At 39.9% G+C, this 72,089-nt stretch overlaps 1 protein-coding gene across 22 annotated transcripts; it reads left to right on the forward strand.

Moving 5' to 3' along the window:
- Positions 1 to 23,694: 23,694 nt before the first annotated feature.
- On the forward strand, positions 23,695 to 59,499 carry Slc30a8 (solute carrier family 30 member 8). Of its 22 annotated transcripts, none has more exons than XM_087556439.1 (9): positions 23,695 to 23,803; positions 24,343 to 24,460; positions 35,501 to 35,700; positions 43,987 to 44,133; positions 48,404 to 48,557; positions 51,741 to 51,891; positions 54,726 to 54,831; positions 56,747 to 56,881; positions 58,270 to 59,499. In XM_087556439.1, exons 1-9 carry the CDS (start codon positions 23,767 to 23,769, stop codon positions 58,413 to 58,415), a joined length of 1,194 nt encoding a protein of 397 aa, XP_087412565.1. In that variant the 5' UTR covers positions 23,695 to 23,766; the 3' UTR covers positions 58,416 to 59,499.
- The last annotated feature ends 12,590 nt before the right edge of the window (positions 59,500 to 72,089 follow it).

Raw genomic sequence — 72,089 nt, forward strand, 5'->3', positions numbered from 1 at the left:
ATATACACACACAAATATATACATATATACATATATGTAGTAATTGTGTGTGTGTGTGTGTGTGTGTGTGTGTGTGTGTGTGTGTGTGTGTATTTAAAAATCTTAAAAGAGGGGTTGGAGAGATCTCTCAGTGGTTAAGAGCGCTGGCTGTTCTTCCAGAGATTGTGAGTTTGATTCCCAGAAACAACATGGTGGATTACAACCATCTGTAATGGGATCTAATACCCTCTTCTGGTGTGTCTGAAGACAGAGTACTCATATACATAAAATAAATAAAACAAATCTTTAAAATATCTTAATGGAGGTCATTGTTCTTTTAACATAATAAAGCAAAAAGCTAAAATGCAAGATGTCATTGCAGTGTTGTTCAAGGTGTATAGAATTTTCTAGAGATGGAATCAAGTCTGTAGGAACAGTGCTCATTTACAACTGATATGGTTTTATTGGCTATTTATAAAGTCAAGTTACTTACTTATTAGCAAATAACGTCAAGCAATGGTGGTGTCTTTTGGATAGGTACCGACTTGCTTTGGTATGCAGCAGAATTCTATGTAGGAAAATGAAGTTAAGAGACCCTCTTTTCCTGCACCAGATAGGCATTAGCCTCCTTTAATAATGCTAACATGCCAAGAGAGCTTGCGGAGGATTAAATCATGTGCTAAGCAGTATTCACATATTACGTTATCAATTATTGGAACTACTCTGTAAATCAAACATTATCATGACTGTTTACCTTTCGCATATAAGGAAACTAACTAGGCTACTTTCCCAAAGATGCCTAACTCAAAACAGTGGAACTGGAATGCAAGCTCAGGCTTTCTGTCCCAGGGCTTATGCCTCTAATAACTGCTATATGGCTGTTCCCCTCTTGTTACCCAAACTCTTGTCATTGACTCATTTAGCCCCATATCATTGTTGAGTTCTAAGTGTTCCAAAGGGTTTCTTCACTAAAGCTTGGTCTGACAATGAAGAAGTCTGAGAGTCTAGTGAGGTGATCTTTTGGAGACCATTCTCTTCCCCTGCACAAATATTTATCCCATGGAGGACCTTAGTTATTATTCTGCTCCTTGGGTCTTTTCCTCTGCTTTAATCAGTCATAATGGAGTTCATCATCCTTGTCACCAGACACTCACACAAATCACTGGGATCCACACCTAAAAGGGACTTGCTGGAATAACTCACTATGCCAGCCTTAGCCCTGAGCTTTGTGTAGACAAGCAGGAGCTTGAGTGGACTCCTGCGGGAGTCTCTCTGGGTTCTGCTAGAGGGCTGACCCCAGGCTGTGCTTCATCACTACCTTCACCTTCCCTTCAGCGTTTGATGCTTGTCACTCAGACATTAGCTATGCTCTTCTGGGCTGTAGTTCTAATACATGGCATCAGAATAGGCCGACATTTAAGCTGCCTCATTTATTCAGATGGTGCTGAGACTAAAGGTCTACTCCCCAACCAAATGAATGCATGCTTTAAAAATGTGACCTAGCTGATTTAATGCAGTGCATAAACTGACACCAAAATGAGACTAATGGGTGGCATTTGCATAAATAGTCCATCAATATTAAAATAATGTGGAAGGAACTTTTGATGCAACATTAATTAGAAACCTGAACTAATTTCATTATTAGCCATTGATACCCTTGGAACATGATTATACACTTTAAAATGCGGAAACAAAAGTTTGTGAGTTATATTCTATGTGAAGAACATTACAATAATTTCATGAAATAAGGCAATATTTTATTTTTAAACCTGTTTTTAAGAAGAAATCATATATTTTGTTTTATTGTTTTAACAGTTTTTTTTTGACAGATAATTCACCTCTCACAAAGTTCACTTGTTTCGATTTAAAATACAAAGATTTTTTTTAGTGAGTTCATAAAATCATGTAATGTTAGTAAATTACAGTTTTTGAATAGAATGTAGCAGTCCCAATGTGCCTCAGCTATAACATAGTTGTTGACTTTAATTCTTTAATTTGTTGATAGGTTAGAAAGGACACTGATAATCATAGGGACAATTAATGAGATGCTGAACAATATTTCCATTGAATATTGCCCAGAATAGATTCTGTGAGGAAAACCCTTCCCTTTTCTTTTTCTTTCTGTGCACATTTTCATCATGTACTTCAGAAGCAATGCACAGGGATGGATAATTTTAACTTGACAGCTTTCTTTTTACAGACAGGATATTGCTACATAGCTCAGCCTAGTCTTGAACTTGTGATCCACTTGCCTTAGTATCCTGAGTACAGGTGTTACTACTATTGTATGTTCCTCTACTCAGCTTCTGATATATGATCTTTTCTCTCCTCTCCCCCTCTTATGTACCCTCCCCTCCTCTCTTTCTCCCCTTCCTTCCTTTCTTCCCTTCAACTTTCCTGCCCACCTCTCTCTACCTCTCTCCTTTCTATACCACTCGTATGTTTGCAGTATTAAAAATTAAGCCCGATGCCTCTTACATGTAGCCTCCACTAATTGAAAAACTATTTTTCAAGACAGGCTCTCACTACGTTACCCAGGTTGTCCTTGAAGATAGGTTACAGTTCAGGAGGGCATTTAATTTGTAATCCTCTTATCTCAGCCTCCTGAGGGGCTGGGATTAAAGGCCTACATCACTTGTTCCAGATTTTGTGATAGGTAACTGATAGAAGATATCCAAGGCAGAAGCAAAGCTGTGAAGGGATTCAGGTCATGATAAAGCCCAACAGAGTTCAAATCATACGAACACCCCACCCCCAGTAATGCCTTCATAGATATTGAGACTCAGAGACTATTTTTAAAGGCTATAAGGAACTGTCTGGAATGCTTATCATCTCAAAAAGTTGATCTGTGTAAGGAAGTGGAATCTTTGGCTCAAGAATAATCAAGGCAAAGAAGCACTGTGCTAAATGTTAATGCTACTAATATAATTTATGCTGCAAAATGATAGATAATTAAATTCTAGCATCAGGATTCTTTGCAATAAGAGTACACCCTTTATTTGAAATACTTCCTTGATGGACAGCTGGGTCTAATGCTAAGCACTAACAACTTACCAAGAGGGCAGCAGGCGATTACCAGTACATTTCTGCATGTGCAAGTTCAAAATTCGCTATGATTCTAAGAGAAGGAAGAGAAATCCTTTATAAAAGGAATGAAGACATAGAAGAGAGTAAAGCAGAAACCAAAATAGTAACCACCTTAAATGCATCAGTAAAACAACTGAAGTGCTTTGGCTCCTCTGCCACACACTTGAAGCCGTTCACAGGAGCGCAGGCGAACGCCTCTTGTTATTATCTCCAGTCTTCTGTAAACTAGCCACATCCAACAATTCCCTGTGTACATCAATTTCTTCTGTGAATTTCCTTTCTGCCAATTTCCTTTCTGACTCAGGGCAATCGCTTACACAGACACTTGGATGTACATACCATCTAATCTCATTTGTTCTCTCTGGTTTTTAAGAAAGTTGTTAAAATATACATATCGAGAAGGTTTTGGATTTCTGTTGACTATGAAATTTAGAGTTAAATCCAAATGAAACATGGCCAGAACTTTTTATTGGTTCTGATTCCATTTAAATTTTCTACTGTTTCACATGAAGGAATAGGCAACCTGCCTTTTCATGAGTCTCATGTGGGTCAGTAGAGGAACCAGGAGTCTGCACCATCAATTTTTATCTCTACTTCTGGACCATCAGATATATGCACTTTAAGACTTTTTGCAGCTCAAATAAAGAGAGTCACCAGATGTTGTTTTGAATCAAGATGTTCTTGGGAAATTTGTTCTGTCAGCAGAGATGGCGTAAAGGGGACTACAGGCTCTCTATGAGCAATAATTCTCAAGGCTTTGGAGGTCAGTGGGACTGGGGTACTTGTGAATCAAAGTCTTCCTGCATTAGCATTTGCCAGGTGGTTGTGTCCATTACTGATTTCAGCTGCATTTATGAGAGGGATAAAATGGAAAAATAAATATTTGTGCAATGACTAGAAAGGCCAATTAGCTCTACACCAGTCAGGAATAATGCAGAACTTCTCACGCCTTGTAATCAGCTGACTCTTTCTATATATATATTTCAAAAGGCATGTTTATGGTACAATTTAAATAGCATATAAATAAGCACATTGTCTGAGTTTTATCAAAAGATATAAAGCTATGAAATAACTGAAAATAAGAATAAAAATAATGAAAACAGAACCCAGGTGTATATTAATTTATGTAGTCAATGTCAGGGGTTTTGCTATTACTATTGTTTGTTGTTATTTCTAGAACACAGGATCATCAATTACACTTTCTTTTTCCTGTCTTTCTTTCCCAAGGAAGCATACAGGCAAGAGACATACACGTGAGAGCTGCCAGTTGACAATGTCATTTCAGGCTTAATATCCCTGACAACCCCACATGTCATTAAGTTTTAATGATAGAAAAGTCTAACTTAATATAGGTTTTTCTTAGTGTTGCTTGATGTCAAAGTATTTGGTGATCTGTTTTATATTTAGTAGCACAGAATTGTCTATGTAATAATAGGTCAGTTATATATTTGAAGTGTTTGAGTATTCTTTATATATTGAACTATCAGTTAGAATGTTACACATAAAATGATCCATAAACGTATCCATGTAAATTAATAAATGTAATTTGTATAATTACACTGATATAATAAATATATCAATATAAATTGATATATTTAACTTTTGTAATGAGCCTAGAAAAATTTGGAGTAGAGGAAAACCAAATATCTCTATCCTACATGTAAGGACAAATTTGTGAAGATTATGAAAATCCAGTTAGTGGTACTTACGCTTTTGTGAGCTCAAAGGCTTTAGAGTGAATCACTTTCATGGTGTCTTTCTAATATTTCAGCTGTTATTCATCCATTTATTTATTTCTAAAAAATAATGTTCTACCCCTATTGTAAGTCAGAAAACTATTTACTAAATTTGGGGCACCACAGTGGGGAAACAACTATGTTTGCCTAACAAGAGCTTACATTGTCAAAGAAACAAATAAAACAGTAAAAGTGTAGTGGAGATGGTCATGGAGGTTCTGCAAAGACTAATAGGTTTTTTCCTAAAAAGCTGTAGAGGCCACTGGTCGTGTTCCTGGGGTTTTTCTTTTCTTTTTCCTTTTTAATTGCATTTGGACTGCTTTTATATCCACAGGTGGTCTTCTTCACTGCGTAGAATATGAAAGAAACTAGAAATGCATGGCCTCATTGTTTCCTTTCACTGAAGGATGTGATAAGAGACCTGGCAAGAGAAAGAGGCAGCATCCTGTAAGACTCAAAGTGAGTCTTAACTACTGGGAGACACCCCCAAATCAGAAATGAGAATGGAGTTCAATGCAAATGCTAGAGGTTTATTTTCTGGCACTTTGGGGGTCAACCTTCAATCAGTTCCTCGTGATGAGTGACTGGAAGGTGACCCCAAATGGTTGTAACAAGCAGTTTTTATACTTTTAAGTGGTACAGGTTACATCAGCAAGGTTACAGTTTAAACTTATTGGCTAAGCATATTGACCTTTGAATCTATTGGATAGCAAGCATATGACATGCGTTTGAACTCTATCTAGGACTAGAGGATCATGTGGCTATGAGTTAGTACATTCTGAGGATTTTTAAGAATGTCCTGCCCCTGATCCTCCCAAGAATTGTGGGTGGAGAGAGGAACTTGGTCTAGCCCTGACCCACTGTAGGAAGCTGGTACTTGGCCTAATCTTGACCTGAGGCAGTGGGCGTAAAACTGGTGAAAGCCCCTAGAGTCCCCATAACCTTCGTACTTTCTATCAGGCCAAGCCTCTTAATAGCTCTTACACTTTAGTAAGAACTAGGGTCCTTCAATCCCCTCTGTATTGTTAAAAGGGGAGTATTCAGATGAGGGTATGCTATTAAGAGTTCCTTCCCAGTTTTATCTCAAAGCAGCAGAGCCTTACTCTCTTGAATGTCTGTTTGAAAAGAAGGTAATCAGGAAGTGTAGAAACAAAGATTGAGCACAGACTTAAGGAATGGCCAACCAATGACTGGTCCAACTTGACACCCATCCCATGAGTAACACTATTGATATTCTGTTATGCTTGCAGACTAGCACAGCTATCCTCTGAGAGGCTCTAGCTACAGTTGCCTGAAACACATGTAGTGAACCACAGCCAAACATTGGACAGATCTTGTGGAAAAGTTGGGAGAAGGATTGAAGAACCTGGAAGGGATAGGGATTTCACAAGACCAACAGACTCAATTAACCTGGACTCTTGATGGCTCCCAGATATTGAGCCCCCAACTAAAGAGTGAGCATGAGCTGGACCTAGCTAGCCCCTTCCCTGAACATATGTAGCAGAAGTACAGCTTGGTCTTCATGCTGTTATACCAACAACTGGAATGGGGGCTGTCTGTGACTTTATTGCCTGCCTGTGGAACCTGTTCTATTAACTGAGCTGCCTTGTCTTGCCTCAGTGGGAGAGGATGTACCTAGTCCTGCAGAGATTTGATGATGGGTTGGTACTCAGCATGTCTCCCCCTTCTCAGAGGACTAGGTGAGGGGAGAACTGGGGGGAGGGGCTCTTTAAGGGAAAACTGGGAGGTTTTGCAATAGAGATGTAAGGTGAATAAGTCAATAAATTAGTGGAAAAGAGAAAAGAAGGTAGTCAGTACCACAGGAATGATCTACAAACAATGATATGCCACACTTTAGAAGAGTCTTGGTGGAAGTGGTAGTGTGCTTGTCTAGTATACCTAAGTTCTTAGTTCAGTCCTCGCTTCTTTAAAAAAAAAAAGGTCCAGCAGGCATAGTCATTGGGTATTTATTGATCACACTGAAGTCACCACTACACTCATCTTCATTGGCTCAGCCCGTTGATTGACACTCTGATTATCATGTATGCCACATTTATTTCTGGAACTTAAAAGGCTGGAGTCTCCTGTGGAAGTTTTTAAAGGAGAGCAGTGGGGAAGTCACACTTCTAATTAGTCTTCACATAAAGCCTTAGCTAAATTGCTTTCTGTTTGGTGGCCTTCCTGTTTCCTCTCCTCTGCTGAATAATAAGTTGCTGAGTGTTTGTAAACACCAACTAACTCCCTCAACACAGAGATGCATGCCCTAAGGGTGTTAGCAGAGAAAGTATGTCCTAGGAACTGTCACCACTCCCAAAATTAGACTCAGCCAAAAAGGTTCACCTTCTTTTGACATTTTCTAAAAGATAGGAAAATATTTGCATGCATGTGACAATGTGAATGTTTCATTTTAAGTCATGTCACTCTGAAGAATAGTGTTGTGTTAAGTTTCAATGTCTGTCATCCCAGGTGGTAAGATGTCCCTTAAGCCATGCAGAACTGTAACTGTAAGATAATGTATGACGTTTGATATCATTTTTGATTGATAGAGTTGGATTAAATAGCTTGACAGGTTGAAATAGGAGCTCATAATATCTAACACTGTCATTGAAGGTATCTAGTCCAGTGATATTTACTTGCTGGGGCTAGAACTCTTTGCTATAATTTTGTGAATGAGTATTATAGACTTTACGGATAAAATGCTGGCTTGAGAGTGACAGGTCTGTGATTGCTATGCGATATTACTACTGGATGCATTGCTTTTCAAGGGCAATTCTCTCTTAAAAATTCCCAGGAGACAGTCTGTATGTGTCTAAACTGCTCAATCTCAGTGTGAATTTAAAGCTTAATCGTTAGCTGTATTTATTTTCCTTAGGAGTTGGGAGGATGAGGAAAATGTGAAGATGGAGTGACTGCTCTGGGGTTGAGCAGTGAGCTGAGTTTTTTCCTAAGTCTTGTCCTTCAGTTTCTTTTTTTTAAACTTTTTCCCCAGTGACAAACAATTTTTGTGGACTTTAGCTTGTGCCATTTGCTAGTAAAGAAAGCATAATGTGGGAATGAGTTTGCCCTTGCTCACTCACGGGGAGTTACAGAGCAGTGGAAAGATTGTCTAATCTTTCTTGTCTGGGAGTGGACAGATCTGGGAGATGCCAAGGTATGTGGGGAAACAAATACCTTACTTAGGTATCACTGTAACATTCTCTAGTTAGTAGCTTCAAAATCTGCCAAACCTGCTTTTAAAAGATATGTGTGTTCCCACAGATGTACTAGTAATTCTGTGAAGACATTCAGGGTGTTCTTTAAAGACTGACGTATTCCCAGATACCTTGGGCTTTGATTTCAAAGAGATTTTTTTTTTAAATTTTGAACATAATTTGCTGGATCTATGTGCTACTTCTTAAAAAGTTAAATTTATTTGACAATAAATGACTTATGAATATATAATGTTAATATTTAACACAACAAATAACTAGAGTATATTTTGTTTAGAATAAAGGAGGAAGGGGATTATCTTTATTGAGGAATGTCTTCTTAGGAGGCCATCACTGTTGCCTTCTCTCAGGTAGGAAGTTGGAATGTCAGCTGGGCATGGTGGCACATGCCTTTAATCCTAGTACTTGGGAGGCAGGGACAGGCAGATCTCTGTAAGTTCAAGGCCAGCCTGGTCTACAGAGAAACCACGTCTGAAAACAAAAATAAAAGTAACAATACACAGCCCCATATTTATCAGTCAAATGCATTGAGCATGAAATCATGTTCATTGCCTTGGAAATACGAATTAAGATAGGTGGATGGACCAGCCTTTATTTTAGATATGCTAGCCCTAAGAAGAACTGTTCTCAGCAGTTTGACACACCACTAGTTAGAAACTAGACTATCATATTTGCTCAACCAAGAGTTTGGACCAGGACCTAATGACCACATGGCTAGCCCTTTGAAGGGGGGCGGTCTAGGCAAGTCAGTTATTAAAAACAACATACAACAACAACAACAACAACAACAACAACAACAACAACAAGAAAGCTTCAGAAACTGCCTTCCCATCAGAAGCTGCCAGGCGGGCCACCTGGTCTGAGGCAAGGGCAAAATAGGTCAGTAACAGTTTCCAGACTTCCTTAGCAACAGTTTCCAGTTCTCCAGCAATCTAGTTTCCATCCCTACCCCAGCCCAGTAATGATTCTGGAATGTCACTAAGATAGAGCCAAAAGAGTCAGATTAAGGTCACTTACCCTGGAATTTCCCTAATGTGCTTTAAATCAGGCCTGCAAGCTCACTTGGTTATCCTCTCCATCTTAGTAATGGGAGACCCCAGCATGCTGGGCTTGTGCAGAATAAAACTCTCTTTGCTTTTGCATACAGGTTTGAATCCAGGATACCATTCTTCAACAAATCATATTAAGACTTAAAACTTTTGAACAGTTTGTAATGGAAACCTTTTTTTTTTTTTGATGTTTAAATGAAACTCTCATTGTGGGAATGAAGTGATACTTTGTAATAAATCAGAGAATAATATTCTTTGCTATAGATCCTACATGCTGAAAGGAATATTATTTTAGCTGCATAAGCCTTGACAAAATCTCTTGTTCAACACACTATTTCTTTTTTTTTCCATTTTTTATTTATTTATTTTTTTTATTAACTTGAGTATTTCTTATATACATTTCAAGTGTTATTCCCTTTCCCGGTTTCCGGACAAACATCACCCTCCCCCCTCCCCTTCCTTATGGGTGTTCCCCTCCCAAACCTCCCCCCATTGCCACCCTCCCCGCATAGTCTAGTTCACTGGGGGTTCAGTCTTAGCAGGACCCAGGGCTTCCCCTTCCACTGGTGCTCTTACTAGGATATTCATTGCTACCTATGGGGACAGAGTCCAGGGTCAGTCCATGTATAGTCTTTAGGTAGTGGCTTAGTCCCTGGAAGCTCTGGTTGCTTGACATTGTTGTACTTTTGGGGTCTCGAGCACCTTCAAGCTCTTCCAGTTCTTTCTCTGATTCCTTCAACGGGGGACCTATTCTCAGTTCAGTGGTTTGCTGCTGGCATTCACCTCTGTATTTGCTGTATTCTGGCTGTGTCTCTCAGGAGCGATCTACATCTGGCTCCTGTCGGTCTGCACTTCTTTGCTTCATCCATCTTGTCTAATTGGGTGGCTGTATATGTATGGGTCACCTGTGGGGCAGGCTCTGAATGGGTGTTCCTTCAGTCTCTGTTTTAATCTTTGCCTCTCCCTTCCCTGCCAAGGGTATTCTTTTTCCTCATTTAAAGAAGGAGTGAAGCATTCACATTTTGATCATCCGTCTTGAGTTTCCTTTGTTCTAGGGATCTAGGGTAATTCAAGCATTTGGGCTAATAGCCACTTATCAATGAGTGCATACCATGTATGTCTTTCTGTGAGTGGGTTAGCTCACTCAGGATGATATTTTCCAGTTCCAACCATTTGCCTACGAATTTCATAAACTCGTTGTTTTTGATAGCTGAGTAATATTCCATTGTGTAGATGTACCACATTTTCTGTATCCATTCCTCTGTTGAAGGGCATCTGGGTTCTTTCCAGTTTCTGGCTATTATAAATAAGGCTGCAATGAACATAGTGGAGCACGTGTCTCTTTTATATGTTGAGGCATCTTTTGGGTATATGCCCAAGAGAGGTATGGCTGGATCCTCAGGCAGTTCAATGTCCAATTTTCTGAGGAACCTCCAGACTGATTTCCAGAATGGTTTTACCAGTCTGCAATCCCACCAACAATGGAGGAGTGTTCCTCTTTCTCCACATCCTCGCCAGCATCTGCTGTCACCTGAGTTTTTGATCTTAGCCATTCTCACTGGTGTGAGGTGAAATCTCAGGGTTGTTTTGATTTGCATTTCCCTTATGACTAAAGATGTTGAACATTTCTTTAGGTGTTTCTCAGCCATTCGGCATTCCTCGGCTGTGAATTCTTTGTTTAGCTCTGAACCCCATTTTTTAATAGGGTTATTTGTTTCCCTGCGGTCTAACTTCTTGAGTTCTTTGTATATTTTGGATATAAGGCCTCCATCTGTTATAGGATTGGTAAAGATCTTTTCCCAATCTGTTGGTTGCCGTTTTGTCCTAACCACAGTGTCCTTTGCCTTACAGAAGCTTTGCAGTTTTATGAGATCCCATTTGTCGATTCTTGATCTTAGAGCATAAGCCATTGGTGTTTTGTTCAGGAAATTTTTTCCAGTGCCCATGTGTTCCAGATGCTTCCCTAGTTTTTCTTCTATTAGTTTGAGTGTGTCTGGTTTGATGTGGAGGTCCTTGATCCACTTGGACTTAAGCTTTGTACAGGGTGATAAGCATGGATCGATCTGCATTCTTCTACATGTTGACCTCCAGTTGAACCAGCACCATTTGCTGAAAATGCTTTTTTCCATTGGATGGTTTTGGCTCCTTTGTCAAAAATCAAGTGACCATAGGTGTGTGGGTTCATTTCTGGGTCTTCAATTCTATTCCATTGGTCTATCTGTCTGTCTCTGTACCAATACCATGCAGTTTTTATCACTATTGCTCTGTAATACTGCTTGAGTTCAGGGATAGTGATTCCCCCTGAAGTCCTCTTATTGTTGAGGATAGCTTTAGCTATCCTGGGTTTTTTGTTATTCCAGATGAATTTGCAAATTGTTCTGTCTAACTCTTTGAAGAATTGGATTGGTATTTTGATGGGGATTGCATTGAATCTGTAGATTGCTTTTGGTAAAATGGCCATTTTTACTATATTAATCCTGCCAATCCATGAGCATGGGAGATCTTTCCATCTTCTGAGGTCTTCTTCAATTTCTTTCCTCAGTGTCTTGAAGTTCTTATTGTACAGATCTTTTACTTGCTTGGTTAAAGTCACACCGAGGTACTTTATATTATTTGGGTCTATTATGAAGGGTGTCGTTTCCCTAATTTCTTTCTCGGCTTGTTTCTCTTTTGTATAGAGGAAGGCAACTGATTTATTTGAGTTAATTTTATACCCAGCCACTTTGCTGAAGTTGTTTATCAGCTTTAGTAGTTCTCTGGTGGAACTTTTGGGATCACTTAAATATACTATCATGTCGTCTGCAAATAGTGATATTTTGACCTCTTCTTTTCCGATCTGTATCCCCTTGACCTCCTTTTGTTGTCTGATTGCTCTGGCTAGAACTTCAAGAACTATATTGAATAAGTAGGGAGAGTGTGGGCAGCCTTGTCTAGTCCCTGATTTTAGTGGGATTGCTTCAAGTTTCTCTCCATTTAGTTTAATGTTAGCAACTGGTTTGCTGTATATGGCTTTTACTATGTTTAGGTATGGGCCTTGAATACCTATTCTTTCCAGGACTTTTATCATGAAGGGGTGTTGAATTTTGTCAAATGCTTTCTCAGCATCTAATGAAATGATCATGTGGTTCTGTTCTTTCAGTTTGTTTATATGATGGATCACGTTGATGGTTTTCCTTATATTAAACCATCCCTGCATGCCTGGGATGAAGCCTACTTGATCATGGTGGATGATTGTTTTGATGTGCTCTTGAATTCGGTTTGCCAGAATTTTATTGAGTATTTTTGCGTCGATATTCATAAGGGAAATTGGTCTGAAGTTCTCTTTCTTTGTTGGGTCTTTGTGTGGTTTAGGTAGAAGAGTAATTGTGGCTTCGTAGAAGGAATTCAGTAGTGATCCATCTGTTTCAATTTTGTGGAATAGTTTGGATAATATTGGTATGAGGTCTTCTATGAAGGTTTGATAGAATTCTGCACTAAACCCGTCTGGACCTGGGCTCTTTTTGGTTGGGAGACCTTTAATGACTGCTTCTATTTCCTTAGGAGTTATGGGGTTGTTTAACTGGTTTATCTGTTCCTGATTTAACTTCGATACCTGGTATCTGTCTAGGAAATTGTCCATTTCCTGAAGATTTTCAAGTTTTGTTGAATATAGGTTTTTATAGTAAGATCTGATGATTTTTTGAATTTCCTCTGAATCTGTAGTTATGTCTCCCTTTTCATTTCTGATTTTGTTAATTTGGACGCACTCTCTGTGTCCTCTCGTTAGTCTGGCTAAGGGTTTATCTATCTTGTTGATTTTCTCAAAGAACCAACTTTTGGTTCTGTTGATTCTTTCTATGGTCCTTTTTGTTTCTACTTGGTTGATTTCAGCTCTGAGTTTGATTATTTCCTGCCTTCTACTCCTCCTGGGTGTATTTGCTTCTTTTTGTTCTAGAGCTTTTAGGTGTGCTGTCAAGCTGCTGACATATGCTCTTTCCTGTTTCTTTCTGCAGGCACTCAGCGCTATGAGTTTTCCTCTTAGCACAGCTTTCATTGTGTCCCATAAGTTTGGGTATGTTGTACCTTCATTTTCATTAAATTCTAAAAAGTTTTTAATTTCTTTCTTTATTTCTTCCTTGACCAGGTTATCATTGAGTAGAGCATTGTTCAATTTCCACGTATATGTGGGCATTCTTCCCTTATTGTTATTGAAGACCAGTTTTAGGCCGTGGTGGTCCGATAGCACGCATGGGATTATTTCTATCTTTCTGTACCTGTTGAGGCCCGTTTTTTGACCAATTATATGGTCAATTTTGGAGAAAGTACCATGAGGAGCTGAGAAGAAGGTATATCCTTTTGCTTTAGGATAGAATGTTCTATAAATATCCATTAAGTCCATTTGGCTCATGACTTCTCTTAGTCTGTCTACATCTCTGTTTAATTTCTGTTTCCATGATCTGTCCATTGATGAGAGTGGGGTGTTGAAATCTCCCACTATTATTGTGTGAGGTGCAATGTGTGTTTTGAGCTTTAGTAAGGTTTCTTTTACATATGTAGGTGCCCTTGTATTTGGGGCATAGATATTTAGGATTGAGACTTCATCTTGGTGGATTTTTCCTTCGATGAATATGAAGTGTCCTTCCTTATCTTTTTTGATGACTTTTAGTTGAAAGTTGATTTTATTTGATATTAGAATGGCTACTCCAGCTTGCTTCTTCTGACCATTTGCTTGGAAAATTGTTTTCCAGCCTTTCACTCTGAGGTAATGTCTGTCTTTGTCTCTGAGGTGTGTTTCCTGTAGGCAGCAGAATGCAGGGTCCTCGTTGCGTATCCAGTTTGTTAATCTATGTCTTTTTATTGGGGAGTTGAGGCCATTGATATTGAGAGATATTAAGGAATAGTGATTATTGCTTCCCGTTATATTCATATTTGGAAGTGAGGTTATGTTTGTGTGCTTTCATTCTCTTTGTTTTGTTGCCAAGATGATTAGATTCTTGCTTCTAGGGTATAGCTTGCCTCCTTATGTTGGGCTGTACCATTTATTATCCTTTGTAGTGCTGGACTTGTAGAAAGATATTGTGTAAATTTGGTTTTGTCATGGAATATCTTGGTTTCTCCATCTATGTTAATTGAGAGTTTTGCAGGATACAGTAACCTGGGCTGGCATTTGTGTTCTCTTAGGGTCTGTATGACATCTGTCCAGGATCTTCTGGCCTTCATAGTTTCTGGCGAAAAGTCTGGTGTGATTCTGATAGGTCTGCCTTTATATGTTACTTGACCTTTTTCCCTTACTGCTTTTAATATTCGTTCTTTATTTTGTGCGTTTGGTGTTTTGACAATTATGTGACAGGAGGTGTTTCTTTTCTGGTCCAATCTATTTGGAGTTCTGTAGGCTTCTTGTATGCCTATGGGTATCTCTTTTTTTAGGTTAGGGAAGTTTTCTTCTATGATTTTGTTGAAGATATTTACTGGTCCTTTGAGCTGGGAGTCTTCACTCTCTTCTATACCTATTATCCTTAGGTTTGATCTTCTCATTGAGTCCTGGATTTCCTGTATGTTTTGGACCAGTAGCTTTTTCCGCTTTACATTATCTTTGACAGTTGAGTCAATGATTTCTATGGAATCTTCTGCTCCCGAGATTCTCTCTTCCATCTCTTGAATTCTGTTGGTGAGGCTTGTATCTACAGCTCCTTGTCTTTTCTTTTGATTTTCTATGTCCAGGGTTGTTTCCATGTGTTCCTTCTTGATTGCTTCTAATTCCATTTTTAATTCCTTCAACTGTTTGATTGTGTTTTCCTGGAATTCTTTCAGGGATTTTTGCGATTCCTCTCTGTAGGCTTCTACTTGTTCTCTAAGGGAGTTCTTTATGTCTTTCTTGAAGTCCTCCAGCATCATGATCAAATATGATTTTGAAACTAGGTCTTGCTTTTCTGGTGTGTTTGGATATTCCGTGTTTGCTTTGGTGGGAGAATTGGGCTCTGATGATGCCATGTAGTCTTGGTTTCTGTTGCTTGGGTTCCTGTGCTTGCCTCTCGCCATCAGATTATGTCTAGTGTTACTTTGTTCTGCTATTTCTGACAGTGGCTAGACTGTCCTATAACCTGTGTGTCAGGAGTGCTGTAGACCTGTTTTCCTGTTTTCTTTCAGCCAGTTATGGGGACAGAGTGTTCTGCTTTCGGGCATGTAATTTTTCCTCTCTACAGGTCTTCAGCTGTTCCTGTGGGCCTGTGTCTTGAGTTCACCAGGCAGGTTTCTTGCAGGGGAAAAATTGGTCCTACCTGTGGTTCCAAGGCTCAAGTTTGCTCGTGGGGTACTGCCTAAGTCCTCTCCGCTGTGGCAGCAACCGGGAAAATCTGTGCAGCTCCTTCCGGGAGCCTCTGTGCACCAGGGTTTCAGATGACGTTTGGTGTTTTCCTCTGGTGCCTGGATGTGCACAGAGTGCAGTCTCTTCTGGTTTCCCAGGCGTGTCCGCCTCTCTGAAGGTTCAGCTCTCCCTCCCACGGGATTTGGGTGCAGAGAACTGTTTATCCGGTCTGTTTCCTTCAGGTTCCGGCAGTGTCTCAGGCGCAGGGGTCCTGCCGCTCCCGGGCCCTCCCCTACGGGAACCCAGAGGCCTTATACATTTGCCTCTTGGGCCAGGGATGTGGGCAGGGGTGGGCAGTGTTGGTGGTCTCCTCTGCTCTGCAGCCTCAGGAGTGCCCACCTGATCAGGTGGTGAGGTCTCTCTCCCACGGGGTTTGGGAGCAGAGAGCTGCTGCGGTCCGGGATCCGCCGGTGTGGGACTTCCGGTAAACACAGGAAGTGCCCGGCCTTAGAGGAATTTTGCCTCTGTGTGTCCTGAGTTCACCAGGCAGGTTTCTTGCAGGGGAAAAGTTGGTCCTACCTGCAGTTCCAAGGCTCAAGTTTGCTCGTGGGGTACTGCCTAAGTCTTCTCCGCTGTGGCAGCAACCGGGAAGATCTGCGCCGCTCTTTCCAGGAGCCTCCGTGCACCAGGGTTCCAGATGGCGTTTGGTGTTTTCCTCTGGCGCCTGGATGTGCACAGAGTGCAGTCTCTTCTGGTTTCCCAGGCGTGTCCGCCTCTCTGAAGGTTCAGCTCTCCCTCCCACGGGATTTGGGTGCAGAGAACTGTTTATCCAGTCTGTTTCCTTCAGGTTCCGGCAGTGTCTCAGGCGCAGGGGTCCTGCCGCTCCCGGGCCCTCCCCCACGGGAGCCCAGAGGCCTTATACAGTTTCCTCTTGGGCCAGGGATGTGGGCAGGGGTGGGCAGTGTTGGTGGTCTCCTCTGCTCTGCAGCCTCAGGAGTGCCCACCTGATCAGGCGGTGGGGTCTCTCTCCCACGGGGTTTGGGAGCAGAGAGCTGCTGCGGTCCGGGATCCGCCGGTGTGGGACTTCCCCAACACACTATTTCTAATAATGATTTGAGTCTTCTTGTTCTAATTTAAAAAATATTGTTTTCTAGAGATAGCTCACTAAAAAGAAATAGAATCTCCTGTTATCTAGTCATAGACCAATATCTGAGTGACTGATAGAGCTTAGTGTTGGATAAGCTATTATGAAGCCTTACTTCCCTTCCTGAGATGCAAATTCAAAGATCTCATCCTCTGAGGAAAGAGGTCAGATTTGTCTCAATTGAATTAGCAGCACGTGAAACTGTAAATTCACTGCTAGCAAATTCACCATTATCTGAAGAGAAGAATTAGTTGTAAAACCTTGGGCTTCTGTTGGCAATCAGGAAAGACAATGCCATCTCTCCACACATTTAGGAGTTCAAGTTTAAATCAATGACTCTGCCTTTGTGGGAGAACTTCTGAGTCCTCCTTTGTCTTCAGAGAGATGATCCTAGCAGGTACAGGTACATATTTCCAGGCTTCAGGATTCATAAGAGAGGGGTGGAGTGGGACGGGTGGAATGGGGTAGGGGTGATTCTGAAAACTCTCAAGGCATGTCTCAAAGAAATGCAGGATGATACAGAGACCAAAGGAAAGGATGACCAATAATCTGCCCAACTCGAAACTCATCCCATGCATTGAAACACCAATCCCTGGCATCATTAGTGATACTCTGTTATGCTTGCATCCTGAGAGACTCTAACCAGCAGCAGATAGAAACAAAAGGAGATACCCACAGCCAAACATTGAATGGAGGTTGGGAACACTAATAGAGTTAAGGGGCAGGATTGGAGGCTCTTTAGATGGTAACTCCATAGGAAGACCAACAGAGTCAAAAATACCTGCACCCCTGGCTTTCAAAATCTGAGCTACCAACTGAAGAACATACATAGGGTGGAATGAGACAGACAAAGAGCTCAGTTTTCATGGCTGCCCTGTCTGGACTCAGTGGGAGAAGATTACTAATCCTAATCTCACAGAAAAATTGATGTGCCAGGGTTGGGGAGTACCCAGAGTGGGGTGTCCCACCCTCTCAGAAGGGAACGGAGCATGGGAGGGCCTACACTGAAAGAGAGAGAACGGCCCTGAGGCGGGGGAAGGCACATTTTGGATGTAAAGAAACAAACCAATTAATTAATTAAAGAGAAAAAGAAAATATATGGTACTCACGGAATTCTATTACTGTATTCTAGGTATGGATGAAAAAGTTATATTTCTGTGGTTTTTAATTTAAGGAACTTGGAGCTTCAGGTTTTAGTGACTGTTTAGTGAACTTATAATCAAGAAGTAGTTAGAGGCTATATTTGACTGTCTTCTATATCTAATGCCCCCCAAACCACAATGTTTGTCTTTTCAACTTTCTTGCTTGCATTTATATAAAATAGGAGAAAGATATAAGTAATCATGGGATTAGAAAGGCTCAAAATAATTGCTTTGAAATTTGTAAGAGAAAAGCAACCATATCTGACATAGAGGGTGATTTTAAGGGTTATTTAGTTCAAATTTGCAGAATGTTTAGTTCAGTCACTGTCCAATATAGAGCAATCAATAAATTATGTTCCACATAAAAATGTCAACCGCCTAGACCCAATATTTTCCAGCACATTCTAGTTTATTTTTCTATTATTTTGGATCTATGAGACTTAATAAAGAGTTTCTTTTATTGTTTCAGAATCAATATTTTATCAGGTCTTCTTTTCTCAATAAATACAAATTGAATCTTTTGCTGACATGTTTTGAATGCTCAACATCTTTAAAAATGAAAATGGTTAAAGGATAAAGCTATATTTTTCAAAGAGAAAATAAAGTTGGATGGTATTCAGTTCATTTGTCAATGATATATCAAATACTAGAAATAATTGATGTTTTATATGTTTACTTTAGATTGAAATAAAAGTTTAATGATGCTGCTTATAAGACAATTAAAATATCAATGTTTTTATTTAATGTTTCCAGTTAGGACTTTTGAGAAACTTGCATGGTAGAAATAAGCATAAATCTACCTTGCTATGGAAATGCTATTCAACTTGGAAATAAGACCATTCCTGTTTGTGTGGAAACACAGCAGCCTGGAGGCTTCAGAGGGTGACTACAGTAGGTGGCTGTGAATTTATCCTCTGTTGTTGGAGAGAACATTGTAATGGAGGATCTATAAGGAATGTCATTTTATTGGGAAAGGGACAGTATGAGACAGACATGGATGTCTAAATTGAGACAGTTGAGTTCAGAGCCTTTGAAAAATGTAAACTTGTGATGATTTCAAGTCACCACAAGTGACTTTCCAGTGACCACAACTTTCTTCATGGATACTTTCCTTCATTGGTAATTCTCAGACTTTTTTAAAGACTGAGACATTGTACTTGAATGTGACTGAGTACACAGTAGTGTGGTCATATATTACAGCATATTGTTCCGTGCTAGAGATCAAACTGAGAACAATGTGATTGTAACCTATATTAGGTACTTTTCTTCTTTTTGCTTTGGAAAACTATACATAGTGAACTCTATTAACATTCCCACTTTATGGACAAACAAGAGGAGAAGAAAAGAAAAAGAAAAAATAGTCCCTTTGTTCAAGGCTACATCTAAGGAAGTGCTGAACCTGAACTTCTTTTTTTTTTTTTTTTTAAATTTTATTTTATTTTTTTTTATTATCTTGAGTATTTCTTATATACATTTCAAGTGTTATTCCCTTTCCCGGTTTCCGGACAGACATCACCCTCCCCCCTCCCCTTCCTTGTGGGTGTTCCCCTCCCAAACCTCCCCCCATTGCCACCCTCCCCGCATAGTCTAGTTCACTGGGGGTTCAGTCTTAGCAGGACCCAGGGCTTCCCCTTCCACTGGTGCTCTTACTAGGATATTCATTGCTACCTATGGGGACAGAGTCCAGGGTCAGTCCATGTATAGTCTTTAGGTAGTGGCTTAGTCCCTGGAAGCTCTGGTTGCTTGACATTGTTGTACTTTTGGGGTCTCGAGCACCTTCAAGCTCTTCCAGTTCTTTCTCTGATTCCTTCAACGGGGGACCTATTCTCAGTTCAGTGGTTTGCTGCTGGCATTCGCCTCTGTATTTGCTGTATTCTGGCTGTGTCTCTCAGGAGCGATCTACATCCGGCTCCTGTCGGTCTGCACTTCTTTGCTTCATCCATCTTGTCTAATTGGGTGGCTGTATATGTATGGGCCACCTGTGGGGCAGGCTCTGAATGGGTGTTCCTTCAGTCTCTGTTTTAATCTTTGCCTCTCCCTTCCCTGCCAAGGGTATTCTTTTTCCTCATTTAAAGAAGGAGTGAAGCATTCACATTTTGATCATCCGTCTTGAGTTTCCTTTGTTCTAGGGATCTAGGGTAATTCAAGCATTTGGGCTAATAGCCACTTATCAATGAGTGCATACCATGTATGTCTTTCTGTGAGTGGGTTAGCTCACTCAGGATGATATTTTCCAGTTCCAACCATTTGCCTACGAATTTCATAAACTCGATGTTTTTGATAGCTGAGTAATATTCCATTGTGTAGATGTACCACATTTTCTGTATCCATTCCTCTGTTGAAGGGCATCTGGGTTCTTTCCAGTTTCTGGCTATTATAAATAAGGCTGCGATGAACATAGTGGAGCACGTGTCTCTTTTATATGTTGAGGCATCTTTTGGGTATATGCCCAAGAGAGGTATAGCTGGATCCTCAGGCAGTTCAATGTCCAATTTTCTGAGGAACCTCCAGACTGATTTCCAGAATGGTTTTACCAGTCTGCAATCCCACCAACAATGGAGGAGTGTTCCTCTTTCTCCACATCCTCGCCAGCATCTGCTGTCACCTGAGTTTTTGATCTTAGCCATTCTCACTGGTGTGAGGTGAAATCTCAGGGTTGTTTTGATTTGCATTTCCCTTATGACTAAAGATGTTGAACATTTCTTTAGGTGTTTCTCAGCCATTCGGCATTCCTCAGCTGTGAATTCTTTGTTCAGCCCTGAACCCCATTTTTTAATAGGGTTATTTGTTTCCCTGCGGTCTAACTTCTTGAGTTCTTTGTATATTTTGGATATAAGGCCTCTATCTGTTATAGGATTGGTAAAGATCTTTTCCCAATCTGTTGGTTGCCGTTTTGTCCTAACCACAGTGTCCTTTGCCTTACAGAAGCTTTGCAGTTTTATGAGATCCCATTTGTCGATTCTTGATCTTAGAGCATAAGCCATTGGTGTTTTGTTCAGGAAATTTTTTCCAGTGCCCATGTGTTCCAGATGCTTCCCTAGTTTTTCTTCTATTAGTTTGAGTGTGTCTGTGAACCTGAACTTCTAACTGAACCTCTCTAATTTATAAGATCATGTATTAAACTAGTTCATCCCTCTTCTTGACCACTAAGTGTCACAGAAGTAAAAATGATGTAAACCTAAGGTAAGATTTGAAAACAAGCTGACTCTTCTACCCCATTTTAGGGGACAGTTACATACAAACAATAGCATCGACAAATATTTTTGAAACATAAATTTATTTGGGGAAAATGTGAATTGTGAGAACTTGGTCACATTGTGTCCTGGTAGTGTTTCATAGAAAAAATATATTTTCTGTAAATGAAGTATAAAACAATGTGTAAGATGCTGGTATTGGGGCATATGTGTAATGGCTTAGCACATAAAGCTGCATGCTACCAAGAAGGACAATCTGAATTTCATCCCTGGGACCCAAATGATTGAGGGAAAAGGTTAACCCCCATGGTTGTCTTCTGATCTCTATGTATGTTAACAATACACATGCCACTCTACTCCAGAAAATAAAACATTAGAAAAACCTTGTATGAATGATTTTTGTACAAGGATTAGCTATTGCTTATAAGAAATTGGTGCTGGAATCTGTCAGCGCCAGGAAGCTGAAGCTGTTATGTCAGTGATATTCTGTGGCTGACAGAATATTTATTCTCAGAAGTAACTGTTATAAATTGCATTTTGCTCCTTCAGTTGCTGTAAGCTTATGATGGAGAGTGGGCAGAGAGGACAACCTGTAATTCAGGATGATTGGGAAGCTGGTTGCCTAGGAAACTGAGATGAACAGCAGAAGGCCCACCAAAACCAACTGTCAACCAGAGGGCATTTATGTTCTGAGTTGCTTTTTTAATTTATACCCTATGCCTCCTGCAGTGTCTAATTAAAGCTACTTATTCTTGATGCCATGATGTTCATGCCAAAGTGACCCACCTTAGCCAAGAGAGGCTACAAAACTTTTAGTAAGCGTTCTGCTGACTAAATTTTTGGGAGGAAGATAATAGTGCAATGAAAAATGAATTTATAAAGTGGTGATGAACATTTAAATATTTTAAATATTTTTCATATTCTTAATATTCTTTCTGTGTATATGTGTTGTATATGCATGTATGTGTGCAGACATGAACACATATACTCATCCATGGAGAGACTGGAGGAAGACATAATGTGCTTTCTTTTATCTCCCTCCACTGTAGTCACTGAACCTTATGCTCACTATTGAGGGCAGGCTAACTGAACAAAGAGTTCCCATGATCCATCTGCCTCTGCCCTCCAAAGCTAAGGTATCTGGAGTAGAACCATGCTAGGTGTTGAGTTCAGTCTCTTGTTTGCAAAGCAAGTACTCTTGACCATTGAGCCATCTTCTCACCTCACATGAAGCCGACGTGATCATAAGTTATCTGCACCTAAATTTATAGTCAACAAAACCTACCTCTGTTTCTAACTTGGGAGTTTTATTTGCTGTAATCTCTGCTTTTATGCTCTTTACATGAGATACTTTGGTGTGTGATAATTATCTTTAAGGATAGCACTTTGAAAATCATAAATATTTGATGAAAATGGTATCTTATTTCTCAATACTTTATAAATATAGACATTAAATTTTTAATTTTAAATGTATTATCTATGTCCATACATATTTTATAGTATGCATATTTAATAAGATCCGAACACATGAAATTTCAGTACAGAGCCTATGACCAAGGTAATTTCACTTAGCTATATAGTTAAATAGAATGAGTCCATATTTTCTTATCCTTTTTTTGCTTTGATTGTGTTTTCCTCCCCCTTTTCATCTCTACTTCACCTTACTCTATACCAGCACTGTCCACTGCCTCTCTCCTTACCCAGAGGTGATCCACATTGCAAGTTAGTATATGACCTCTGTACTATAGAACTCATGAACACTTACAATTCTGCCTGCATGTCCATGTCTAGACTAATAAGGAAGTTTGTGGTACAGTCTCAAGCTTGCAGTTCTGTGGTCTTCTACAGTCTGCATCCTCCTTTCTGTACTTTAGGGTCCTCTGCCTTTTCTCTGCTCTCATCCTTACTGCATTTCAGATTCACTTGTAGCTGCTTCCTTGTTTTCCAACATTTGTCCTTCTAGATTCTATTTCTCTCCTCTTTGCTAGCAACTGTTCACGAATGGTCCATGCAACAGAGTACAGTCCTGTGTCACCCAGATGGATTAGTAGTTGCTTTCTGTTTTTGTCTAATTTGTCTCTATAGAATAACTTGATATTTTGCTCAGGTAACTTAGGATATATGAGAAGGAAATGCTTTGATTTTTATTCTGCTGACATTAGCTTCCAAGATCCATGGTTTCTCCAACAAGGACAGATTGCTTCCCTAGGGCTATTTCATTGACTCTTCACTGACAGAGAAAAGTTAATAGTCAGACAATACTGTTCTGTGCAGAGCCCTTAGCATTTATATTGCAAATGAGAGTATTTGAAGTCTTGTGGTTTGCTGGATGTTTGACTCCCCACTGATGTGATGAAAGACCTCAGACAATGGTTGCTTCTTTCTCTCGGCCCATCCCAGTGCCATTGACACCCCATCCTCCTTATACAGGGTAACATTGATCCCATCAGGTATTGAGAAAGATCTCTACTTGACAAAATGGCATACTCCAATGACTGCTGAGGCTGAGGGGGGTTATTCTGGAGCTAATTTCCTTTGAATTTTCCCCACAGGAAATACAAAGGAAGATGGTAATAAGGATTCAGTGATGATGGGCTCATCCTTCTCTGCTCTATCTCACAATTTCCTCCACTAAGTCTTTATAGATCTTTGGTCTCTACTTAAATGATTGTTGTTTGACAAGGCTCTTGTTCCTTCTCATCTGTGGAAAGGAAGGTAGTTTGCAATGAAGTAATGTGTCAATCCATGGAATTTTGTGACTCAAAAGTCTTTTGTGAGCAACCAAGAAGGCTCCATTCCTGATTAACTGTGACTGATGTTCTCGATGGTGTTGCCTAGGTTAGGTCTTCTGCTTTCTGCTGTGGGCAGTCCAGCCAAGGTAGATGCAGTTCACTCAGAGGGTAGTTATTTACCTAGCAAAGAGCTTGCCAAGGGCTTTGCAAGATGCCACATGCAGAATATGCTCCGATTATAGATTTCAGTGAGTGATAACCTTTGTTCCCCACTTTAGAAATGAAATCCCAAAATGGTCCTACACAGCTGCTTAGAGATCATCTCTGAACTAAATCCTGGGAGGAATGTTTGTAGAAGCAAAACGAAGAAAGAAAATGAGGTTTGTGTAGAGAAAGACAGAGGGTGGCTATTTACAGTTCACTCAGGTGTGCTCTGAAGGCAAATATCCTGCATCAGCATTACCAGAGCAGCTCCACCCTTAGAAAGCACAGAGAGATCACACATATGCACATGTGTACACACACACACACACACACACACACACACACACACACACACACACACTTTTTAGGATTCCATTTTCCAGTCTCCCAGAAAAGCAGTTTCTGTGGGTGATAGAATGAGTCCAAGTGATCATCCAAGAAGACCGTTAATTTTCACAGACCTACCAACAGCACTGATGTAGGACGCACTATTAACTCAAGTACTGGAAGGATTTTTCTATTTTCTTAGGAAGTTGTGTGAATATAATAATCTCAGTGCTTCTTTACTTCCAAAACTGGACAGCAGGTCATATATCAAAAACAACAGTGTCAGCTCCTGTCCCTGCTACCATGGAGTTTCTTGAGAGGACTTACCTTGTGAATGATCAAGCCACCAAGATGTATGCCTTCACTTCAGACAGGTAAGAAGGTACTTATGTTTGCATTGACATTTTCTGTGTCTTGAGTATTCAGTAAGATAACAAATATTAGTATTTTAAAATGATAAATGTCTGCTTTGAAAATTAGGATTACTTTGAGCATCTCAAACGAGGTTGACTGATTTGTATGACTCACATCCTGAGACATACTAAAGACTGCACAGTTGTTCTAATTCTTTAAACAGTATAAGTCACAAAGGAAATATTCATTAAAGTTATTTTCTTCTATGGTTTTCCATTAAGAAAAACAGACAAGAACAATCTAATTGTTTACTGTTGCTTATCTTTAATTTTTCCCATTTTTAAGTTAGAAAGGGAAACTGTCAAAATTATATTTAGGGGGGTTGGGGATTTAGCTCAGTGGTAGAGTGCTTGCCTAGCAAGCACAAGGCCCTGGGTTTGGTCCCCAGCTCCGAAAAAAAAAAAGAACCAAAATTATATTTAGGAAAAAATAATATTTTCCATAGATGGCTCAAAACCAGAGTTACGTTCACCTCAAGATGAACGAATTGCTTTATATCAGTAAGTCTACCTGTAATAAATGTAGCTGAATTTACTGTTTTCATGGTTTCTTAAAGTGTCTTCCACTGTATCATGTGTAATATATTCTTTGATTTTCATTTATAAATAATTATTGGCTGAACACACCTAACTTGTGTCCTGTATGTGTAATGGAAAAAAATTTCTAGTCCTAGATATCTGTAAAAACTAAGATGCTAATATGAATTGCATATAAAAAGAAGTTATTACAGAGTAGATACAGAAGAGTGATGGAGACATTTAATGATACTAAAAGAAGACATTAAGAGAAACTAATGTTTACCTGCGTTTGAGGATAAAAGCAAAATTTTCCAGAAATAATGGAATAAGGACAGAAGAAAACAAAATAAAATCACAATAGATTTATGGAAAATCTACATAGAAAGTAAGGAAATGGGGGGTAGAGATGTAGCTGAGTGGAGGAGTCTGTGGCTAGGGAATTGATGTATGTAGGACGATCACTCCTAGTGGGAGCTAAGTGGTAAGTGACAACTTAAAATGGATTTATGCAGAGGAAATTTTAAGAAAATATGCACTTAATAATAATGTATGTAATATTTTTATTTATTTTGTAGTACCAAATTCATAATTTAAAGACAATGATGTATTTGATCACATCAAATATGGTAAGACTGCTAAGAGAACTTTTCCTAAAGAGTATTTATAATTTTTTAAACAAATGAATCGTATACAAGAAGGACATCTATTATCATACATTGAAAGAATTATTTGCTTAGAAAATTTGAGGTGTCAGTTATTGATCTCATAAATACTGAAGACAGAGCTTCATATAGGGCCTGGGACAGGTTGTTAGCCCTAGGAGCACTTCCATATTACTGAAATAATAATAATTCCTGTTAAAATAGATTTTTAGAATTCTGTAATACCAACAGCCAATAGTTTATTGAAATGGTCTCATTCATATCAAAGGGTGAATGGAGTATGGTTCTCAAGACATAGAGCTTCAAGAGCCATGAAAACATTCAGTATTTTCTTTTCAGCACAAAAGTGAAATCTTGAACAGATTTATTTTTACCCCGATCTCTCCATTTGCAACAGAAGAGAATGAATGCCAAAGACAGGACCCAACCTTGTAAGGCCAGAGAGATGATTCAAATCTTAGAGGATCCACACTCCTAGTGGGTCTGTGTAGTATCTTCCCATCTCGTACATCTACACACTGCGTGACTGAAAAAACCTAATCTAATTATCCTGAGATAGTCTGTATCAGGCAGATCTCTTATCCTTCCCCACCTCTTCCAATGTCCTTACTTGTGTTTTCTTTCATTTCAGAGCTTTGCCTCTTAGTAATCTTCTTCTTCTCCTTTCCTGTTGCTTTCTTAGACCCATCACTAGCTTCTTGTTTAAATTGTTATATGTTGTAAAGATATTTACTCTTGAAGGAAACCTTGTGGTCTAATTCCACGGAGAAATTGTTTCCTATAGCTGTTGTTTTTCAATTAGCTATTCCCACAGTGGGTGGTTTATAGCACATAACTCTGAGGAAACTCTGAAGTATATGACCTTTGTTCTGGTTTGCTTAGGAGGCTGTTTTCTCCGGTGTCTAGACTAGAAGGTTAAGAACACCGTTACTCACCTGCCTGGGGCTCTTGCTGACCCTCTGCTAGAGTCTTTGTTCTTCTTTACATTTGCACCAGCCTGAGATCTTTGGCATGGTAATTCAAGACCTAAAAAGAGAAGACTGGAAGCTTATAACCATCATGTAACCAAGCCCACACCAAAATCACTGTTACTATCTTAGCAGGGAATAAGAAGCCTCAAGGTTTGGATTTTAATATAATAGATATTACTGGGTGTCAACTCTGTACACATTTCACCATGGGACAGAGGTGAGCCTTGTCAGTGCCATTGTCACTAGGGTGTACTCTCTCCTTCATCAGCAATTCTTATTCCAGAATTATTCCATTGTCAAAGAAGGACAGTGGAAATGAGGATAGGAATAGAGGGTAGAGATAAGACACTAGACTCTTTTTAACAATCTATCTCTCTGTCTCTCTGTCTCTCTGTCATTCTGTTGCTGTCTCTCTGCATCTGTCTCTCTGTCTGTCTCTGTCTGTCTCTCTGTCTGTCTCTGTCTGTCTCTCTGTTTCTCTGTCTGTCTCTCTGCCTGTCTCTCTGTCTGTGTCTGTCTCTCTATCTCTCTGTCTCTCTCTGTGTCTCTCTCTCTGCCTCTCTCTCTCTCTCTCTCTCTCTCTCTCTCTCTCTCTCTTTCTCTCTCTCTCTCTTGATGTCTGTGCATGTGGAGGATAAATTCAGGTGCATCCCACCATTTTCACCAGCCTGGATCATGTTAAGTTGGTGAGGCTGCCTGGTCCATGAGTGCAAGAGATCCATTTGTCTCTGTTTATCCAGTGCTAGGATTGAAAGCACATACCACGCACCACCTGGCTTTTATAGATGAGTGTGTATGTATGTATGTATGTATGTATGTATGCATGTATGTACGTATGTACGTATGTTTTTCTCCCAAGGATTGAATTCAGGCCCTTCTGTTTGTCAAGCATACTGACAAGGTTTATGTTTTTTATTGTCTCTGGAGTTGTCCTAAGGGCACATGTAGAAATGAAAAACAACTTGTTCTCCAAAGCCAGTGCCTCTCAGTAAGAAGCGAGAGACTATATTTCCAAGCAGAGCTGCTGCTGCTGCAAAAGGCAGAGTTCTTCTTGTTTTTCAGTTGAGAAATGAAGAGTGGGCTCGAGACTCTGTGACAGAAATAAACTAGCAAATGAAAATGCAGCTAAAGGTTGAGCTGCAGCAGCCCAAGATTACATACACACACACACACACACACACACACACACACACACACACACACACACACACACACACACAGAGAGAGAGAGAGAGAGAGAGAGAGAGAGACAGAGAGGTAAATATCCCTTCTGGAGTTGTGGAAAACCACAGACTGGCATTAGCAGCTACCCTACAGAGAGGCTTTGTTTGTGTTCCCCACTCCTCAAATCCACATGCTGACACCTGAAGACCCAGTGTGTCTATTATTAACAACAATATGGCTTCTAAGGGTGCAACTAAGTTTAAATGTGGTTAAAGGATGACTGTTACATATGATAAGCCAGAGAATTCATTTTATCTCTCTTTGTGTGCACAATGAGGAAAAGCCATGTGAGGATATCAAAAGGCATTGGTTAGTGAGCCAGTTAGAATGTACAGAATGTGCACACTGGTCATGAAGTTGAAACTCCAGGTCTGTGAGAGGATGAATTTCTGTTAACTTATCCATGCTGTCAAGCTTTCTTATGGTTCAAGCAGCCTAACAGAAGCCCTAAATTTAATTGAACCATGTAAGCTGTGGGATAATTTATATCTTAGAGCATTGTGGTAAACACTCCACACTCTGCATGAGCTACTAGAACAGGCAGAACACGCTCTGAAGACTTGAGAGCAAGGCCACGGAAAGAGACAAAGCGTGTGCAACTAAAATGGCCACCATCCTCAGAGGGTACAGAGAAGTAAAGACCCACAGAGATGTACCCTCTCAAGGAGCACTGGGCATTCACAGGTGTGGAAGACCAGAGGAAATGCACTCCACTCAACTGGGTAAGCCAAGTCACCAAATAAGAAACTAAAAGAAAGAAAAACTAGGAAGGATCAGTATCTAGCACCACGACAATCCGTAAAGATATTCATTTTCCACAAAATCACCAGAAACAAAGAAACAGAAAAAAAAAACCATAAATAGTAAAAAAAAATCTATTAACAGGAAGCACCTTTAAAAGTGTCTAAATGTTGGACTTATAGTTTAAATATTTTAATAGCAGCTGCTACAATATATCAAAACAATAAAATGCAATTATGTTTAAAAAAATTAGCGAGAGACTTCTTGAAGACAGCCTCCAAATAGTGAATACCAATAAGGACATAAAAAACCATAAGATCAACATGTAAATTATAGAAAACTTAAAAAAAAAACAAAAAAAACCAAATAACAGAAACACCAAACCAAAAATAAAAAACACCAGAAGGGTCCAATAACGGACCTTTGCTATCGATATCAACCAACAAGAACAAAACTTCAGTGGCTTTGAAAATGAAGCAATAATTACCATTAATAAAATGATAATTAAAATAAGTAAATATAAATTAAATGATTAATAAAATATTCATTTATATAATTACATATCATATAAATATATGTATATGATTTTAAAATATTAGCAACAATTAAAAAGTTAAAGAAAAAATGAGCAGAACATTAGAGATATGTGACACATGGCAAATTCACCAAGTCATATGTGATAGCATTACCAGAAGAAAAGAAAAAAATATAAATGTCTTTAAAGCCCCCGAATCTCCAAAATTTGGTGAAAATTAATTTGTAGTTCTGTTATACTTAGTGATTCTAAGAAGAAACAAGCAGCTCGGTGAGGTGCAGCACACTTAAGTCAGTACCCTGCACTCAGAGGTAGGTAGATCTTTAGAGGTTTGAGGCTAGCCTGATCTATATAGTGAGTTCTGGAACACTTGCGGTTACATAGAGAGACCTTGTCTCAAAAAACCACAATTAGAGCAAGTGTCTGGGGAGGCCAGAAGAAGGTACTGGGTACCTCTGAAGTTATAGGTAGCTGTGAGCTGCCCGACTTTGTAGGTGGATGTGAGTGCCCATGTGCTCAGAGCTGAAACCCAGCTCTTCTAACAAAAAACACTAAGCACTGCCCTCCCCCACATCCATGTCTTCAGCCCCCAAGAGAATTTCTTCACATTCATAGCATGGAAAGTCATAATTATAAAGTCTGAAAGTATTTCAGAGTAAGTAGAACATAACTATTTCCAGCCTCATTGCTTCCAATCAACATTGCACTGCGTGTTCCAGCCAGGACTTTTGTGTGAGAAAACAAAAGGACAGATATCAAATTAGAAAGGGAAAATGAAAGCTCTATTTCCAAACAATAACATATTTTAAATATAGAAATGTTAGATTTAGTAAGCTCAGTAAAGGGGTAGTAAGTGCTTAATGTAAAGGTAATTGTATTTGTACATAGGGATAGCAAAAACAAAACAGAACAAAACAACCCTGAAAACAAAATGGAGAAAACACTTCGACATGCAAACACAATACATAAGAATTCATCAAAGAGGGGCTGAAGAGATGGCTCACTGGTTATGGGCATTGGTTGCTCTTTTAGAGGATCCAGGTTTGATTCCTAACACTCATGTGGAGGCTCACAAACACTGCAACTGCAGTCCCCAGGGGATCTAGTGCTTTCTTTCGGCGTTTTCAGATATGGCATTGCATGTGGTACACAGACCATACATGCAGGCAAAACTCATAAAATAGAAATTTTAAAAAAGTTAATTCATTAAGTAAATAAAAATGCTCAATTTACAGACATTGTAAGAATTAAAGATTCACTAAGAATGCTCCCCACGTTGGAAGGGTAGAAGAATTAATATTGTTATGATGTCAAATTTTAAAGCTGACATGGGAATTTAATGTGCTTGCCATAATTCTTTAAGCCTTTTAAGAGAAATGAACCAAATAGACCCCAAAACTTATATAGTAACAGAAGAGACTTAGAACTGAAAAACACCCTTGCAAAAATGTGGAAGTCTGCCTTAGTATTTTGATTGCTGTCAAGTGGCGTCATAACCATAGCAACTCTTAGGAAAGCATTTAATTGGGGCTGACTTACAGTTCAGAGGTTTAGTTCATCATTGTCATGGTAGGAAACATGGTGGCATGCAGGCAGACACGATGTTGGAGAGGTTGCTAGAGTTCTACATCTGGGTTAGTAAGCAGGAGAGACAGACAGACAGACAGACAGACAGACAGACAAACTGGGCCTTGCTTGAGCTTCTGCAACTTCGAAGTCCTTCCCCTGTGACACAGTTCCCCCAATACACTGATACCCACCCCCCCCCCCAAAAGGCCACTTGTCCTAATCCTTTCAAATAGTGACTATGGGGGCCATTTTCTCTTAAACTACCGTATTCTATTCCCTGAACCCCATAGGATTCTAGCCATAATATGATACAAAATGCATTTAGTCCACTTCAAAAATCCTTATAGCCTATAACAGTCTTAACATTGTTCAAATGACTGAAGTTCAAAATCTCTTTTGAGACTCATGACAAACTTAACTGTAGCCCCGTGTCAGATGAAAATCAAAAAGCATATCACAGACTTCCAACATACAATAGCATAGGAAATACATTCCTATTCCAGAAGGGAGGAAAGAGAGCAAAGTGGGAAAATACCCAACTAAAGCAAGACCAAAAACCAGCTGGGCAAACTCCAAACTCTGTATCTTTAGATCTGACGTCAAAGAGCTCTTCAGATCTGCCACTCCTTCCAGCTTCATTGACTGCAACATGTGCTTTCTCTCATGTTGGTTCCGCTCTCTATCAGAGCTTTCCTCAGAAGCCATCCTATGACTCTGCCATCTTCAACGTCTCGGAGTCCTCAAGGCAATTCTGGCTTTACCTCCACAGCTTTGAACAATGGCCTCTTTAGCTTCAGCAGTGACACCCCTGACACATACCTGACCTCAACGGCTTTCCTTAGTTGTGGAGGGAGATGCCATAACCCATTTCCTGTATCCTTAACTCTAAAGCTCTAAGTGGGTGGTGGAGAAATTGACAAGCTCTGCTGCTTGCTGGGGTTGGAACATGACCCCCTCATTCAAATACATTTTCACCAGCTTTCTGTTTTCAATGGTTTCCATCACTGCCTAAGCTTGGCTGTCCTGGAACTCTCTCTCTCTCTCTGTAGACCAGGTTGGCCTTGAACTCAGAGATCCACTTGCCTCTGCTTTCCAAGTACTAGGATTAAAGGTATATGTCACTATGTCCTGAACTTTTTCTTAAGTCCTTTTCATAAGTTGGAAGCTTAGCTGGGTAGGGTTTTGCTCTGAGGTCATCATTCCCTTGACTCCATTTAGCACCAGACTTTTTGTTAATATGTTTATACTTCCTGGTGCCCCCCTTCTCCTCAAACTGTACATGTTGTATTTTTCTTGCTCAGCTTGCAACTAATTAAGCAACACTATCAATAGCATGCTGTATGGAAATTTCTTTAGCAAAATCTGTTGATCCATAACTCTTCAATTTAGCTTCAGGTAGACTTTTCAGACAAGGGCAAAAAGTGCCACATTCTTTGCCCAAATATCACCAGAATTTGACTAGTTCCCATAGTAATATTCTTCTCTGAAGCATCTTAAGCCACAACCACAGTTCAAATCACTCTCAACACCACCGTCTTCCATGGTCCTACTAGTATGGCCCACTAAACCCCACTTAAAGCATTCAACTGCTTCCCTAATCCAAAGTCCACATTCTGCCAAAAGGGAGGAAGGTCAGGCCTATCACAGCAATACCCCAGTCCCTGGTACCAACTTCACAAGGTGTCAATACTCTGCTTTTAAAAATTAACACAAACCTAATTAGAAAGCACTTGTGATTATTATCATTCCCATAATAGTCACACCACTATTACACTAGAGAATGTATTTGTCTGTTCATCCAGGTAACTCACACACACACACACAAAGAAGGCATATCAGTAGGAGTGTGTGGTGTTTTGAATATGCTTGTCCTAGGGAATAGCACTATTAGGAGGTGTGGTCTTGTTGGAGTAGGTGTGGCCTTGTTGGAGGAAGCGTGTCACTGTGGGGTGGGCTTTGATGTTTCTATGCTCTGGGTCCTCCCAATGTAAATGAGAGCCTCTTCTTGGCTGCCTGTGGAATCCAGTCTTTTCCTGATGCCTTCAGATCAGGATGTAGAACTCTCAGCTCTTCTAGCTTCATGTCTGCCTGTATGCTGCCATGCTTCCTGCCCTGATGATAATGGACTGAACCTTTAAAACTGTAAGAAACCAGCCATAATTAAATGTTTTCCTGAATAAGAGTTGCCTTGGTCATGGTATGTCTTCACCATGATACACCCTAAGACAGAATGACAAGAAGGCGTTCAGTAGAAGAAAGAGAGGCAAAAGAGAGGATAATTATAGGGTAAAAAGCCCCTGAAATTCATTATATGAATGTATGAAACCATCAAAGAGTCAAAAAATAAGGATACAATGAAATTTATGATATATATGTATATATATATATGTGTGTGTGTGTGTGTGTGTGTATGTGTGTGTGTGTGTATGTGTGTGTGTGTGTGTGTGTGTGTGTGAACTGAGTGGGTCAATTATCTTTGGGACAATTAAATATTCGTGTGAAGAAGAATTAATATGCATATATTTCTGACATCATACTGAACAACTAAAATGAATCATAGGCATTAAGGTAGATGCTACAATGATATAGTTAAAATCTTCTTAAAGAAAACATAGGTATAAACCAATGAATCCTGGATTAGGAATGTTTTTTTGACAAGATACTTAACATATAAATATTAGAATTGTGTACGTTAACAAAAAACAAAAGGAAACATTTTGCTTTGCAAACTATAGAAACAATGCCCAAAGTATACAAAACTAATGGGCAGTAGACTTTGTTCTATTCGAAGCTCTAGGAAACTGCATATCTGGGTTTAGACAGGTAAATGTAAGGAGGTCTACACGAACACTTCTCTGGTTTTATTGGATGGGTCTCATTTGATAAAATTAACTTGCCTCCAGATTCTTCGGTCAATTTTAAGAGAGAATAATATATTAGTATTCTCATTGCTGTGACCAAAGGCAAGTTCAAAGAGAAAAGATTGAGCCGTGGCCATGGTTTAGGAGACAACAGTCTATCGTGAGAAGACAAAGTAGGTCCACTGTGATGGGAGCATGCGCCTGGGGCTCTCCCAGCTTAGCTCTCCAGGAAGCAAGAAGAAATAGACCAACATCAAGAGGCGGGATAAAAGTCACAGGCTGATCCTAGAGCCCACGTCCGCAGACAAACATCACGTTTTACACCTTTAAAACAGTTATGGAAGCTGGAGATCAAGAGTTGAAATACGTGGGCCCATGGTGAGGGATGTGAGGGATGTGAGGGATGTGAGGGGAGGCTTTCCGGCTCAAAGCATAGCAGATCTTCTCTATCTGTATATGAAAACAGAGAGTCTGACAAACCCTGACAACCATTCCAAGATAGGAGGAAAATCAGTCTGAGGATTAAGCACAGCTGAGAAGGAGAGAAGAGCTCTCTGTTGCTCTATACAAAGAGTTTGAGGCCTAGGTGCTTCTATGTGTCTGCAATAGCGGAACCAAAAATTCTCATGCATTACCTTTTCAATACAATTTTTCTTTTCGGCACATACAACTCAAAACATTCTAACCAATGGACTCTCATTGTATAAAAATGTATATTTAATATGTTGCAACACTATCCAATAAAATATCAATAATCATATTTTGGAAGTATGATTACCAGTGTTTTTTCCTCGGCTTTGTGCTTTTTGGTAATATGAACTTTTCTGTAATGATATGCACATATATTATTTTTCAGAAGAATTGAAATAGGACAATAATTAGAGTGATCCTAATACTTATCAGCGAAGCCAAAACATTCAGACTTTTAATTCCAGATGGCGATAATCCAAATGAGATAACCTTCAAATGGAAGCTAATTTAAAATTTAACTTTCAGAGCTAGAAATGTAAGGTTCTTAATTCCGAGAACCTCATTAGAGTTTTCAAATGTTTATTGAATTTAAAAACATCCTATTAGTTCAAGACTCATGGGCAGTGTCATCTGCCCCAGCAAAAATTGAATTTGGATGCACTGATACTGAGATAGCAACTAGTCTGTGCCGTGGTGGGAAACACTGGATTTTTGCCTTGTCCTTTTCTGACTATTTGACCTCAGAAAATCACATTAATTCTCCGAAACTTACTTATCTCAGCCAAGAAACTATGCAGTTGTGTTACCTTTTATCAATAGCCTCTCTGGTTACCATCCTATGAAAATACCTAAATTAAGTTCTGTGTTGGATCTATTCGAGGACACACAAGTAGAATCCAGCTGTCATCATAAAGTATTTGATAGAGGATGTCTGCAAACGGGTGATCAGGTGTCTGACGGTCCCCGTGAACTCAGCCTGATCAAGTATTGTGACCTACCGGTGTCTATTTGTCATACCTTACCCTCTACCCTGATGGGGATGTGGTGGGTTCTGAGTACAGCATTCAGAATCTTTTCTTTTCTTTCTTTTTTTCTTTTTTTTTTTTTTTTTGGAGCTGGGGACCGAACCCAGGGTCTTGTGCTTGCTAGGCAAGCGCTCTACCACTGAGCTAAATCCCCAACCCCCAGAATCTTTTCATAATGGAGCAATTAAGGAAGGCCTGTCCTTAAGAACGTCTACTTTTTTTGTTTCTATTTCCTTAGCTCGACAAAGGAAGTTCTGGGAAGCAGTTGTGAGTTCCGAAGGAAATGTAAAGAGAGCTCTGAATTATAACTCCTTTGCTAGTTTGCAGATGTCCTACGAGCCACAGTGAGTGTGGGTAGGGCTGCCAGGAAGGCGCGTGTTTGCAACCATGTTCACTTCTTGCTCCTGTCAAAATCATCCTCAGCAGAGAACGTGGACAGAAGCCTGTGAATAAAGATCAGTGTCCTGGAGACGGGCCAGAGCGTCCGGAGGCAGGAGCCATCTATCACTGCCACAACAGCTTCAAGGCCACAGGGAACAGGTCGAGCAAGCAAGTGCATGCCAAGTGGAGACTCTGTGCTGCTTCAGCAATATGCTTCTTCTTTATGGTGGCAGAGGTGGTGGGTGAGTACTGCCCAAGAAATCGCCTGACGACTCCACAGACTAACGAAACCTTGCATCAGGATGGGAGGAACAACTAAGGTGTTCTTTAAAAGACGTGTTTAGGATTTTCTGCATGTATAAAAAAGACAATAGGCACATAGTAGTCAACTTGGAAAATAGTAGAAAAACAAAATCTATTATCACGTCACATTTAAATGAAAGCTTCTAATAACACCATAGGTTATTTCCTACAGTAGATCTTCTGTGTCTAGCTCATGGGATTTTTCTTTTCTTTTACATTACTTGGATCATGCTGAATGCTCTTGCCTATTCTATCAAATACTGTTTAAAAATACTTTTGTGTCCAAAGAATATACTTCACTGTAATTCACATAACCATTTCTCTACTGTTAGACATTTAGGGAGATTTTTTCCTGCTTCTGCACCATATTACAACGAAGAAAATCTTAATAAAATTCTGCCTACCCTTCTGGTTATCCCTTGAAAGGGATTCTAAAAATGGAAATAATTGAAATACTTGGTTGAAAGACAAGAATATTTTTCTCATTTCTTGAATCATTCTGTCAAACCTATATCTAGACACTCCAAATGATTTGTCAGTATGGAAGCTCCTCATAAAAAATGATTTTCCATCCAACTCTTTAAAAATCTTTGTTGTGACTAGAGAGAGAGTTTGGTGGTTAAGAGCACTTGCTGTTCTTTTGGAAGACCTGAGTTCAGTTCCCAGCATCCATGTTGGGTAACTCAGAACTACCTGTAAATACAGCTCTGGAGGGTCTGAAACTCTCCTCTGAATGCCACAGGCTTGCACATGCACATGCGCACTTGCACACATGCACACGCACACATGCACACGCGCACATACACACACATAGGCACATACGAGTGAAGTCTTTGCTGATGTATATACGAGTGCTTTCGTATTCATTGCTTTAATTATTAGTTAGCATATTTCACACACTTATTAATCAGATGTGTATACTCTTACAATGTACCCCTCCCCTTCTCTCTTATTACCTTCTCAGTTGAGAATTTTGAAAATTATTTTGCTAATCTCTGGGAGCGCCTTATGTGTTGGAAGGTTAATTCTGGATTACAGTGTTTGTAACATTTTTTTTTGTTTATTGATTGCCTTTTCATTTGTGTTTTGACTTCAGAAACTTAAATTTACAGGCAGTTTAGGTTTTATACATAGGCAACTATCTTTTACTGTGAGCTTTTGTTTTAAACTTGGTAATCACCAACCACTGAGAGAATAAATATTTTTTAATGCATTTTCTTTGGGGTTTGCATGTAATTTTTAAATTAATGTAAAATTAGATGTTTTGCATTCTACAAGAACTAAAGTCCCTTTTCTAACATGTAAAATCATGGTTAGATATCCAAGATCATGGTATAATTATTTTTCCACTGATATTCAATATATGTTTATCATTCATTAGCCTTTTATAGTGGGTTTCTAAGTTTGTTCATATTGATCTGAGTTCCTATTCTATGGCAGTAACATAATTAATATAGATTTAAATATTATAGTATCTGTTATCTCTTCTATTTAGAAGAAAAGTATAATGGTTATTAATTTCTGTTTTTTAATTAAACACAAGTCTCATTCTGTTCTCATCCAATCTAATTATAATTTTATTGACATGTAAGCTAATAGGAAATTATAAACATGTATTAATAACTGAAATTTAGCGGTAGTTTTCCATTTCGGTGTTTTTCTAAGATTTTTGAGTCACAGCCACACATGCTAACATGGAAAGCTGAATTTTAATAATTTCATTTTAATAAATAAACCATGTGGTTTATAATCATCTCTTTTAGAGAACTTTTTAAGTACTTTTTTTGGTATGTATTTTAGCTTTTGTCTCATTCTTTGGTAAACTCAAAATTTCTAGTTCTTTAGTACTTTTTTTTCTCTTCTATATCTTTTTCTCAAACCATTCAACTATTGGGAAATTTTAAAATTTTTGTCAGACACTGGGCATGAGTTTGCTGTATTGGAGTTTCTCAGCTTGAAGATTTTGAAATGTAAGGTTATCTCATTTTTCTTTAACTATGTAAAAGAAAACTGTACATTATGTATTATGTACATTACATGTATGTGGGGTCATCATTACCTTCACAATTTTGTTACCCACTGTCTGTCATGCTGTTACCAGTGTCTTTGGGGCCTCCTTTCCATTCTGTTACCTAGAGGGAAGCTGATGTGAGTAGTAACAGGCAAATAGAAGAAAACAGGCTCTCCCTAGCTCCTTTTTCTATGCACTTTTTAGCTACTGGAATAATATGAGTTTCTTCTAGCTGTGAACTCTTCTCATATATAGACTTTTACAGTTTTTGAAAAGCAGATAAAACCATAGGTCTGTAAAATCCAAAACAAGCACAGCATCGATACAACACTTTACTTTGAATTAATAAGGGGAAAATACCACACAATTTCTCTACCAAGTGCTCTGTCTTTTGAGGAAAGAGATTGAAAGTTTGGTGGAGTAGCAAAATCATTTGCTGTAGGCAATAGGCAGTTCCAATCTGGAGCATCCTCTTGAAAATGTCCAATATATCACAAAAGTGCACACACAAGCACACACACAGATAGATGACATAACACATACATGTATGCACAGGCATGCATGTACATGTATGCCTACAGTATATTTAGATAAATAGATGATGTGTTATACAAATAGAAAATGTCATCCCTTCTTCCTGGCTATAATGCTTTCTAGTTCTTTGTCTTGTATTTTTGCTCCAGCTATGGCCTTCAGAACACACCAAATAGAGGTGGCAAAAGTCAGTTCCTTGGTTTGTTCCTGATTGCAGAGGAGCGCTTTCCTCTTTCAATCTGTGTAGCATGAGGCTGCGTTATTTCTACCCTCCATTTCATTCATACCTTCTTAACTATTTTCATTTTGTTTCAAAATACTTCATGTGAGATAGGCCTGGATAGCTATCCACATGCATCTCTCTTATTACTATGTATCCAAGTGTGGGAGTTCTACTCTGACTTTAAAGTCACGTGATCTCGCCAGTCAAGGAATATCACGGATACTGACTGAAACTTGCTGAGTTTTGAGCCGTGTCATCATCAAGCTGATTACTGTTCTTATCATGGCTCTTATTAGGCCACATCCATCTTTGAAAGTCTTCAGCGTTTCCTCTTTGATTGAAATGTAGTTGAGCATAAGGTTAAACGGACAAAATTATGTGTAGCTGGAAGAGGCTGGTTTGGAAGCTGCTTCTATGCTAGACCTCACTTTACTCTCCCAAATTTTGGACATCTAAGACAAAAAAAATTCTTTTTGTGAAATACTTTTGCAGATATTCCACAATCTGCCTTATAAATTAGTAACATTTTTTCTCTTGCCACATCTTTACATACTTATTCAGTTCTAACTCAAAGAGATTGTTCATTTTCTGTGAAATGATCCTATGGTGTAGGGTCTCAGGAGTTTTAGTCTTTTCATTTAAATGCCAAAGTCTCCATTCTCATCAAAGCCTTAGCTATCACTCAAGATCCCAGTCCATAGCACACCTTTTCCCTGAAGCCAAATAGAGAAATGACTATTCTCACGACCTCTTAGGGGAGTCTAGAAGGTCCTTCCTCGGGGTATGGACTCTGTGAAGTCCTCAAAGGAAAAACTAAGAGGTTCCTAAATGAACAGTGTTTTAAAAGGTTAAAACACTGAAAGTGATGTAATTATATTAAAAAAAAAAGTTAAATCAATAAATAAAGACAGCAAAAGCAACACCCAACTGCTTATCATTTTTGCCTGTGGGCTGAGAGGTAGTGACTATCAGGCTCTTCCTTCAGATATGCCTGTGGTTATGTCTCAAACAGGACAAGGAATGTTATCTACAGAGATACAGGCACAGCAGCCTAAAGGAGACAGGCACTTCTGTTCAGTTTGCTTTCACTGTCTACAGTGGCTACAAGACCTATCCTCTTGGCCTAACGGCCTGATGCTTGAGGCACCTCTGGCCTTTCTATAAAGAGGCTGAATAAAAACGTACTCTTTCCTCTAAAAATATTAATGTGGAATGCTGCAGTCCTGGTGCTTCCAGAGCCCTACCTGCCTTCCATAACCTACTTTAGTGACATCTTTGATCCTTAGACTTGGGACACACCTGTTCACTTATCCCCAGATTCATTTATAGGAGCCAATAACTTAAAACCTGCCTGTTGTTTAATTTAATTTACACTCAGTTTTTATGACTTAGACTCGAAGGAGAATACCTAAAGGAGATTGTCGAAGACACAGCTAGAATGGTAATTGGAGGTTCGGCTGGGGAACCAGGTCCTTTTGCAGAGCTTGCTTTATAACTGCTCTTTAGAGTAGGAGAGAATCAGGCCATTGGGCTGCGTTTGGGAAGATGACTGCCACAGCGTGCTGCGCAGAGTGGTAGAGGGACTGAGGAATGAAGGAGACTGGCACAGTGTGCCCACTCTTGGGCCTTTGGAGCTCACAGACTAGGACTGTTTTGTGGCTTGTAAAAATTCTTCACTGTGCAAAGGCCACAAAATGGGTCTTCTGATGCCGATAGGAACACACGTCTCTATTTGAAAAGATGAAATGAAGACACAGAGAACTCAGGAAAATAGGCCTAAGTGTGCTATTGCTGGAAGCAATTGAGAGTAGGCAGGGAGAGGTATCTGGGGTGCCATGTTCAGTGTTATAGAAGGATGGGGAAAGATGATTTTTGTTAGGCAGTGATGCAGAGCTGGAGCAGGCTGAAGAAACACACATTGGAGAGAGAGAATTTCTGCCTTACTGAGAGAGGGATGTAGCTGTGATGGGTGCTACTCACATGTTTGATTACTAGAGTTTTACTTGCTCTGTTCTGTAGTTATGGCACCTCAGTGATATGGGTCATAAAATAGTTTTGGTTTAAAAATTTTATTCTTTAAGAACCTTATATATGAGCACTGAAGCCACATCATACTGGGCCCTCCATTTCTCCATCCAATTCTTTCTATGTCTGCTACCCCAATTCGGGTCACAGATAATTTTGAGGTTCCTGCTATTGGGAAATTTTAAAAGAGGACCCTGAAAACGATGGTATGTTTTAAATAACTCGCTAAATAACTGAAGGTTTTGACACATCATATGAGATAATACAGTGTCATCCAGTGCAACAAAATGCCACTCATGAGATAGGTAACTCATTCTTACGTATGAATTAATGCATCCAATAATGTAGCCCAGTAGTGGGTACAAGACTGTCTTGATTACTTTTCCATTACTATGGTAAGACACCATGGCCAAGGCAATTTGTAGAATGAGTTTACTTGGGGTTGACAGTTTCAGAGAGTTTGAATTCATAAAATTGTGGCAAAAAAATGTCAGCATGCAAGTGGGTAATGCTGGAGCAGTGGCTGAGGGCTCACATCTTGAGACATAAGTATAAGGCAGAGGGACACAATTGGGAATGGTGTAGACTTTTGAAATCTCAAACCCCACTCCCAGTGAGTGACACGCATCTTCCAGCAAACACACACCTCCTAATCCTTCCCGAGCAGTTCCATTACCAGGCACCAAGCATTTCAATATATCAACTCAAGGGGGTATTTTCATTCAAACCACCACAAAAGCTAATGTCATCAGGTGAACCATTATTTTCTCAGCACTGCCAACACATCTCTTCCTTCATGGAAAATACCATGGGAATTTAAAGCCAATTTTTTTTTTTAAATCTGAGGGGGTCTGTGTCTAGGAGTTGCAGGCCCGGCATTCTGCTGTCAGGGCCCATGTGATCTGTTTCTAGGCTGAGAACTCGCTGTGCCTGTGCTGCTTTGCTATAAGCACATTCTGCACACATCTTGCCATGCCTAGAAATAGACCTGACAACGCTCTGCTTCATGCATTCACCATAATTCCTTCCAGCAATTACTGCTGTGTGGGTCTTTTAAATTAGTATACAAACTATTAGGTTTCATTATGATATTCAGAAACATTATTTTCTGTTTATTCCACTGTACTCTCTTCACATTCCTGCTCCTTTCCCTACTCTTCCTTCTACCTCCATATCCTCCTTTCAACTTTGTCCTGTGGGCTGTATTGCTCTCTTCCCTTTCCTCAATAATTCTTTTTCCTCATCACATGGTCTCATTCCTACCTTCATAGTTAGTGCACATTTACATCAGACCACACTTCACACTTATTTACACACACACACACACACACACACACACACACACACACACACACAGACGGTGGGGGGGGGCTAGGATCCATGTATGAGAAAGATCATGTGATATTTGTTTCTCTGAGCTTTATCGTATAATGGTTTCCAGATCGACATGCTTTTAACCATCGATGTCTTGTCCCTCCAGGTAAGCTTGTATATTTGTGACAAAGATCTCTCTCACAAACACAAATCCAAACATGGATTGACATTGCCTGAAAATCTGAAGCAGCTCTTCTTAGCCATTAAACTTTCTTTTCAATATCATTTCCCATAATTCGTAATCCTCGGATACGCACCATCTTTATTTTTACAGCAAAATGCCATATTCTTTTATTTTTCCATGTTCCTATTTATCATGAAAACCCACAATTTTCTCGCTAATTCTCAGTCCTTCTTTGAAAAGTTCCTGAATACCGCAGTGTATCAGATCTCATTCCAGGAGCAAGTCCTCTGTGCAGTGGTAGATCATCACTGAAGAAAGGATCGTAATTTGTTTATCTTTGTGTACTTTGCTCGTGCTACTATGCACAGCAAGAGCTCAATAAGTGCTGGCTGGATAGTTGAATTAATGGTCAATAATACCCCATGCTTTCAGAAGCAAACACACTTGCTACCTCTTGCAAACAGTTTGCTCTGTATCATTCAGCAGTGCCCACACTTTTCTGGATAGTTCTTATTGCTAGCTCTAATGGTTAGGAAATGATTGTGGGGTCCCAGGTCTCCACATTACCATGATTCTTCTAAAGCAAGCTCCTTTCTCAGTTGCCTCCTCACCAGCTGAGCCTGCTAAAGAATTTCTCCAGGACTTTTCTTCCCTCGACTTAGTGGGTAATTTCAGCGTGGCGCCGAGAAGCCTCATCATTCATGGCTGAAATTGCAGCATGCTGCTTATCTGCATGTAGTCATTCTCCAGGCAAGAAATAATGCATTATTAACACAGCTTTATTATCAGGACTGAGTTTGGCAGATAGAGGAACATTAGAGGATAATTGGAAGGACAGCTGATTTGTTAGCAAAATGTTGCCTTTTGGCTAATGAATCATTCTGATTTTTGCACGGACAGCTCAGTAACAAGCCTGAAGACTACTTTGCTTCAGACCATTAAACTTTGACAAACCAGTTATTAAGTACAGCTCGAGCCACCGGTCTGTGGGGATTATTGCAATTATGAGCCATCTCTGCAATTTTTTTTAATCATTAGGCAAGACAAGGTGAGTCTGATGTTGGAGGGTCTGATGACTGACGGTCTCTGCAGCTTTGTAGTACACAAGGCAATAAACAGTGGCAGGGACGACTCATCAGTCAGCACATGCTCTTTGCTGGAAAGAGGTGGGGAGAGCCATAGAGGTTAATGCTCTCAAACAAGCCGTGCTCGGGAAGAAAGGACACAACCCTCCTTTAATTTCTCTTCTGGAGGCTGGGGGGTGTTTTCAAAGGAGAGACAGAGGTGGGGAGGAGGAATGTCACCAATGCCCAGAAAATCAAGGTGGGCCCAAGTGCCTGCGTTTCTCTCCCCTGTGCTTCATCAGATTGTTCATTCTTTTGCTATCTCCACTGGATGGTGCCCCCATTTCTCCTTTCTGCTCTGTTCTCCTATTTATAACACGGATCTCCAGTGCAGCTAGGTAGTGTAATTCAGCACAAGAAAGAGCAGCAGAAAAGGCTTTGGTAAAATTACAAATGAATAAGCCTGTGAGACAGATTGCTCTGCTGATCTCCAAGTAGAAGTTCAAGTCTACAGCCTGGATTCCGAGATCCTGCGAATCCAGCCAATGCCTCTACAGCCATATGTACTTGTAGGCCTGTTCCTGAGTCTTTCATCTAGCCTAATTGAAATGCTGTCACTACTGGCCTCATAATTCATCTCTGTATATCCACAGCCTCCGAAATGACTCCCTGAACATTCAGTTTTATGTGTTTGAATTCATTTACCATTAGGGTCTCAGTTACTTTTCAGGTTGGGAAAAAATATAAGTTAATTTGAATTTAGTACCTTTTTTTTTCTTCACAAGTAGTATGAGTGAACTGTGTTTAATATGCACGAGTCCTAATTGCATTCCGAGCCTTTAACCCAGTGTGATATTGTGCATCTCACAGGTGGACATGTTGCTGGGAGTCTGGCGGTCCTCACTGATGCTGCTCATCTCTTAATTGACCTGACTAGTTTCCTGCTCAGTCTCTTTTCTTTGTGGTTATCTTCAAGGCCCCCTTCCAAGCGGCTGACATTTGGGTGGTATCGAGCAGGTAAAGTTCTCTGATTGTGCAATGGTGAATGCATAATGATACAGAGTCAGAACTTGAAAAAAAAAGGACAGTAAAGAGCAAAGCCTTGTCTAATAATTCCCTCTTGGCTAAGAGTCTGGTGCTCAGGATGAAATAACCATGCGGGAATGCGAGCTATAGACATTAATTCAGCTGACAGCAAGATTAATGGATGCACCTTCTCTCCTATGGGACAACAGGAATCTCTGTATCATGAGAGCAGCCACCCTGTCCCCAGGGTCTCTGTGTAGCAACAGCTAGGAGATGATTCTTTTGGTTACTGTACATCCTTCCAAGAAAGAATGAAGGCAGACAAACTGCCACATTCCAAATTAATGTCCAAGAGAGTAGCAGGGTTTAGTGATTGTCTCTAGGGAGTCAGGCATAAAATACGGGCTTTCTCACTCACAAGTAATCATTGCTAGAATGTGAATGCTGCCTTTGTGTCTCAGGTTGGAATTTAATGATTGTTCGGGTGGTCTTGAGATAGGACTTCATTAATTCATGAGATCTGCACTCTCCTTAGTGGGTCAGTGCTTTTATTGTGGGAGAGTGGAATTCTGGGAAGGATAAGGTCAGCATAATTTATTTCCCTTCCTCACACATACTTGCTCGCTTTTCTATCATGTTACAACGCGGCTTTGAATGTTTGCCAACTTCAAGAACCTTGGTCTTGTACTTTCCAGGATCCAGAAGTATGAGGAAAAAAAGCAACAACCCTCCTTTCATTATAAATGGCCTACTCTCCAGTATTTTGTTATAGCAGCAGGAAACGCACCCAGATAGCCCATGCAGTGATTGTTCGGCTCAGTTGAATGCTTGTTCATTTAATCATCAATAGCAATAAAGTAGACAAAATGATGACAAGAAAGAAATGGAGGGAATAAAATTCACTCTTTTGTCCTTTCTCAGTGCTGCTTCTTTCACTGTCTGCTCTTGCCTGGGTGGTAGCCAGAACTATGAGAATTGTTCAGTTTCTGGGAAGGGTTTACTCGGTGTTCTTCAACCTCCATCCCCTATCCCCACACAGGGCTTCTTTATTTCCAATCTCTGTGGTTTCTTATATCAGTTGGAGGAATTTATGTTGGAAACATAGTTACAGCTCTGGTTTCACACAGGCTGAGAAGACAAGGGGAAGGAAAGCTGATGACAACATGCAGGTAATCCTCATGGCCCACCTTCACAGGGAAAGATGCTGGTGGCTACAAACCATAGCTCATTTGCTGACAATGTAAACTACAGGTTTTAGAGGTTAGAGTACTAGGAAACTCTGTCTTCGTGCTAAGCAATTGGTCAGTACAGGTGGATTCACTTCCCTTCAACAGGGAGAGTGAAATAAACAGCTCCAGAAAGCTTGTGAGATTGAGCATAGAGAACTCTTTCTCCTGTTCTTGAACAAAGCACACCTGGAAGCCATGTGAGTTCCATTGAACTCTTCCCATTTGTCAGCACAAATTTGTACATATACTGAACACTTCCTGGTACTATTAGAGCTATTTTGTTTCTCTAGGAAGTTTCCTTTTATGATAGTCTAGACTCAGAACCTTACATCTTTGCTTAGACAGTATGCCCTTGACCATAAAAATGTACAATCCCTAATATTCTAAAAGACCAAGCATGTTCAATAAAACTTTCTGCTATTAGGTAAAATATTTTGAAATACAGAGTATGATGTAAATATTGGGAACTTTAAATGTGGCTAGGATGACTTAATAACAATATTTTTGATTCTATCTAATTAAATGGCTACACAGTATTGTTGGCTACCATATGAAATGGTACCATAGACATAGGTGGGCCCTGTGAATCCACAGCCCAATCTGAGCAATCCACCAGCCCTTCTTTGGAAACCATGTAGCATCATGGTACCACTTACCCATGTTTCCTCATGTGTTTCTGTTCTAACTGGTTGCTTTTGGTTTCCTGACCAATGTTTGGATCTGACTGTTGATCTTTGAGCTTGGTATGAGGGCTTTATTGTCCCAGCCCCTGTCTCCATATTTCTAAACATGGGCTTAGGGTGGGACATGCTAAACTTGAATATCCCAATTTAGATCTGTTTCTGGCTAAGCAGAATTTTTTAAGGTCGATTCTCATTAATTTTGGCAAAAGAAGTTTTAAACAATCTGACTGATTAAGTAATAATTCTTGAGAGGTTATTTAATGTTCCATTAGTTTTCCTGAGTTGCTTAAACAGCATGGTGCCAACTGGACAGCTCGGAGACATTTGGTGCCTTAGAGATCTAGAGAAACAAAAGTGTGTGATAAAGATATGAGCAAGGTTGGTTTCTTCTGACATAGGTCAATGAAAACCTGTCCCATACCTCTCTGTCAGTCATTTGGGGACAGTCTTTGTTGTTCCTTGGCTTAAATATCTCTGCTCTAATTTTTATATTTTCCTGTACTCTCTCTCTATACAGAACTATTTCCACATTTCCCTTTAGAAGAAGCCAACAAGCCATATTTGAATATAGGAATACCTTATACCAAATGACTGCATCTTAACCAGTCATGTGGAAATACCTGGTTTTCAAGCAAGGTGACAATATGAATTACTGATGAATAGCATTTTTACATATAGATCTTTGAGGGACAGAATTCAAGCCACAACCCATGCCAATTAGTATTCATAAGCTATTTTAAAAGTCTATCTGATAATTAAGAAACTCTTATTGTATAAAGCCACATAACATATGGATCTGATACTTATAGTCAAGTCCTAAATATCTGCACCAGCACTTCCTATTATGTAAAAATGTTCCACGGATGGACTATGTTTTGAGTGTTGCATGGACAATAACCACATTCACATTCTATTATGCATGAAACATAAAGTAGAACATCAAACTTCCAATTTTATGGATAATTTTATTTAGGAAGAAGCTAAGCATAAGTGAGCTCATCTGAGAAAAATATGAAATGACTGAGATAAGTAGCCCTTGAATATAGCAAAAACATGAAGGTTATATATAAATGAATAAAGTTAGAGGAGCAATAGCCACATGGTGGGTTATAGTACATAATTCTGCTTTAACAAGTTCTAATACATAATAATAATGTAAAGGGAGTGTCATAGTTGGTGTTAATTGTCTTGATACAGTTACATGAAAAGAAACTCCCAACTAAGGGATTGCTCAGATCCGATTAGCCAGTGGGCATTTCTGTGGAAAGTAGTCTTGCTTGCTCTAGGAGGGCCCTACCTAATGTGGGTGGCACCACTCCCTAGGCTTGTGGACTTGTGCTGCATAAGAAGTCTGGTCAAACATAAGCCATCAATCAGCATTCATCAATGGTTTCTTGTTCAAGTTCTTGTTTGAGTTCTGGACTTGACTCCCCTCCACAATAGATGGTGGCCTGGAAGTTCAGCCAAATAAACCCCTTCCTCTCCTAGGTTGGTGTTTGCCACAGTACAAGTATTATACCATGGCAGGGAAGGGAATAGAGAATAGTGTAGTGGAATTTGCCTGACCAGCAGCTTGGGGGATCTCCCTAGGCCCTTGTGGGTTTTTAAAATCTATCTGCAAGATTGAGTGAAAGAACAAGGTGAGGCATTAAGGAATGTTGATGTGAGCCGAAGTACTTTCTTTCTTAAACAAGCACATTGAGATCTCCCTTCTCTTCAAATATTAATGCAAATGTTTCCATTTTGATGTTTCTTTTCCTCGTGGTTGCTCTTAAAGAGCAGTTGGGCGCCTAGAAGCCCTTGAGTCTGCCTCTGTGTTTACAATATGTCGGCTTGGCAAATGAAACCCATTTTCGTAAAGTACACTCCGATGCTTTCCTTTTTTTACTAGCTTATTCCTCTAAAGGTGCCAGTGCTGGCAAGTTGTAAATGTTTTATGGTGAAATTAAGAGTTTCTAAACACATTTTACTCGTCGCATCTCATTATTTCATCCCCTCCCCTAATAAGTTTTCATCATTTGAGCACCTGTGTAAATTAAAATCCCCAAGGAGAACAGGGAGGGCAGGCAGTAATTAATATGTTCCAAAAATCTGCTGAAAATTGCCCAGTAATAGGGAGCCTAATGAATTCTGATGCTCCTGTTTTATGGATGCAATGCTAAAGTGCATCATCTCAGTTCTCAAATCCATTCATACTTCTGCTTCATGAATCACTGAAAGAAAACACTGTGAGGCCATTCTCATGGGCGGTGGGAGGAGGTATGAGATCAAAGAGTCTATGACTCTTGCGTGGGGAGTGGGGGATGCAAAGGTGATATTCATGGTGCTTTCTGTGAATTTGACTCCCAGAGATCCTCGGTGCCCTGCTGTCTGTCCTTTGCATCTGGGTGGTGACTGGTGTGCTGGTGTACCTTGCCTGTGAGCGCCTCTTGTATCCTGATTACCAGATCCAAGCAGGCATCATGATCACTGTTTCAGGCTGTGCAGTGGCAGCCAACATTGTGTAAGTCATACCATGCTGATTGTCTGTTTGACTTGTCTCCACTCTTATGTAGAGAAAGATTTAGAAATAAATCCCATGTCGAGAAGATGCTAACGTTCTGACATGGTATTTGAGTGCCACTATGACAGAAAATAATGTTGGTCACTAAAGATTAAGTAGTTTTAAAACATTGCTTCTAGTAGTTATCATGTTTGAAAGTTTGCAACATGCCAGAGACTGGAAAAGGATCTTGTGATATACATATCAAACTGAATTTTTATAGTCTTCCGAACCCACAGAGTATGTAAAGGAAACTCAGCTATGTTAAACAAGTAGGAAGGAATTAGGATTCAAAATCTAGATGCACGGGTTTGGAATCAAGCTTCCATCCACTCTGCTTTCTTGTGTGTGTTAATGTCTTCATGTAATGTGGCTTCCAAATGGTTCAATGTTTGTTAGGTAAGTAGACAATGAGTTCTCAGACTGTTGAGTTGACAGAGACCTTGGAAATTATGTACTTTGTCTGCATTTAAGTTAGCTTTTGCAGTATCTTCATAAAGCAATCTTTGGCTTTGTGTATTCAACCAAACCAAAAATGGTTCACATCAAATTCAATCTTTGTAACATGCTACTGCATGAAAAGCTGTTTTCCACAAGTGCCTCCAGAAGGAATTCAGTCCTTCAAGTCTACTTTGGACATGTTACCTCAGAACTGTAAGATAATGAATTCATGTTGATTTAAGCTCCCAAAGAATTGTGATACTTTATTAATGGAGTAAAATGAAAATCATTTACAGATTGAGCATCCTTGATGCACAACCTAAACTGACCTGAAACCTGGGACTTTGGGATGTGTTCTATGCTCAAAATTCTGGACCTTGGAGTGTTTTGAACATTTTGAATAGTCAAATTAGGGATATTTAACTCGCAAATTTTATGTAAAAATTCACACATCATCATCATCATCTTAAAATAAAACAAGTTAAAGAATGAGTGACAATGTGATGAACATAAATAACAGATCCAGAGACTCTATTTCACACACACACACACACACACACACACACACACACACACACACACCACCTTCTTCCTCTTCTTCTTCTTCTTCTTCTTCTTCTTCTTCTTCTTCTTCTTCTTCTTCTTCTTCTTCTTCTTCTTCTTTTTCTTCCAGTCTTCCAGTCTTCCAGTACAAACTGATACATTTTATAAGGTAGATTTGACCTCAAAGACTCGAAGTGGTTGAAGAAATAAAATGGTACTGACAGTTTTTATGCATCCTCAGGCTATTGGAGGAGTATTCCATTTAGACACCTCTATTTTCAACCCATAGTTTGTACCCAAAATATCTGAGCTGAAAATATTTGATGATCTACTGTCATCGACTAAATCCTACGTGCTATGAGTTAACTTGAAATGATGCTTCAAATGGAAAAAGAATCCAGACAGATAAATGTAAACCTATCTTTTTTAGGAGATACTCAGATGTGTTCTGATCACTGTGTGTGTGTGTGTGTGTGTGTGTGTGTGTGTGTGTGTGTGCGCGTGTATGTGTGTGTGTGAAATAATACCGTCTTTTAGAAGAAGAGTATGTCCTAAAGTCAGTAGAAAGAATGAAAGTATTCATGTTTTCCAAAGAGTCATATGTTATGTGGGTTTTGCTAATACTATGCAAAGGTAGTGTATCAACCAAGCCAATTACTCCATTAATTTGGGGGACCTTATGTATGGATCTTGATCTTCACAATAGATCCCATCTAGGTTTTCTTTTTACTGCATTGTTTTTGAATATTGACCTGACAACTGCAAGTAGTTTTCATATTTATAAAGACAGCTAACTGTTTGCTCTGCCTTCCGCAAGCAAGCAAACAGATGGTTATTTGTAGATAGAGGTGACTAGAATGTTTACTCTGGGAACTGAGAATGTGGGTTTCAAGTGCTGTTAGATACTGTGCTGTGGGAATATACAGAGATTTTAGAACTGAAATTTGGGGGAAAATATACTCTTTGGGAACCTGAAAACTAGAACAGAAAGTTCTAATAACAACTGTGAAGAGAACCTTCAATAAAAGTTGTAGATAGAGCTCTGAAGTGAAGATATTTCTGCTTAATTTATGAATTCAGCACAGTTGCTATATGTGTAAACTAGACTCCTCTGCTGGTCAAGTATAATGATAATTTTTAATAGGTATGAATATAAATGTGTGTGTGTAATCCTCTCTAGCCTTGCCCCAAATGTATGCTAGGGAGCTATGTCCAATTTGTGGTATAAATATTTAACTGTGCCTAAATATGTGCTCCTCATCATCTTAAAATAAAACAAGTCAAAGAAGGAGTGACAATGTGATGAATATGAATAGCAGATCCAGAGGCTCTATTTACAGCCAGCCTGTCTGGGGCATGTGGGATGGTAACCGGTAGTTAACAGTGAATTCCTACCTAAATACTGACAATCTGAAAACTGCATTATGGAATGATCGAATCTTGGTGGGTAGCTGTGATTCTGCTTCAGTGATGGCCTGAGATTTAACAGATACATTACATGTATATGATGTGTTTCCTTCTGTCAGTTTGCTTGTAAGATGCATGCTTAACTTTGCAATATGTTGTTTTATACATATACCTATATATATATATATTCTTTATACTATATCAGATGATTTCAGTCTCTGTATAGATAAGTATATATGCAGACACAGTATTCTTTGCATTGGCCATTAGAAAATTATTCAGATTTTAAATTATTCAGATTCAAATTAAAGATTCCAGGTTTGGGAGCAGAACGGTGAGCTCTATGCAAGCTGCCAAGGGAGATAAACAGTCAAGAGTCCAAGCAGGCTTTAAGCCTATATAAACCACAGTGACAAGATATACTCATGGTTGCAGTAGTGGAATTTACATATTTGGGATAAGCAACAGTCATCTAATTGGAACAATGTTTGATTTTCATGAAAGCAGTAATACTCATTTTTACCATGGGACAAAATAGCATTATGTTGGTAAATTCTCCAGAAAAAGGGTGTGTACTTTTGAAATATTTCCTTTTGAGGGTTTTGAAAAGTTCTAAGATATATTCAGACGTAAGTTCAACATAGTGTACCTTAATTTAATTACCTGACAGTTTGAGTAATAAATGCTACTGATGACTCCTCCATTACATTGTTTAGGCTTATTCTGAGTCAGGAACATTTCTATCTCTTTCAGACTAACTCTGATTTTGCACCAACGGCATCTTGGCCACAACCACAAGGATGCACAAGCTAATGCCAGCGTTCGAGCGGCCTTTGTGCATGCCCTGGGGGATGTGTTTCAGAGCACCAGTGTGCTAATTAGTGCTCTCATTATCTACTTTAAGGTGAGTGTTTTAGTAATCACAGCGATGCTCTGGATGAAGCAGCATCGAAACTAAGACTGGAACACCACAATACTAGCAGCCCGCGTTCACTTGCTCAAACCACTTTACAGAGCCGAAGCTAACAATCCTGAAGCCTCAGTCTCTCCTGGATCCCAAAGTGCTGTTTGTTTTCATCTGTTGGGCTTTGAATCTTTCAAGATCCTTTTGGTATGGTGTTAAGATGTAAACCAATGAAACCATGAACACACTGGCTTTCTTCAGATGTAAGCAATGGAAGGGATATCTGTCTGATCTAAATTATATTGTTGGTTGAAATTTATGGAATGAACTCAGAGACACAAATCAAGGTTGAGATTGGGCACATTTTGTATCTATCTACAGATATCATGCTGAAATAAATGTCTGATCAAGTATTTTATCTGTTCTTATTATCAATGCCAAAAGTCATATTTCTTAAAGATTTATTCATGTTTGTTTTAATAGTTATGTCCAGTACTGTGTCTCTGAGTAAGTATGTGCCTGAGTGCAGGCATCCACAGAGGTCAGAGGAGTTGGAGGCCCTGGAGCTGGAGTTATTAGTGGTCTAATGTGAACGCTGAGAATTGAGTTCAGGTTCTCTGCAAGAGCAGCATCTGCTCGTAATCACTGAGATATCCTCTCCAGCCCTCTGGGAATCATATTTCTGGGGGAAGGAATTCAATTCACCATGTTTGTGACTTGTGCCTACTGCTTGGTTAGGGGAAGGGTAGAGCACTTGATCCATGGGCCTGCTGACATTGTTTTCAGTGTGGGAGGAGCTTCTGTTACCCCAAAGCAGAATTCAGGGCAAAATGAGAATTGAGAAGGCTCTCTCTTTCTAAACATGCAAGTACTCCTTGATAGAGATGTGTGTTTGGGACAGAGTGAGCGGGGGCAAAATAATAGTCTTTGGCTCTGCCACTTTATGTCATGCTACTATAATTACCCAATGTGGAGAGAACAGTATTCTTTCCTAAAGTATGAAATCATAAGTAAAAGGGAAAGATAAAGGGAAAGATATCTGAACACAGATGGGGTGGAATGCATGTTAAAAGCTTGAAGTTGGTAAATAAATAAAAAAAATTTTTAAAGTGAAATAAAAGCTTTAGGTTAAAGACAGTTTAAAATCATAAAGATTAATAGTTTGAATTTACCAGAGCAGATGGTGAAAACCAATGAAACAAAGTCTTCTTAATATAGCAGGGGCTGTGTAACTATGAACTCAAATATATTCGGCAGCATGCACAGGTCTGGTCCTGACGCAGCCTTAGTACTGAGATGGGGAGTGGACAGAAGGCCCATCCCCAGCATAGAAGCTATTTCCAATTTATAACTGCTCACAAGTGAAAAATTAGTTATTCTAATCTGTTATTCTTCAACGGAGTCTCATTGGCTATACAAACCATACTTGAGGGCAGGCTCCATGCTCATCAGTAAGTGCCGAAACAGAATGACATCAATGGTATTTTAAAGGTTCTCTGTTTCTTAATGCTTTTGTCTTTTTAAACCTTACATGTACTTTATAGCTTCCAACTTTGTGTTTTTCTGAGTTTTTTGTGTGTTTGTGTGTATGTGTGTGTCTCCCTATTTGTGCTTTTAAGCTTTTTCTTCTGTTTGTTTTGTCCAATTCCTCCTCCTCCTCCTCCTCCTCCTCCTCCTCCTCCTCCTCCTCCTCCTCCTCCTCCTCTTCTTCTTCTTCTTCTTCTTCTTCTTCTTCTTCTTCTTCTTCTTCTTCTTCTTCTTCCTCGTAAGAGTAGTAATAGTAGTAGTAGTAGTGGTGGTGGTGGTGGTGGTGGTGGTCTATATCCTAATGAGAGAAAGAAAGGGTATGGGATTTGGGTGAGTGGAGAAGTGGGGACAATCTGTGAAGAGTCCAGGGAGGGGAAACTATAATCAGAATACATTGCATTAAACAATCTATTTAAATAAAAAAGGAATGAGACTTTGTAATGAATCCTTAATAGACCACTTACTTCCACTAATCTAAAAAGCTAAGAATGTCATCACATTACATCACATAGCAACTGAAATCTGTAGCAGACTTTTCCCGGTTTTGCTGCAGCCTGCCTATCCATGGCATCCACAATACGTTTGGCAAGGAAATTGATTTATGACTTTCTTTGCTGTGTAACAAATAAAATCCATGTAACACCTTAAAAAAAAAAAACAACTCCAGTCGCTGCACGCACAAAGGTTAGGTTGAGGGTACATTTCCTAAAGAAAGTAGAGAATGGACTTTTCTGTGCCACTGAGCTTCATCATAATCAGAATAGTACATATTTCCCTGTACTTTCAAGGTTATCAATCAGCAGGAGTAGGGGAGAGGGAGGGGGGAGAGAGAGGGAGAGAGAGAGGGAGAGAGAGAGAGAGAGAGAGAGAGAGAGAGAGAGAGAGAGAGAGAGAGAGATGGTTTTTGCTTTAAAAACGGAAATAAATGATACTCTTTTTCCTCCCTCATCATAGTTAAGGTGAAAAGTATTGGCTAGTGGGACTGTCTTTTCACACATTTTCAAGACCAATGTGTTCTCATAATAACTATAAATCAAGTAATTTTTAGAGAATACTTAAGAATTATTTCAGTTTAATCCCTGGGTTATCAGAAACATGTTTCCTGATGCCATCCATTCCTTACTCACTGTAATTTAAAACTTGCCTGACTGGGTCCCCAGAAAAAGCATCCTGCTGTTGAATTGAATGGTCAGGAAGGTCAATGGGTGGTGGAGGAAGAAGGATTCAGAGAGTGTTACTTCTTTTCTCAACTGGGTTTCTTGATGGGAAATTTGACCTCAGTTAACCGAGGCTGCTGTGTTTTCCAGCCCGACTACAAAATGGCTGATCCAGTGTGCACATTTATCTCTTCCGTCTTGGCTTTGGCCAGCACCGTCATGATCTTAAAAGACTTCTCCATCTTACTCATGGAAGGTAGGGCCGTTTTCATCGGTAACTTCAGCATTGATGCTTCTGCCCTTTGCTCATAAAAGGGGTGACTGCAAGGCATATTCTCCATTAATTTGTATCTGCATTATAGAAGGAAATTAGAGTGATAAGGATTATTAATGCTTGATTTCTGCCTCTGTAGAACAAATAGAAACCACACATGCACACATGCACACATGCATGCACACACGCACGCACACAAACATGCATGCACACACACATGCACACACGCACGATGTTTGATTTCTGCCTATATGAAACAAATAGAAACCACACATGCATACACACACATTGCTAAATTTTACCTTGCAATGTAAAGATACCAAATATAAGCACTGAAAGCAACGTTAGAGGGAAATATTGCAAAAGTATTCTGGATACAGAGGAAATATCAAGGAAAGAGAAGAAGCATCTTTGTGTTAGGCAGCAATATAATTGAACATTTAGGTCTCATGGGTCTCAAAGTACAAGGACACTGGCGTGACATTTATCCATCCAGCAAGTGCTTGCAGAACCCTGCTAGATCATGTCCTTAAACTTGGACTAAGTTGAGCAAAGCAGTGATTCAGTGGTGGAAACTCTCCTAATAAAGGGAGTTATATTTGAGTGAAAGAATAGGGCAGTAAGTGCTACAGAGAGTGGTGGGATTGTAACATGGCTGGAGAGGAGGGCCAGTGAGCAGCTGTGGATGTGACCTTCTAAGCTCATTCTGAGCCTAGGGTAGGACCTTTTACATATGAACCTCATTGCCCGTAGACAGTGTGGCCCCAACTATTCTGCTTTGCCTGACTAGCCCCCGTGGTTCTTCCCATCAATCAGGAAAAGACAGCAGAAGTAACTCTCACTGTCAAGACAGTAGCTCTTATGACTAAAGCTTACTCGGCGTGTCTCCACCCTGCATTCTGTAGCTTGGTACTTTGTTTTCGTTTGGCATCACACAATTGAAAAACTGCAGTATTCTGAGATTCCCAGACTGCATAACTGTTGTTAGGTGTGATTGACATACATTCTGAGACTACTTCAACCTCAAAGAACAGGTAGTAGTCAGGTACAGTAGCAAATGCCTGTAAGCTCAGCAACTGAGAGATAGAGGCAGGAGGATTGTTGTAAGTTCAAGGGACTATATTCTACATTCAGGCCATTCAGGGTTATGTAGTGAGAACCTACCAAAAATAAATTATAAAAATTAAAAAAACAAGCTAATTTACCACCGGTTTTCCCATCTTTTCACTACATGATTTATTAAAAAAGAATAGTAACTCAAATTATTATAGTCTGTGACCCAGACCTGGGCATCTAACATAATGGGCAATTAACAAACCAAGTGAATTATCATTGCAACGTTAGCATGCCCTCTTAGCACAGTCCCTGGAGTGACCACTGAATATCAACCTTTCATAGCATTGTAATTCATAAAAAACAGACTTGTTCCACTTGCTCCCCACACCATTCATGATCTATGAATTGCTCATATTGGTCACATTTTACTCTGCATGCAATGCAGGTCACAGAAGCATCACAATTTGAGAAAATTCACAGTAATTATAGTCAGAATGCAAACTCAAGATTTATGATAGCAAACCCCATGCTGTTTCATTATGCTTTGTAGAGCATGTGCAAAGATAATTAGGCAAAACACTTTTAGTATAATAACATCTTCAGGATGATTACTGTTGCTAGATGTTGCTGAGTAAATTCTGTGAGTATTTTGTCTGTTGACTTGAGACTCCTCAGTCTCAAAGCCTTTGGCAGAGGCAGCTTTTTAAACATTTGAAGTACAAAACCAAAGAAAGGCACTGGGTGCAAGTTGGTGCTCTGCTGAGGCCTCTGCAGGCCACTTAGCCTTCGTGGTGAGGACATTTAGGTAAGTAACAAGAGGGTCATACTTTTTCTTGGTCAGGTGTTCCAAAGGGCCTGAGTTACAACAGTGTGAAAGAACTCCTCCTCACAGTCGATGGCGTGATCTCCGTGCACAATCTACACATCTGGTCGCTGACAGTGAACCAAGTGATTCTCTCTGTTCATGTTGCTACAGGTCAGTGAGTTTTGTAAACACCCAGGCAAGAGTCACTCCTTCGCCTGAAAAGCCAGTCATTTCTCTTCCTTTTACAGCAGCCCCCACTATCCATTGTCTGTCAGGACAACTGTAAAATGTGTTGCTCTACTCAGCACCTCTGAAAACCAACCCACTTATCAATGTTGTCATAGCAACAATGATCCCAATTGCATCCTCTGAGCTGATTATATAGAGTGGAGAGACAGAGCAAAGGGCTAAAATGTCTCTTACTTCAAGTCCTCTGCTTCAGAAAAAAAAATGACTTTGCCTATTTTCCTGGATACCCCCTTAGTCTAAATAATAGGAGTGAATTAGACAGCAAAGCATCTCCATGGGTTGTCTCTTGTGTAAATGACACTTTTCTGACCCCAAAGAAGGAAGAAGGGAGATGGAGGCTTAGCTTTGAAATTCCAACAAGCTAACATGTGTTAAAATATGGTCAGATGTCATGTGACCGTGCAAGACACTTCACAGAATAGACTCAAACCTGCTTTCTTGTAGTAGAAGGGGAGTGTGCCCATCGTAAGTTTTCAGACTGGGAGAAATGGGAGGCAGGAGGTTTTGCTTCCTCTTGAGAAAAACCTCATGCCACAGATAGTAATTAGGTTGTTAAAAATGACTCGAGACGTTACTTAGAGACAAGGGCTTGGAAAGTCAGTGACATTCCCTCAAAGGCTGTCCTTCATCAAATGTCTTCATTTTCTCCAAGGGTCTCAGATATGACTTCCAGAAATTTACAGCGTCTTCTGTCCAAATATTTCACTATCAGTGTAAGAATATAGTAAACAATCGGGTAACCATGTGGGGACTTTGCAGCCTCCTGATATTATTTAAGACAGAAAAAAGAATGACAGTGAGGGCGGATGCTCTAGGGAAAGTCTGTGGGGAGCTCTAAACGCTTCCCGGTTTCTGCCACTTGTCTTGATATAAATTCTAATTAAATCCAAGATCGGCAAGAGGGAGATCCCTGGGGACTAGTGAGCAGGGCCCAATAAGACACAGGAACTCAGTCTGGTTCCACTGCTTTTTCAAGTCTTGTCTCTCCTTCCATAAGGAGCTCCTACCAGTGCCACACTACAGAGGTAACTGTGTAGGAAAAAGTACCCACAGTAAACGGTACCTTGCTATGCTAGGATGCACTGTTTGTGTGAACAGCAGTGAGTTTTCGAGTCAATGGCTTCTTTTGAGGGCTCTGCCCTTTCTCCACCCTTCAGGCACCAAACCCTTGGTGAAATCTGCTTCTGTTTCAACATGCTTACATGTTGCATGTTGCGAGCACGTGTTTGTATGTGTGTGGGGGGAGGGAGAGGTCAGGAATACGTTTTCACATTATCTGTGTTAATCTTCCCGTGGTTCTTTATCAACAGCTGCGAGCCAGGACAGCCAGTCTGTGCGGACAGGAATTGCTTGCGCTCTCAGCAGTAGCTTTGATCTGCACTCTCTTACCATTCAGATCGAATCTGCGGCAGATCAGGACCCCAGCTGCCTTCTCTGTGAAGACCCACAGGACTAGCTCGCTCACGCTGTCAGCTTCCAGTGTTTCCTAGGCCATGATAAACTGCAGCAAAGTCTCTGCAATGCACAATTAAGCAACCAGCAGAACAGATTTGAGAAAATCATGACAATGCACTGTGCACGCTCTTCCATTGTGTTTGTCTCCATCCACCATGAATGAGGATGCATGGGCTTCATCAGCGTCTTGGATTACATACTTAATCAGTAGTCGTGCTCAATGATAGTATACATAGATTATTCCTAACTGGGGTTGAAATAGCAGATGTTGGCCACCATAGGTAATGAATGACTCACTTCCCTACAGTAGTGGGTACAGCTGAATTCAGGAATGCCTTTGTAGGGATCCACAGCAGGAGAAACAAATATTTGAAGAGGATCTCGAGGCTTGGGGATTTGACTCTTGTGCCATCCTCAGTGAAATCTCCATTATTTGTGAAACAGTGAACCCCCCTTTTTATCTTGCATGTAAATTACGCTGTGAAGGATTGAATTATACTTTAATGCTATGTGCAAAGGGTATGGAAAGTGGGAAAAATTTCTGAAATTGCTAACTTTTGAATGTTTTCATAAAGTAGAATTTAATAATGGAAGAAAACGAGGAGATGGCTTTTCTCCAGGTCACACACAAGGAAATTTAGTTTAAGAATTAAGATAACTCTCAAATTTTGCACACTATTCATGAATCACCATCATTCAATTGCTGTACTTTATTTCCCAACAAAATAACTTTTAGAATGTCAACTTATTACTATTTTTACTAGGTAGACAGAACATAAAAATCAAAGAGGATCAGTAATTTTTAAAGTGTCATTTAGTCACAATTTTGATGCTAGACTTGGGAAGAGGGCAGGGGAAGAGCTTTTTTTATTTCTGTAACTGAATTATACTGGGTCATTAAAAAGGAAACAGAACTTTATATAGCTCATGGCTCTGAAGGCTGGGAGTCTGTATGCGAGTGGCTGCTGCATGGGATGGTAATGGATGTGTGTAGAATCCCTAGGCAGAGCAGAGCATCATACGATGACAGGGACAAACATCTTGGCTTGCTTTTCTTCTTCATATAAAGCCACATTTTCACTGAATTAGGTCTCTGTGTTTGTGTTCCTTTTGAACATTACCTCCCAGTGGTTTTATCCGCCCAAACCCAGGTTTCTAGTCTCTCAAGAGTCCACCAGGGGCATTAAATTTCAACATTAGTTTTAGTGGGGTTGTTTAAACTGTTATCAGTGGACGGAGGTAACGTTAACACCGGCACAAATCGTGCTATTTTTCTTGGGTTGGGGAGACATACACTATAGAGATAAAAACAACTGAGAAGTACTTTAAGAACTAGCCAATAATCTGAAGTAAGAGAGGCTGTGAGACTAAGGCAGGTCCATGAAGAATTTCTCAAAGAAAACCAAATTTGAAGGGAACAACAACAATAACAACAACAAATGTGTGTTAGCCAGATGGAATGTAGGAGGAGCCAGGATGGAATGTAGGAGGAGCCAGGATGGAATGTAGGAGGAGCCAGGATGGAATGTAGGAGGAGCCAGATGGAATGTAGGAGAAGGCAGGATGGAATGTAGGAGGAGCCAGGATGGAATGTAGGAGGAGCCAGGATGGAATGTAGGAGGAGCCAGGATGGAATGTAGGAGGAGCCAGGATGGAATGTAGGAGGAGCCAGGATGGAATGTAGGAGGAGCCAGGATGGAATGTAGGAGGAGCCAGGATGGAATGTAGGAGGAGGCAGGATGGGATGTAGGAGGAGCCAGGATCTATAAGAACCAAACCAGGTTGAAATCCATGCCACAAGAAGGTGCCCGCCTTTGACACTGCCTGGTCAGGGCAGGCTGGATAGCCCACAGACTTAAGATAGAACTAAACATGACTGGCAAATAAAAAAAGTCCTCGATGAAATGAAAACACACGGTTGCCACCCACATTAGAATAAAAACTAAACTCAGCATGTGTTGGTCCATTGCTTTAGTGAGCAGATCACCCTCTTGATCAAGAGTAAAGTTTTGCCTTGTTGCAAGAAACTTGATTGAAATGGTGGACTCTTTCTTTGCAAACTCAAACATATTTCTAACAGTATTATTCCTATTTGGGTCTGAATCACTCTTTGTTATGGGGAACACTGTCCTTTCCTTGACAGTATATTTAGTAGGATCTCCAGGGCCTAGTAGTTTACTAATTGTGGTTGTAATGCACACACACACACACACACACACACACACACACACGTGCAGGGAAGGTAGATTTACAGACTATGAAGGGAAGTAGAGGTTGTGAGGATTTGGAGTTTGCATGATTACCTTTGAACAAGAAACCAAGATTCACAAATGGAACTTGAGGGTGTCTTCATGTTGGGTCCAGTACTGTCTACTTATTTTCCAGATCCTTCATTAAACAGGCAGGACATTTAATAAGATTAATCTGAAACTAGAGAATTCATTGGGCTAACTTTAAATAGTATGCCAAGTTATGGCATACCAAATTCAGAGAAACTTGCTCATATATCTTTCTCTCTCTACTTCCCTTAGTACATGAAGTAGGCGGAGTATGTCTCTGTGGGTCAGCCCCAGGCTTGGTTGACTCCATTTTGTTCCAACTATGATGAGCACAGGACTGAGGGCTGAGCAGATAGGAACAGGTTCTTGGCAAATATGGCTACCCATCTCTCTCTCTCTCTCTCTCTCTCTCTCTCTCTCTCTCTCTCTCTCTCTCTCTTCTTCATTTTCACAGGGAGATTGAATAAGCTTGTTTCAAGACTTAAGCTTAAACTACAGAAAAAAATAGATGGCTTAATTAATATTCTAGCCCCCAAACATTTCTTTGAATTACTGGACTCAAATATTAATCCAGCAGTATTTTGATTTGTACTCTGTTATTTATAGGTCTTCTTTTAGACCCTCTTCTGGGAAGGACAACTGGCAATACACGTCTATATCACTCAAAGTTCTTGACTGTATAATATCATATTATTCTAAACGTTGGTGCTTACCTCTAATAAGGAGAGGAAAAAAATTCTACTTGAATATGTTAATTATAAAGTTATAAACTGGCAGAATATTGGTTGCAGTCCTTAAAATAGACTTTTTTTTTCTAGTCTGAAATTGGACATGCATACAAATATACAAAACTCTTTTCAAGATTATTATTCCTTTATCATCTCTTGACAATACTTTTTTTTTTAGTTTTAAATTCTAGCCTATCACAGTGTTTATATCATGGGACCCACCAAAGAATGTGCTTGTAGGAACCCAGAGATCTCTAAGAAGAACACATAAAAAGATTCAAAGTTTTTGAATTAAATTTTTAAATAATAAATCCTAGCAGGGGCAGGGATCACTACATGCCTCAATGGTTTATCTTCCTGAAGGAAAGAGACACACACAGACTTTATATTTGAACATGTTTTAAGCAGCTCAAGAGCTGGGTCATTGCCTACCTCCACACCATTAATCCTGAGTTACTACTTGCTGATTCTAAATTCTATCTTGGCTGATCTAGGGCCACGATCTCCCTGCTTCTTCACATGGCAGTCATGCCTCTCTGCCCTGCACTCCTCTCAGGCAAGGTATCTATTGTCTCCTCCATACTCTCTTGGCAGGGATGTGGTTCTCCTTCCTCTTCCTCAAGGTCCCAAACCCAAAAATTCCTAAAACCCTGCCTCTGTCTGTACTTCCCAGGTATTGGCTGTTGGCATTTTTATTTACCAATCAGAACCAACTGGGGGCAGGGTCCTTGAAGTTCTGTGCAAACTTGTAAACAGATTGTTTTAGGGAATGTAATTACTATTCGTAATACAAGCAGCTGCACAAAGTTGACTCTCCAAGTCATTGACATGATAATTAACCTAAACGGAGTAATGGAGATAGAATGACTTTATTGATTCCACAGGTACTACATGAGCACTTACTTTGTGTGCTAGACAATGGGGTTATAAAGAATAATTAGGCATAGTATATTCTTCTAAGCCACGGTGATAACTCACACTTCCTCTGGTAATTTAATTAAAGTAAAAGTGTTCAGGCCAGTGTCTGGGAAATCACAAGTCAGAGGCCAATTTAAATGGTTTGCACGTTTGTGTAAATTACCCTGAGAACACTAAAGAAGAGACACAAACTGGAAGAACTTTAAACATAAACTGAAAGGTACCAAGAGGCGAGTCAGACATGTGCTTAGATAGCTATAGCGGCAGTTCGCATTACAGGATGAAGCAAGGCATGAAGCGGAATGGTGAGAGTTGCTGAGGGCGCATCAGACTTTATGCTATTATCACGGTGATGTCGTTCTGGACCTTGCATTTTATAGTGGGGTTCCAAGCAGATCAGATAGGAATAGTCGTTCTAGGCAAAAGCACACAAGTGAGCAAAGCACACTTGTATTTCTCTGCCAGTCTTTAGTATAAAGCAATGAGCATGTGGGAGAGGCCTTTTTCAATTCTATGGTTTTTAATGCCATATACTTTTACAGCTCTGGCGTTATTAGTACATAGAGAATATCACTCCAGTCTTAGGCAGTCTTTATATCATCGCCAGTCTCCATCCAGCAGGATGCTAGAAACCTCGACGGCCTTAATGACTCTGAGGCTAGAGGTGGGTCTCACCACTGCGTTTTCATTTATATTTGTATTTCTCTGGAATTGTGAAGGCCAAGAACACATTGACTTTGACAGAGGAGGTCACAGCTGTGCAATCTCTTCAGGTCAGTCAGTGCCACTGACATGCTATTTAGCATTCTGCTGACATCTGGCCCTGTTCAGTGGAGGCAAATTGATGTGTCCCCTCTTCGTCCAGCACATTCAGGCAACGGCTCAGGTTTCTTATGTCTCCAGCCACATCTGGCTTCCCCAATGGCTTATATCATGCAAGTTTGTTTCCTCTGTCTCAAGGGCTATGGAATGACTCTTTTTTTCATATTTTGTGTGGGTCACAGTTACTAATGATGAAGTGACCTGGCAAACACTTTGGTTCTAGGGCAATTTCAAATCATGGTAAGATCTTATTTTATATAGAAAAATGCACTGTATGTCAGGCAATCATGAAGGCGGGAGAGTGATGTGTCTACCAAAGGAATTGTCTCAAGACTTCTAGTTAATCCTCTGAAATTTCCATCTTTTTTTTAAAAAAATTCCACTGCTTTAGTCATTTCACTCAGAAGACCTAGATGGTGAATTGCAAGACAACTTAAAAATGAAGATTTAAAAATCTTAAGACAAAAAAAGCCCAGGTGTTCCAAACACGTTTATAGGCCATCTGTCAGTTCGGATGTTTTGACTCACCCTCTGCCCGTTCCTTTGCATGGTCAGAATTCTGAGCCATTGAAATGAGTGACACAGCATAGCGTTCTCCGCTTTGAGACACTGTATCCCCCCAGCTTTCAACACATCATTTCTGTCAAAGCAACGCACCTCATTCTTCTGAGTACTGAAGTCAGGTCAACCTCCCTGCCCTCTCCATTCTTAATATGCCTCTCCATTATCCAGCGCCGACTTGAGATTCATCTCGGGCTCTATGGTGATGCTAGGGCTCATAAAAGAAATTTATGTGTTCCATATGTTTGGTTGCAGATGGAAAATGGGAATTCTGAAGGACATGACCGAGAGAGTGCTTCTGCATGGAGCATCGATTCGGAAGTTAGATGACCTAACTCAGCTCCTCATCTGATTGGCTCTGTAACCTCTGAAGCTGGTTACTTAAATATTCTGACCTTTCATTTCCTGAGTGCCAAAACTTTCCTATTTAGTTGTCCAAGTATCTTTAAAAAAATGGGACAGTTAGAAGACTTCAAACTGTACAAAGTGTTCTTTGGTCATCATTCAGGATATATTAGTGATTGTGTGTGTGTGTGTGTGTATATATATATATATATATATATATATATACATATATATATGTATATATATATATATATATATATATCTCACAGATTTAAATCATCCAACTCTTTAGAAACTCCTAAGTCATCAGCACAAATACACCACAGACAGACAGGCAAAATGGCTGGTGACAATTAAACAGTCTTTTTATAAGAAGGAGTAATTGAGCCTTGCTGAGATAAAGGCACTTACTGAGAGAACACTTCCCGCTGAGGAAGTCACAGACTAATAGGAAGTCACAGACTAATTAAATCAGTCCAATCTCTTCCTGTCAGTCTCTGAAAATGTCTACTCTCATCTTTGAAGCAGAAGCTGATTAGTCACTCAAAGTACATTTATTAGTAAAAGAGTGTAACTGGCCAGTTCCAAGCAGGTAGTCAGAGTTTTCTTCCGGCTTTGCCAATTCCTATAAAATATCATGCTACCACCTCTCCCTACGATTTTGCCCCAAACTCATTTAAAAAAAAGTTTTCTACAAATGTTGATTTATTTATATTTTGGTGTATGTGTGTGTCTACTCTATGTGCATGTATGTGTAGGCCCACTGTATATACATGTGTGCATGTCATTGTGCTAGCCCTTGCATACATACTAGAGACTAAGAGAGGACACTGTGTGTCCTGCTCTATCACTCTTTACTCATTTGAGACAGGTTCTCTGGAAGAACCTGGAACCAGACTGGCATCCAGTAAACCTCAGGGATCTTCCTGTCGCCACCCACTACAGAGCTGGTGTTACAGGAATAGGCAACTACATCTTGCTTTCTTTGTGGGTGCTGGGGCTTGAAATCAGATTTCCATGCTTGCAAAGTAAGCACTCTTACTCCACTAGCTATCTCTCTTGGTTTCTGGTTCAATTCATTCTCACCAAGTCCATTTCCTTCTTGCTCCTAGCTAGACAATTGTGATATTAGATCACTTGATATCACAAAGCCAACAAAACTTTTTATAGCACTCTTGTTTCAGAGAGGAAAAGATATGTTCTCATCACATATATTTTTATAGAGTCCTGGCTGCTCTTTAGCTCCATTCTCACCCAATGAAACATGATCTGAAGACCCCTTCACAGAGGAAAGCCTTGTTTCCCACAATGTGCTCCAAGAAAACTACCTTTGGGGCATTATTTTCTCAGTTCATCGCTCTGCTCCTTCAGTTTTGGATCACAGGGCAATCTGTTTAAATGACTAATTACAGACATATTAAAGACACCCACTTTAATATGTCTGTAAATACCCATTTCTTGGCTGACAGTGATGAGGCCACTTAGCAGACCAGTGCAGGCGGAGGTTTCAAAGAAAAAAACAGTGACCATATGTGGATTAGTTTCTTTAACTTTCATATTTCACACTTAACGCTTGTCATTCTGTTACTGGGCACCTGTTTCAGTTCTATTTTAAAATGTTAATATATGTTGTTTAGAATAAAATCATGGAGAAGACAGTTCAGGTTAATTTGTCTTCATTTTTTTTCAATAACCAAAATCATGGTGGAGATGTTTTCCATTACAGAAAGGAAGCCCGCCATGAAACTTTCATTTTAGCTCTCTATCTTTTCTTGTAGAAAGAACCTATTTGGTTAACAGATTGGCTCAGGGATAATGGACATTGATCTAAGAATTGAGAACATTTTTTTAATCATCCTGTCGTGGGTATAAAAATCCAGCAGGAGAGGAAGATGAGGGTCAGGGGTAATGTGATAATGCTTGACAATTATACAAAACTTCAACTGTAAAAGCTGGGAAGAGATGAGAGACATCCTTCATCTAGTGTAACAGTAGTAGAGAGATCCTACTTTCAGGAGTAACGGTAAAGCCCTGGAGATGGAATATCAATAAAATTGTTCTATATTCCTTTCTTTAAACACGTAGATGTTTGCTAACAATATAATTCTCATATTTACAGCCATCCAAACAATACAGCTACTCCACACAGTCCAATAGTACCATGAAATATTATTTTCCAGGATGTGCAATGCTGGGGTGTATTTGGGAATACTACAGATAAAGGATCTCAGTTATGCTGAAGATACTCTAAAGCACAGCACAATGCCTGCACAATGGAAGGATGATGTACAAATTTGGTCTGTGTTTGAAAGTTAACCTCATCTTCAGAAAGGCGCTTAGTAAATCAATTCCATGTTTTTCTATGCACCCTCTCATGTTTTAAGACTTTAGAAAACTGCAGAACAACAGCCCCTTACTGCCCATTTCTACCTATACTTCCACTGTGGTATGGTAAAAATCTCACAGTGGGTATCGAATACCCCATTTTGGGGTTACTTTAGTATTTTTGACAAATTAGTGGCCTTGAAAGATAAGGCCTCTTTGCGGGGATGAGTTGGGATGTCATAGAATTCAGCATCTCAAAACAATTTTCATGGGAAAAGATAATTCCTACCAGCTGTAGTAACTCATAAACAAGAAGTGGCTGACCCTCCATTGAGCCTCTGATTCTTTCTATACAGGAGGCAACAGAGGGTGCCGTCAACATTTCCCCTTGACTGTAAAGAGAGTGCAGTCACAAACACTGGTTAATGAAGACTTACAGTTATTTTTTCCTCCTCTTCTTATTGCTGCTATTTTGGCAATTGTCAAGTGTCCTAGAATTTACTACTTCAACTTCAGTGGTCATTATCTAAGTAGAAACATTTGTACAACAGAAATACCACAGTAATAGGGAGTTTAGAAAAAAATACAACTCTATGCCCTGAGAGTTTCCGTTCATTCTGCTTAATTCATTTGTTCATCTCATTTATAAAAATACATATAAACCACAAGCCAAACACAGAGAACACTAGTGCTTTAGAAAAATTGATATTCATCCCCAAGACTCCTAGTCACATCCAGGATTAGAATTTTCTGAATTTCTAAACTTTAGGTGTCCTCAAAACATGCCTCATATTTATGTGCTAGGCATCATCTCTGAGAACCAAACACACCTGCACGGCTTTTCCTCTGCAAATATATCACCTAACAGAATTGCTAAGGTGCAATCAAATCACGGAACCAGCCGCAGTGCCTGATGTATGTTTCCTGTTTATTCCCAAACATGGAAGCCCTTCACTTCATTTTCCTTCTTCAGTTCCCGAGAGTTGAGGTGCATTGTAAGTAGCAAAAGTAGGCCATGATATGAGTGTGTATTTTTGAATCTTAGTGCTTGGATGCCACTCAGAAATAGAGTTGGACAAGGCAAGAGGTGAATGTGTGTGTGTGTCTGTGTGTGTGTGTGGTGTGTGTGTGTGGTGTGTGTGTTTTGTGTGTGTGTGTGGTGTGTGTGTGTGGTGTGTGTGTGTGTGGTGTGTGTGTGTGGTGTGTGTGTGTGTGTTTTGTGTGTGTGTGTGTTTTGTGTGTGTGTGTGTGGTGTGTGTGTGGTGTGTGTGTGTTTTGTGTGTGTGTGTGGTGTGTGTGTTTTGTGTGTGTGTGTTTTGTGTGTGTGTGTGGTGTGTGTGTGTGTTTTGTGTGTGTGTGGTGTGTGTGTGTTTTGTGTGTGTGTGTATGTGTGTGTGGTGTGTGTGTGTGTGGTGTGGTGTGGAGTGTGTATGTGTGTGTGTGGTGTGTGTATGTGTGGTGTGGTGTGGAGTGTGTGTGTGTGTGTATGTGTGTGTGGTATGTGTATGTGTGGTGTGGTGTGGAGTGTGTGTGTGTGGTGTATGTGTGTGTGGTGTGTGTGTGGTGTGGTGTGAAGTGTGTGTGTGGGGGGTGTATGTGTGTGTGTGGTGTGGGTGTGTGTGTGGTGTGTGTGTGTGTGGTGTGGTGTGTGGTGTGTGTGTGTGTGTGTGTGGTGTGTGGTGTGTGTGTGTGTGTGTGTGTGTGTGTGTGTGTGTGTGTTGGGAAGTGTGGGACCAGATGAAGAACTTGGTCTTTGGCAACTAGCTTAATAAACCAGCAATGGGAAGTTAAAGATATCATTGTTTATGTGAGTCTGGGCTGAAGTTAAAGAAACAGCACTCTTGATGTCTCCTGGGTATATAGGGATGTATAGGGAGGGGCTCTGTTATGTTTTAAATTGCAGCATCAGGTCACAGGGAAGACAAAGAGAGAAACACTGGTTTTAACTTTCAAATAATATTATCTTTAAGCGGACATTTCCTATGTCTGCTGAGTCTACTGGCTACACTAATCATACCTAATCTAAGCGAATGGGAACTGACAGATACAAAGAAGCTAATGGTTTCCGAGCTTCGAGAGAGAGGTGAGGATTGCTGAGATAGCAGGCATCAGTAAGGGAGGAAAGCCTAAACCTGGCACATAACAGTCAGTTCTAAAGGAGTTTAGTTCTAAAGCAGCATCTATGCACAGGACAGTCTTCACAACCAGACTTCTGCTGCCAGAGGGTGGGCTTGGTGGAATCAATTCAACACTCCCTTCGGATCGCTTAATTTTTTCTGTGAAATTGGAACTAAATCCATCAATTGAGTGTATCACTGAAGGAGAAGACCCTGAGAATTGGAGACGGGAGGGGCAAAGATGAAATAGTCGTCAGGGAAAGGAGCCACGGAAGAGCCAAGATTGAAAGCTTGCTTGCCTGGGTGTGCCCGCTGCTAAGTTTTGTGGCTCAACTCCCTACGTATCCATCTACTCTTGACTTTGAGATACTGAGGCAGGACTGCGTTTGTTGCATTTCTCCTCAGCTGGGGCTCCTCCCTAGCAGGCTGTAGAGGGAGAACATAAACCAGAAGCCTGGACTAAGGGAAAGAGGGCTTTCTTTTGGTTTGGGTTCCTGCTTGGGCCTCTCACAACAGAGCCAGCCTAACAAAGCATTCCGCTCTGACAGCAAAGCCTTTCTCATTCCCTCTGCTTCCATTCTGAAGTATGCCCACGTCCACAGAGCCAGTCTCAGTCAGACTTCTCCAGAAGAGCACCAGCTTGCTGTTATCTTCTCTCTTGAGAGATCTGGACTCTTAACTCCATGCCAACCCTCTGCAGAATAGCACTGATGGTTATCAGTGCCTCTCCTCAGGGTAGAGCTGGTTTAAACTCCTTCAGGGTTTAATCCTAGAGGCTCCTGAGCCCCATTAATTCTTTAGGCATAGCAATGTTACTTCCTTCAGTAATGTCTACGCTGATTCAGTGTTGTTTCTTCACCTTTCTGTCTTTCAATTTTTAATCTATAGCTAATATTTTATATAAAATATAAAATAGTTGATATGGTCTTATAGGAATCCATGTGGTACTGTAGCTTTCTGAAGACCAACAAACCAATTAACTGGACTCTGTTTCCATTTTGTACTTGACAAGAGAACTAAAACCAGTCACTTTTTGTGTAGTTGTGACTGCCAAATGAGAAGTTGTGTGTAAATCATTCAGCAAGATGTATGTAGTATGTTCCCAATAAATCCCAACCATCCAGTTTCAAGTCATTCGACTTCTGACTTCTGGACCAATGCTAGTCATCATTACTCGCTTATTAGGGAGAACAACTCTTCTCAACCATTTCCCGCTGTTGTGTTTGTCTCTTACTTGTAGGTTATGTACAGTGTTGTGCTGCTTTGATTTTTAAATATTTTCCCCCTTTAACTATATATCTCTGTATTGTTTTGTACTCCAGCACTTAGCACAAGGCTTTAGTAGACAGTAGTATTCAGTGAATTGCCTTATCAAAAGTGTAATAGGCTAGTCTGAGAGACTATAATGTTATAAATAAAATACCAAGTCATTTTAATTCTTTCACATTTAATTTTAAACACAGATATCTACATTTGGACCCTAACTAGATTCACTCCACCCTGTATTAGGTGTGATTTTTTTTTTTAATTTGGAGCTGCAAGATTCTGGGCAGATTCTGAAACAGGGATTAAATGGGGATGATGGCATCTATGTCACAAGTTTGTAGAATCATTAGGTAACTAATGTGGCTGGAACATAGTGTAGCCTAAGGATATGAGTGCGCGTTCTGTTTGGAATATATCCCTGCTCATGAACATGAATGCGTGTATGGCAAGGGTAGAGTGGGCGGAATATATGTATTATTGAATTAGGAGTTTCATATTCTTATTTAAAGAATTAAATTATCAAAGTAATGAAAAAATTCACTTGTATCCTAAATCTTTAAAACATAGATTGGATGGAATCAGTATTATAGCTCATGGTTCCCTTTCAGGGTACTCGATGTACTATTTATAAACAGCTAGAAGTGGAGACCTATAGAATTTAGAACTGTTTTAAGGAATTGATATAAATAATTAAGAGATGAAGAAGATAGAAATTAAAATGCTTAAAAAGTGAGTGATGGCATTATTATGCAATTTGTGTGTGTGTGTGTGTGTGTGTGTGTGTGTGTGTGTGTGTGTGTGTGTAGGGAATTTCATTCAGACATCATGCTTATGAATGCTTAGTGTGGAGTGCTTAGAAATTACCCTGGAAAATGAGATGAGGACATACATGTTTCCTGACCCTCACAGAAAGAATACACAGGGGAAATGAAGCTGTGAGGTGGGGGGCAGGGTGGATTAAAAGAAAGAGTAAGAGGTTGAGGGTAATATGAGAGGCTAAAATGAAACGGAAAACTACATTTGTCCTTTTTCTACCACACCACAAAATGTCCAACAGAAATCCGGGTGTTAGTGTAGGACAGATCTTACCTTGCCTTCAATCTGCCCTTTTCATAAGCGTGGTTATTCAGTGAGCATTTAATGAATGCTGACTTTGCAAAAAGCCCTGTGGTACATTTGAACATCCAGCTAATTTGCTGACAATTTGGTGTCTAGTGAAGGAAACTATGATTTGGATGACATCCCCCCCCATACTCCTGGACATTTGAATACTTGGTCTCCAGTTGGTAGCACTCTTTGGGAGGCTTAGGATGTATGGTCTTAGAATGGGTATGAAATTCATTGATTTGGGTGTTAAACTCAAAATGTAAAAGTCTCAGCCTCTACTTACAGCTGCTATGACTCCACTCTGCCACAACAGACTCTTACCCTCTGGGACTGTAAGTCCAAATAAAGTTTTCTAAAAGTTGCCTTGGCCATGATGTTTTATCACACCAATAAAAATGTAACCAATAAATAAACAAATAAATACCCAAATGAGGCCCCTTGGGGGCAGTGACAAGAAGAAGAAAATGATAATGATTAGGAGTATGACAGAGGAAGGCAGCTGCATATACAAGGCCATGGAGGTTCTATTTGAAGAGGTGACATTTGGGCATCAGGAAATGTCCAGTCATAAAAAGAGATTGAGGAAAAGGACCAACCTGTCATGGCACTGGAGGAAAAGATAGACTAGCATGTGTAAAAGCCAAGGTAAGAAGAATTTGAAAAGGAAATGAAGACAGTGTATCTGAACATTGTGAGCAAAGGTTGCAAAAGTGCAATATTCTGGATATACAAGTTAAAGCCAGTAGGCAAAGATTGCTACCGAGACGTTACTGTAAGTGAAAAGCTTTTCCCCAAGAGATTTGAACCACAGAGAGATCTGGGCATGCTACAAGTCTTCAAGGTAGTGTTGCTCCAAAAAATATATTTTCAAATAAAACCATTAAATGTTTACCAAGGTCCACAAACCTATTCCAAAGAAATGTTTCACTAAGTATGTGATATTAATACTTAAAATTAAAAATCTTCCTGGAAGATGTGAAGCAGCACATAGGGAAATGGCCCCCAGGAAGTTACAAGAAGAGTAGAGAGGTAGGATGGATGCCCAGTCCTCACACTCCTAAGATGGCTTTTCTCATGAAAGTTCTCTGACAATCTGTCATCACCAGCATTTAAACAGGATTATGTTCTGGGAAGCCCACGACGGGCTTGGACTTCCTCATTTGTTTTGATTTTTCCTTTTTAGGCATGAGATTCAGTCCACAGGCGG

This window comes from Rattus norvegicus, chromosome 7 (assembly GCF_021556685.1).
Source record: "Rattus norvegicus strain SHRSP/BbbUtx chromosome 7, alternate assembly SHRSP_T2T, whole genome shotgun sequence".
NCBI classification, from domain to species: Eukaryota; Metazoa; Chordata; class Mammalia; order Rodentia; family Muridae; genus Rattus; species Rattus norvegicus.

Excerpts from the sequence above, each read along its gene's own strand:
- Slc30a8 (XM_087556439.1), top strand. The coding sequence starts at position 23,767 with ATGCCACATGCAGAATATGCTCCGATTATAGATTTCA. Across the intron at positions 23,804-24,342 it reads TGCTCCGATTATAGATTTCA|CAGGTCATATATCAAAAACA; the intron begins GTGAGTGATAAC and ends AAAACTGGACAG. Across the intron at positions 44,134-48,403 it reads ATTTGGGTGGTATCGAGCAG|AGATCCTCGGTGCCCTGCTG; the intron begins GTAAAGTTCTCT and ends TTTGACTCCCAG.